This window comes from Apostichopus japonicus, chromosome 14 (assembly GCF_037975245.1).
Source record: "Apostichopus japonicus isolate 1M-3 chromosome 14, ASM3797524v1, whole genome shotgun sequence".
Classification (NCBI taxonomy): Eukaryota; Metazoa; Echinodermata; class Holothuroidea; order Aspidochirotida; family Stichopodidae; genus Apostichopus; species Apostichopus japonicus.
Genome location: NC_092574.1, coordinates 20003796 through 20075884, shown reverse-complemented (window position 1 = coordinate 20075884; position 72089 = coordinate 20003796). Strand labels below are relative to the sequence as shown.

At 36.5% G+C, this 72089-nt stretch overlaps 1 protein-coding gene and 1 non-coding gene across 2 annotated transcripts; both read right to left on the bottom strand.

The window, feature by feature from the left end:
- Positions 1–31128: 31128 nt before the first annotated feature.
- Trnar-gcg (transfer RNA arginine (anticodon GCG)) lies at positions 31129–31201 on the bottom strand. Its single transcript has one exon. It is a non-coding gene; the product is annotated as a tRNA-Arg (tRNA).
- An 18369-nt stretch (positions 31202–49570) lies between these two features.
- On the bottom strand, positions 49571–64524 carry LOC139979630 (PGAP2-interacting protein-like). The gene is made up of 14 exons (XM_071990617.1): positions 64328–64524; positions 63813–64122; positions 63393–63547; positions 61496–61676; positions 60795–61109; positions 59758–59918; positions 59109–59294; positions 58515–58650; positions 57744–57893; positions 57175–57231; positions 56479–56566; positions 55530–55591; positions 54831–54983; positions 49571–54534 (listed from the first exon to the last, which is right to left on the bottom strand). Exons 1-14 carry the CDS (start codon positions 64500–64502, stop codon positions 54432–54434), a joined length of 2232 nt encoding a protein of 743 aa, XP_071846718.1. The 5' UTR covers positions 64503–64524; the 3' UTR covers positions 49571–54431.
- Positions 64525–72089: the final 7565 nt, after the last annotated feature.

Genomic DNA, 72089 nt, shown 5'->3' with positions numbered 1-72089 from the left:
GTTTGTCTACTCTTGTTTTGTATTAGTATTCTTCTCGTTTTGTTATATTTTGTCTCGCTCTGTTATGTTTGGTCTGTCTATTCTTCTCGTTTTGTTACAATTTGTCTCGCTCTGTGATGTATTGTCTGTATATTCTTCTCGGTTTGTTATAGTTTGTCTACTCTTGTTTTGTATGAGTATTCTTCTCGTTTTGTTATATTTTGTCTCGCTCTATTATGTTTTGTTTGTGCAGTCTTCTCGTTTTGTTATATTTTGTCTCGCTCTATTATGTTTTGTTTGTGCAGTCTTCTCGTTTTGTTATATTTTGTCTCGCTCTATTATGTTTTGTCTGTGCAGTCTCCTCGTTTTGTTATATTTTGTCTCGCTCTGTGATGTTTTGTCTGTGTATTCTCCTCGTTTTGTTATATTTTGTCTCGCTCTATTATGTTATGTTTGTGCAGTCTTCTCGGTTTGTTATAGTTTGTCTACTCTTGTTTTGTCTGAGTATTCTTCTTCTTTTGTTATAATTTGTTTAGCTCTGTGATGTTCTGTCTGTGTATTCTTCTCGTTCTGTTATATTTGGTTCCTCTTGCCTGATTTTGTCTACTCTTGTTTTGTCTCCTACTATTCTTTGGTTTCGTCTCGTTTCGCATTTTGTGTGTGTGAGGGTGTGTGTGTGTGTGTCGTTTTGCTTTATCCTTATCATCACATTACCATACCCTACAATACTTTGGTCTACTCGTGCAATGCAAAATATGAAATATGAAACCATTTTGTTTATTGCAAGTATAACAAAACACCACGCATGCGATACACCAGTTTATCTTAGATGCGATAAGCAGATAATGCCGTACGGTCATTATCAAGGGCAATGAGATAACATACAACTCCTGGAAGTAAAAAGTAAAAATAACACGTACACAACTACAGATACAGACACACAACAATAGAAAGGAATTTAATTTCAATGAAAACACCAATACTGCTAAATAATAGTACAATATCCTTCACTTGCGTTAATTAGTTGTGTCTATAGCAGGGGTTCCCTAACTGGGGTGCATGAACCCCCAGGGGGTGCGTGAGTCCATCCCAGGGGATTCGAGAGACGTTTCTGAAAGTCAAAACTAGAGTACTGTTTTTAAACTAAAATCAGATATATCATATAATTTAGTAATGTACAAAAGTCGCGTTCCACCCGCATATGTTGCCATAGTAGTACCGTACCGTGTATTTTTCATTACAATATTACACTATGAACTTGATCTTTTACAAAGCACTGTTATGCGTATTATAGTATAAAAATGACTCAGATCGTGTCTCGAAAAGTTGGGGGTTCGTGGACAACTCTGACATCCACATGGGGTTCATGAGGGGGGGGGGGGGGTGGGGAGATACAGTTAGGAAAACCATGGGTTAAAGGTTGTATAACTATATTAACTATATCTATTGTTGACGTCATACGTCAAGATGAAAACATTAACGAAACATCAACACCCTCCCCCACATTTACCAGTTGTTACTATTCTGACGGTGTATGACATGTATTAATCATGTATTAGTCATGTATTAATCATGTTCATCACACATGATGAATGAACTAGTTTTAAGTTTACCCAGTACCGTATGCATATATGTTGAGAATCTTACACTAAACAGCTTATAATATATAAATAAATAAATAAATATATACATATATATATATATATACATATATATATATATATATATATATATATATATATATATATATATATATATATATATATATATATATATATATAGGAGAAGCTGTTTGACCTTTAGGTTTTATATCCCGAAAAGATTTTAGCTATCGCATTTATATTTGTTCTTTTGAACAATAAAAGAAGAAGATGCTCTTTAATACCACACAAGTTTCTTCTTTTCTGTTTTGTAACTTGGACATCTCGTTCTTGAAAACCGATTGGAAATTTAATCAAAACTTATACCGTTCAAACAGACGAGTCCGCCTGCGGCTATTCTCACATTTACGATGGATTATCTTGTTTAAAACAAGAAAAAGGTGCTCATTTTGGGAAAGATTTCTGTTATCTGGGACACGGGCAGTATCAAATTTAAGCTAGTTGGTAACATGGATACTAGGTCAATAAACTTATCGATCATTCTCTCTTTGGTTTTCTTTCCATTTTAACCTTTATTTTTTCTTTTCCCTTTTTCCACTTGGAAGTATGATTTTGTCACTTTAAATTTTAAACATGATACTTTGTCAGTGACGTCCAGAGTCAGGTCGGGACGTGTAGATAATGATGTCATCTTTTAGAAGTATTTATTTTACCTTAATTTTTGTCATGAAAATGAATATTTATTATTCTTTAGCGCATATTGACCCGGGCCCCTTAGTTAAATCCCCCACCCCCTCTGACCCCGGCCTGCACCCACCCTCTCTCGTCAGGACTTAGTTGATTTCAGATATGAATAAATGTATTGACTTTCACGATGGCATTTGATTCAATAAGTGTCTTTAAAAATGTTCGACATAAGCAGCTTTCCGTTGCTTGCAAGTAAAGTTTTTCATTGTCGCTATAAAATGCAGACAGTTAATGAAACGTGATACCTTGTTATCTTTTATCTAGACCTGAGATGCCCATCGCTGCTACGTACACTGTACTGTGGGTATTGGCCGTAGCTGCATGTATTGACTGTACACTAGTGTCTAATTACCGACGGTAGCAAGCTGTGTGTGTATTTTCTGGGATCGATGGTGGTGTCTAACACTTCTGTTACACCTCATTCGAAACTAGGTCAGATTACCGGCATGAGACATTTCTTTGTGCGCGAGTCTTCACTCCCTTTACTAGCGAAGATATAATGTTTCACAAAATTGGGGAGTGTGAGGTATCTGGCAACAGCAAACTCACGTGACATCATTAAGACCAGTCAGTTGAAAATGTTCTCTCTTCTTTTATTATCAAGTTTTAACGTGCAAAATTATTTATTGATAAAAATGAGGGCAATATTGTAATAAATGATAATGTTTTGAAGAAGATGGTGACGTAGGGCCACCTGTAAACCATTTCCTGCAGTAATCAATCATCCCCTGCAGTAATCACAAGTTTATTTGGTCCAAAAAAATAATAATTTACATTAAACTATAACTGAATATCTAGAATATAGGAACAAGATATTGAGAGGTTTTGAGAGGTTTTCACTTAGAAATATTGAATACTTTGTCTTCCTGTACGATTCACATTGTATTTAATTGCCAGTGATATTAATATATACAGACTGAAAAATTACTTTAATGAAATATGATTTGAAAAATGAACGGAAAACCGACAGGCAAATATTTATACTAACTGTAAAATAGAAAAGAAATATTTGGTTATAAAATGGGATTTCAACCAGTATAACCCTCAGTGACTAAATTTAATTTCAATAATATGGACCAATAGCAGACTGACAAATCTAATAAATTCAAATGACATGTAAGCAGGTAGCCTATATAGTCGCAAACACACAAATGGCTTTTTTTTTATATAAATGTCCCCAAAAATGAAAAAAAAACAAGAATATCTCCTTAGTCAGAATAATTTTCGGGCAAAGAACTATATTTACCCACAAATGTGACACTTTTATTACTATTATATGCTTAAGGCCTATCCAAGCATTTCAAATCAATTATTAATTCTATACCCTAAGAGTTTGACTTCATTAATACAGTCATACGTTAATATCTGCTTTTGATTGAATCCTGTGAGAGTAAAACCAGCCACCGTATGAAACTAAAAGGCTCATTAATCAAACCATCGAATTCTCTTTCCTTTTCAGTTGTTTACAGTTGGTTCATATAGCATCAGTTTCGATATACATTCCTTTTAAGAATTATCTGTTTTATGCTTCGAAGAAGAAGAAAGAAAAAAAAACACACATTTTCCAAGCGAAAATGTTCTGTTCGAGGAAGTGTGAATTCATCTATAAGTCAATATTAATTTCCATTAATTCATTGATTATCCCAATGAACTTCCGGTAGGGGTGAAAGACCTTGAGGGAAAAATGAATGTTTGGTTTATTACTGCACAAGGTATCCAGTTTATGCAATTGAGGGGGGGGGGGAGGGGCAAAGAATTGACATGAACGTATGCAAGCAAATCCAGCTGGTATGATTGTTTTTTTCTTTCAGTTTTGCGCAGCGGATGCAGATAACATACACACATATATTGTTACATTGTCATTATTGAGAAGGCACAACCCAATGCCCGCAGCCATTTCCCGGCCTGTTTTCCTGCAACCTTATCAAAATATTCAAACTATAGACCACTTTAATGCTAGAACCCAACCCAAAGATCGTTATATTAACTAATATAATGAAAGGATTGTGATAAGTTATTGCATATATACATATCATTTATTTACCTTCAAACACGAACCACCTTACAGACTGTAGTTCAGAATAAAACCGTAGTGGTAACCGCAGTCATTTATTAGCAGACGACACTCAATTTCAACAGAAGTAGTTTGAATTCGCTGGTCAATTTTATTATTTTTAACTACTAAAAATACCTTAGAGAGATTTAATAAATAAAATAAATAAATAACGTTAACTAAAGTTAATGGATAACGTTAATAGCGAAGAGCGTAAGGTAACGTAACGTTACGAAAACGTAACGTAACATTTTTAAAAACGTCTTCAAGGCTTTACGTTTTTATATCCACATAGAGTGCCATATTCGTGTCCCGACTGTTTTTTTATTGTGTTATTAATATTAGGTTATACAGTGTTGACGATTCCTTTGAGACGCACCACGTTTAGCATTCCTCCCATCTCTGGCATTGGTGCAATTAGCTGGTAATCAAACTATGGCAATAAAATAAGTCAGGTCTCATCTTCCTGTTGCTTTGTAGAAAAACAGAAATGGGGTTAGGCCTATCGATAAATCTGTTATCAAAATGCTGTTAGTAAGACAAGGATTTAACAGGTATTTTCTAAATCTGATCTTATTATAATTTTTTACTCTTTTTCTGTATTTGTGCTTTGCTGTTAAAGTCCAAAATCAAATAATGTCAGAAAAAGATCAATGAAAAGGACAAGAACAAAATAATCTTCATCATGACTTTTTTCTTATTACTTTACCGATAATTTCTTTCAAATTATGAGAATTCGGTTTCTGAGAATGTCCACTCATATGGCCTTTTCTATTCGTATCAAATAATGACTTCATGTTGACATTCAAGTTCTAAAATTATATAGTGAACTTTCAAAGAAGAAGAAAAAAATACTTTAATGACTTGACCATGGAGAAAGACTGACGGTTTGTTTTTGTCATGCAGATAGTGATCTTAACGAACAATCATAAGATGTCCATTCTCACTCCTTGAATTCATGAAAGGATGTGTTAATTTCTTCACCAAAAAAATATAATTTGTGTAGGCCTAGATATATGTCACTGTATAAACCCAGTGTTAAGTTAGGGAAATAAGCAGGGGGTAGGAGCCGGGGCACTGGGGACACGTGCCCCCTCCACTTTTTTTCTAAAATAGCAAATGTGTCCTACTGGCAAATAAAATGTGCCCCTTTGATGAACAACTGTCTTTTGGATATCTTAAGCCTTTGTTAGTTTTAATATTTTGTTTTAATTATTCAGGTGCACCATAATAGTATTTATAGCATAACACATATATATTTAAGTGATATGCCCGGTGTGTATCGGTTTATAGCATAACGAGTGGTGGTTGTGGAATGAGAAAGTGCCCCTCTTATGTTGTGCCCCCCCCCCCCACTTTTAAGAAGCTTCCTACCCCCCCCCCCCCCCCCCTTGGAAATAAGAATATAGCTTGTCCGTTACGAACACATGTATAAAATACTCAATGTTATATTATATTTTTTAAAGAAAACGTTGTTTCTTACAAAACTCATGACCATATAATGTGACACAAGTGATACTTTTCATATGTTTTGTGATTCTTGTTTGCGTCCGGCTGGAGACTCTTTATTTGGGAATTATAACCAACTTCTATGTTTTTCCAAACTGAATGCAAACCCATTATTTTCTTCTCTTTTGTCGGTCGATTCAACAAATCACATCAAAATATTCCTATCCATTTTGACCATCTCCTTCACTTAATACAGTTAGTTCCACTGTTAAGCACGATTTACAAAAGCTATTAAAAATCAACGTTTTCTTTTTCTTTTCTTTTTTTCTTAACTCATTCCGATCCATTAAACTTTCAGAAATGTGGAAAATATAAGCAACAATTTAACATGAAAAACACGTCTGTTTTTTATCACACCCACATATTATGACCCAGATGATAGGTTGCAATTTAAAAAAATACAATGTTAAAAAGTATAAACCAAATATAATTAAAGTGTTTACTTTATGCGCTTAAAAATAATAGCGAAAAAATACTTGAATTTTGTTTTAATTTTGTACAAATATCATGCATTTTGCACACAGCGGAGGTCTGAGATGAAAAGGCCTGACACGTATTCAACGATTTGATTAACTGTGACACAAAGTGACAAAGTTTACGTTAAATTATATTCGAACAACATTGTATTCAAATCCATTCACCGTGTGGTCGTTTTTGGTTTGTCCATAGCCTATATGCCAAAGAAAGAAAGTATATACATCTCTCAATACTTGAGCCAAGAAAGCAAAGCGATGCACGCAGTCTGTTGTATGTTTCCAATGGCCTCATTGTCTTTCTTTTATGGTATAGGGCTTGGGTGAACAACGGGTTCATTTGTGTGTCATTTTTCTTACGATAAATTCTTGACTTATTGACTTGCTTTCCGGATTTCCAATCGACGTCAGCTCATCTCAGAGATGTCATCTATGAGTGTTAGTCTTGCTTGCTTTATTCAAAGCAACACGTTAACTCCAAAGTGCAGAGACGCATATCAGTTTCATCTTGTCCTACTTAAATTTATATAGAGGGATTCTATACCAAATAAAGAAAATGTAAAAAAAAAAAAAAAGCGCCCAAGGACTTCACTTTGTGTTCAAATTTTCTCCTTAATGTTACAGCCATTGACTTTGCCTTCGTGACGTAACGGATGCCAGTGAAGTGGTGAGAAAGTCAAATTAATGCACCGTACATCGCATACCTATATCATATTGTATAGTATTGCACGCAGCAGCACAGCTCCAGGTCAGGAATTGGTTAATATGTCAAGGAGATCGTCGGGGGGGGGGGGGAGGGGGTGAGAAAATAGGTAATTCTTAAATGTGATCTGTCGTCTCGTGTCAGGAAGATGACATGTGTTTAAGTCGTCATATCTTTCTGTGATAGGCTACTATATCGTATCAGCATGTTAACTGTAATGTTACTATATATAGTATGCATTACTGCAATGTACATAATGTGTTCTACTATTCAGTCTTATATTAATGTGACCGTATTTTAGACTATAATATTACAATGGAAAGTCGTTGAAATGCCATGTCGGGCCAGGGGACAACTATGCCCCCCCCCCCCGCCCCCCGCTCCCACTTTTTGAACTCTTCATATTTCTTTAGTATCTTACGAAGATAGGATACTTTATCTCATGGTATTCACCCCCCCCCCCCCCTCTCGCCGCATGTCACTAGTAATAACAAGTCACGCCAACATAACTGCATAATTAATACCTCATTACGTGAAATTGTAAATAAACACGTGAATAACACGTTAATAATTTATACGAGGAAATATGGCGGTATAATGCATTTTTGAACGGGAAAAAAATCAACAGCGAAAAGTACTTTTCCCTACAAGATATACTGATAACGAACCGAGGGAATGTCTTTATCGGTCAACGATCTTTTCCAAACTGTGATTACGCCGAGATGACACTTTCACGAACCCACACAGAGGCGATATCGTGTGGTCAATGAGGTTTATCCGATACGGAATCGCTTCTCGTCATTTTTTTGGCTAAGATCGTGTGTATTACCAGTATTTTCACAGATATACGCATTATAGCATATTGTGTTTGTAAAGACAAAAGCGTAATCTGCTTTGTGATATAAAAATATATGGAATGATAAAAGTATGTAATATTATCATTCCTTTCACATTTGATGATTGCGTCTAAGTTAAGACAGAATTTAGCGGCGACGCCGAAGCGCTCTTTAAGGATTATTGTAACCTTGTTCTTGAAATGTGACATCATTACCAACAAATATACGAAACAGTATAAATAAAACAAAACAAAAATCTTTCTTGACTAAGAAAGTTAAATTTGTTATTTAAGACATATTATCCCTTTCTTAGGGCCTTAATTTATCCTTCAAACTGAGATATATCTGAAGATAACTAAGAGCGAGAGACGAAGAGAATCGCAGAGATGTATAAAATGCTTGACATTTGTTTCTATAATTAGCGCCTTTTGCTGCTGTATTTTGTAAGATGTATACTTAACTCTTATTTTAAAATGAAGATCGAAAACTCATTCACGCCATTATCGCACACTGCATAAAACAAAAGATAGAACAGAAATTAAAAGGTGCGATGTGTTAACGGGACGATTGTTAAAACTTATTGTGCGTGAAAGATATAAGGCGAGAAAATGTAAGTACTAATGTAAACGGACTTGTACCCTAAAAATAAGCCACACGACACAAATACACGCTAAACATAACAAATATACTCAATACGCAATTATATAAAGAAAATGTAGTGAAATACAGGATGAGAAATGGAAGTAGGCCTATATGAGAAATGGATTTTAAATTATTCGATAACAAACAGAATTATAACACCTAGTATGTACACTAGCTTGTTGAAAAGAGTTAGTTATCCGGCCATTTCCCCTTTCGTTATAATCTGCTTTCCAAAAAATGGTCACCAGTGTTCAAACTTCGAGAAGCATTTTCCTGCCTCATTAGGAGCATTTGGTCAGTCTCTCTAAGACATCAACTGTTTAATTGACGTCTCTTTTATGTCTGGGAATAATTAGGAGAGTAGAAACCTCTAGAAGAGTCAGTTTGAAAACTTTTAAAGGTGAATTTTAGCATATCTAAATGTAGTGGCAAAACTCATGACCTTTTATAAACAGACACTAAATGGGATAAAATAAGTTGATCTCTATACAAGTTGTAACAATGATGATTAACTGTAACAATCCTAACAAAGTTAACATTTAAAAATTAGCTTTAAGTACTACTATACAGACATCAGTGTTGAATTCAATTTGATTTAATGTTGACAGGAATGAAGAACCAAGTATGGTCGAAAATTCCTGATTCTAATCAGAAGCTCTTGATAACTTAGTATCATATTCGCTCAGTCATTTCGACTTTACATCGCGTGCACTTTCAATAAAGTGCCATGTGCACTGTGACGTCAGAAAAAATGATGTTGTGTAAGTACATACTTTCAGTAAACTGTAGCATTGAATGTTTCAGTCCACTCAATTATCACTACCGTATGGAATATATATATATATATATATATATATATATATATATATATATATATATATATATATATATATATATATATATATATATATATATATATATATATATATATCAGGGTTCTGCCCAGGGTGGATTGAGTGCCGGCAGGACTATCTAAGCGGAGCGCCACCATCGGTTGGCGCGGAGCGTACAAGAAAATTTTGGGTTTTGGAAACCCCCCAGATGGCCGGAAACGGCCCTTCCCGAGTATTCTGAGCCACATGTAGACAGCTTTGAAATGAGATCTCATGTCTGGAATTTTTCATAATTAATGAAAAAAGTTAGGACAAATATCTGGAGCACCAGAGTACAGACCAGCCGTTTATTACTGCAGTGTTTAACCCTACCCAACTACCACGGTACATGTGCTGCGAATTTTCACAGGTACCTTGCCAAACAACTGTGAGCTCATCCCCTGTCTAACACCTGTTTGTTAACATGTTTTGGCACGTTGCCAGGGAACTTTATATGGAGTAAACTTTTTTCGTTCCACTCTAGAATTAATAAGGTCAGTCAGTAAAGGGTCGGTAAAGTTATGCGAAATGATATCTTAAACGTTCAAGAAAAGTAGGCAAAATATCCCCGTTACATTTAGGTAAGTAAAACACACCTCAAGCCAACTGACTCCTCCGCATGCACACCCCATGAAACACGAGGCACAGTCCATACCATACACGCATAGCACGATATCAAGGCCTCTTGCTATGGCCATCTTTATGAAAGTTACCTTTGTAATCACATGTTTTAGGCCACTTGGCATGATTAACTCAATGCTAAATATTGTTTCCATGTTCTTGTAGAAAACGTAAATTCCGCAAAACACAATTAGTTGTGATTTTGTAGTTACGTGAGATCCGTTATAACCGTCGAGGTGGTTAGGCTATTTGCTATACACTTAACTATGGTAGGATATTATTTTTTCGGTATTTTTGGAAATGCTAGAAAATACTTTCTTTCCCCCCCCCCCCCGCTTAACACCAGATGTGGTCTTACGGTATATTCATAAATGGATGCACTAGAGCCTTGTTTACATGACAATAGTTGCATTTAGTACAATATGCAAGTTTGGCGTGAATTTTTCGAAAGTGCTTTGCTCGATCTATCGTAAAATATGAAAGGTGTAGCCTACCACCTTTCCGTACACAATTGGTACACAATTGATTTTCATTTTTTTTTTCTCTATACGGTCAAGTGAATAAGTTGTACATTGAGTATAAACTCATAGCGAATGCAAAAAACGATGCGGGGATTTCCAGCAGACAAATGTTTTCTTTGCGGGATTACTGAGTCAGTTGAAGGGAATCCCGCACCTTAGTGGGAACACTGAACTGAAGTCAAATTCATACGAAAGAAAACGTTTACTAACCAACATATGATACAATACAAATATAAAAGAACGTGGAATGGCAATATTGTTCAAAACATTTCCCGCGAGGCTGATTTATTACAGCAACCTTCCCGCGCTGGGCCGTGGGTGTCCGTGTGACACGTATACCCTGAAGCTTGCGAAATAGCCATTGTAAGGGGGTTGGGGACACATCGTTACTCGTTGGTATTGTGACTAAAATTGCGAGCACGCTCTCTGAACATTTTCCTTTTGTTTCTGAAACTTTTCTTGTGAAATTTTACTCTTTTTTTTATAGATGTACTTATTTGTCCTTTGTGGGTTTTTTTTAGTTTTTCGTCCCGTTTTTTTTTTTCTATTTTTTTTTTATCCGATCTTTTTTTTTTCGCCAGCCGGGCTGGATTTCCCGCGAGCATCGCGGATTTCCCGCGAACCTGGTTCGGACGGTTCGCAAGGTTTTCCAGCCCTTGTCACTCGTGCCTTATGCAATATGATGCAAATTCACCCGCTACGAATGTTAACGGCCGTATGTGTACTAGCTAGCTGGATAGTGCCTGTGTCTCGCGCGATAAAAATAGATATAAATGAAACTATCAAAAGTACGATCGGGAGTTGGAAACGGAAAACAGTCATTGGTCTGGAATGCGGAACTCTGGTAATTTTTACTAAGTATGACACTGTGATGTGTTGGATATTTTGAACAGTTATGAACTGGATTTCCCCTAGTCTCAAACAGATTGTTTCTGTACGTTCGACCCTCCGGCTATGGAGCTGTTTTTTGGAGTTCCTATCGAAAATAAGTGCCGGTCGGAAAAGTCACTCAGGCAGATTGTGGCGGTCGGTAATTCAGCGTGCTGGTCGGGCCGCGAAATTTTTTTTCCCAAACAGGTTTGCAATTACGGAGTCTTCAGCCAATCAGATTGCTCGTGACGTCAGCATAAATAATAGCCATCGCTTGGAAGTTCGAAGACGTATACTGGGTTACACACTGACACTTGATTGACTCTAGTTAAGGGGTTTCCCTTCAAACGCCCTAACTTTACTTTTAATGCTTGGATTACATGTTGACCTCACTTATGATACATACGCTACATTCTATTTGGTTCGTCTTTACGTTATCCACGATACGTGAGCCGTTTTATCGAAATCAGAATTCGTTTCATGGAATGGGTAGGCCTACACTAAAAGCAACTTCACGACGCGAGTTCACAAGTCTTGAGTGAATATACGCAAACTGTATAGTGTGATATATTTCCGTCACTGCACTGTGTACAGAGTTTAATGCTTGGATTACATGTTGACCTCACTTATGATACATACGCTACCTTCTATTTGGTTCGTGTTTACGTTATCCACGATTCGTAAGCCGTTCTATTGCAATCAGAATTCGTTTCGTGTAATGGGTAGGCCTACACTAAAAGCAACTTCACGACACGAGTCTTGAGTAAATATACGCAAAACAGTATAGTGTATAGTATGATATATTTTCGTCACTGCACTATGTACAGAGTTATAATACATATAGGCCTACAGCGCATGTGTGATGTACCCTGTACGAAACTTTCACTGAGCGATGTTATCGATTAATGCCTTCACAGAAAACTTCGATCAAAGTAGATCATACAATACTAGTGTGCTAAATATGTCGACACCAATTGCAAACATATCTAAATATATGTACGAAAAGCTACGGGTAATTTTGAATGGGTATATCTTCGTTGCAACAAATGGATGCAGAACCTCGAAGTGAAGGTTTCTATGGTGATGACGTAACTTTTCCGACCAATCATGAACGACTATTTACGCACACTTGCAAACCTGTTTGGGAAAAAAAAATCGCGGTCGGGCCCGACCGGCGCCGACCGGCAGCGGCAGAACCCTGATATATATATATATATATATACACACACACACACATATATATATATATATATATGTGTGTATATATATATATATATGTATATATATATATATATATATATATATATATATATATATATATATATATACTGGATGGGTGTCAGTGACCCTATAAATGTGGATTTAAGGGCATTAAAATATTGCTATAAATAAATAAATAAGTAAATGATCCATCTTTCTTTAAAACACTTTTCGAGTATTAAATTTTGACAGTTTGATGTTTAGCCTTATCTCAAACACAATGTTGTTTTGCCACTGGTTATTAGTGTAGGAGGGCTTGTCCATACGATCGATTAATTTACTTCTTTTTTGTGGGCGGGGAGGGGGCGGGGCAAAATTTTGATCATGAATTTAACATGCAGGGTATTGCTCTCGATCTGTTTTCCAAAGGTATTCTATATGTTTTCACTGTGGCGGGGATAAAACTTACTTTCTCGCACATAAATATATATTATACATATATATATATTATGTTCATTTCACGCTTGTCCGGCGAATGATCAACAACTTATGATAACCGTACAGGCGTGAACTCGAGAAACAACATGCTGTAAATTACTCGTATTTTATACAATATATACGTTTATTATACGTGTACTATATATATATATATATAATTGAAAATCGTAATGAGTTGGAAAATTATGAACAGTAAAAAAACTTCCAGTCTCCACCGGGATTCGAACCCGGGCCTCCCGCTCTGTTCGCGGACACCCTAACCACTAGGCTATGAACGCTGATTGTATGTCAAGAGGTTCGAAACCGGTAAGGAAGGTCGTAATTCCACTGTAGGCGTTTGTCGCCTGTATCGAACAATACTAGTTCTGCTTTTGGTCACATATTTTGCCTTACTCTAGAGATCAAACATCATGCTAACCAACTCGAAATAATTTGTGATTCCTAAAGCCGGATCTCGAAAGAGATACTTTGAACAGACTTTATGTTATGAAATGGAGGTAAACGACAAAGGCAAATGAATATATATAATTGAAAATCGTAATTAGTTGGAAAATCAAGAACAGTGAAAAAAACTTCCAGCCTCCACCGGGATTCGAATATATATATATATATATATACATATATATATATATAGGAATAACGGAAAAACTGTTAAACAACTATGCTGCATTTAGAGAAAGGCTGGATCTCGAGTGAGATACAATAATTGAATTAGGTAAGTGATTGGAAGTAAAACAGCCAATGTTTGGTTTTTGCAGAGCTTTCGAGCAAAACTAGCTCTTCTTCAGTGCATGATCACCGAAAGTGACCTATATATATATATATATATATATATATATATATATATATATATACAGGGGCGTATCCAGGATTTTCCAATAGGGGGAGGCGTCAGGCATGAATGATCGCCGTCCTGGGGGATGGGTCTAAGGGGAGGGGTGGACAATTTTTGCTTTCGAAGAAGGGCCGAAATGCAAAATGGTGCCATATGCATGGGCGGCGATCCGTACTTCCGAGTGGGGGGGGGGGGGGGATATGACCTTGTTGACTATCTAAGCGTAGCGCCACCATGAGTTGGCGCGAAGCGTACATGAAAATTTTGGGATTAACAAACCCTCTAGATGGCCGGAAACGGCACTTCCCGAGGTTTCCAAGCGGCATATACCCAACTTTAAAATAGGGATGTCATGTCCGAAATATCTCATAATCAGGATCCAAAATACTTTTTTTTTTAATTTCGGGTGTTATTTTGGGAAAATTGCCCCTGTCAATCTTGTTTCAGGCGCAACGTTAGAATGTTCGAGAGCTCTTTTATATTATTCGATGAAGAAAATGGCCTCATGCAGGCTATTATAGGCCTATACACATGCAATACACAATTACACATAGTTACATTCCTAGGTACCGATTGCTAGGGCATTCAGGTGAAACGTGTATTAAGCATTACCCTGATAACATGAGATTCTCAGCTGTTCGAGGGAACATGTACGTGTGTAGGCCTACTATAGGGCCTATATGAATACTATGAGGGTGCATATATGTACTATATCAATACCGTGGGCGCAATAATACATTTTGTTGTTATAGGGCCAATGAAGCCTACAGTCAACTATTCTTGCTTTATAAAGACGCTTTATTTGAAAAGATCGCCGCCCATGGCCATATGTGATCCATTTTTCGACCTTAATAATAAGCAACATTTCCAGTAAATATGGACACAAAATGCACAATTTAGTATGGCTGGCATGTCACTTAGTGTTTATAGTGATAATACAAACACAATTACCATCTATGTTTCTAAAACTATTATGCCGCCGAACTTCGCCAGAACCTTTTTTTTTGGCAAACAAAAAATAAAGCATACGGGAGGGGGGGGGGGGGTTGAGCGATCACCGACATCTCACATAAAGGTCGTCATCAATTTTTTTTTTTTTTTTTGCTAATCTTTTTTTTTTTTGGGTGACGGCCAATAGAGGGGGCGCGCGCCTGTTGCGCCCCCTGGATACGCCCCTGTATATATATATATATATATATATATAACAAGGTAATAAACGATCGAATTAATGGATGAACAAACGAATGAACGAAGAAAGTATAAACTTACAAAATAGTACACAGCAAAGGAATGCACTGTAACAAAAACCCAAAAAAAGTAGAAAAGTAATAAAAGGCAGGTGAAGTTACGGCGGGCTGGCTTTAATTAAAAACTATTGTAGCCATTCGGGTAGCGAAGTATCTCTCTTTGGAATTAATTGAACAAATAACTCTTGAACAAAGAAACGAGCTAATGAATGGCTTAATGAATAAAAAAAAACATTCAATACATAATCGAAAGCTCGAACAAATAAATAAACCAATAAACTGTTTAATGAAATAATTGATGGGCGAAAAGAAATACAAATCAAGCGTAAAGGAGCCAGTGAATCCCAGCACTAAGATACAAAGAAGTTAATTAACACAAGGGCGTAGGAACCGGGGGGGCTGGGGGGGCGCCAGCCCACCCAGTGAAAAATGTGGAGGGGCGGAAGTATCATTCCGCCCCCCCCCCCGCTTCGCAAGTCAGAAAACCCCTTTTTCATTTCCAAATGAGAATAAAAATATCATTTGGAGCACCAAATTGCATCTAAGGCCAGGTGAAAATACAAAATTAAGTTTACAAAATGGAGTGGGTGTTGAAGTGTGCTATATTGCACCAACTTGCATCTGAGGACACCTGGAAATGCAAAAAAATTCCAAAGGGGAGGGGGACATCCCCCAGCCCCCCCCCCCACTCAAAAGTACCTTCCTACGCCACTAAGTTAACATATACTCAGTTTAAAATGGTTCTTAATTCGTTACCTCACTTTTCTTAGTTAAAACATTTTCTTTGCAATTAGCTTTGCAATGTGACAAGATATAGAAGACATACAAAACGTTTTATGTGCGGTAATAGTGTTCAAATGACATGATAATGATATCAGTTATCCCATCTCGCAGATACGACACATTAATTTCAAGAAATGCCCAATCTCAGCGGGAAGTCTTGAACTGTATTTTAAGTTGTTTACGTCGGTACAGGGGAATTTACCTAACTTATCGAGTAGAAACATTCAAAACATTTCGTGCAATAGTTTATTGAATATAACAGACCTTTGATGTTTCGCATAATCAAAGCAGCTCTCTTTCCTTGAAAATAGTCAACTTTAGCAATAAAGGGAAGCAACCTACATCTTCTGTGCGAAGACAATCCCGAGATGTTTAGAGAGATACGAGTGAATGATTGCCCTACTTTCGTCAGCAATTTAGTCAACAAACCAGTAGGCCTATCATTCATTTTGGGGCTTTTATATATTGAAATATAATCTCAAAAAGAGACCGGAATTATAGCTTGAAAGCTTGAACATATCTTGCATTTAAAGTATAAATAAAACATGCACGACAAACGCAACTTACAACAAAATTCCAAAAAGATAAAAGAAACTAATAGACCGGTAGGTTTAGACTGTTCATGCATGAATTGATTTATTACTTAATAAAGAAATAAATAAAAAACGAAAATATATTGAAATGTCTTTCCTGCATGCCGTATTCTACTTTTGCAATGAATTAAAACGGCATTTTTGATAACTGATTTTACGATGTGCAGGTCACTGTGGCTTCTGACCGCCCCCCCCCCCCGCCCTGGCACCCCCACCTCCACCATCAGCAAAGGAAATGGTTTATACGAATTTCCGTCAACATGTTGTTGAGTAATTTAAGTTGGTAGATCACATAATTATTCTGATGACGTCACTGGTTCTGATTCGTTTCTGACTCACGATTTATTTGCTAGTTCGAGACTATCCGGAAATTGATTTTTATAAGAAGCGGGAATATAAAATTGATGACTGTAGCAACTTTACTCATCAATTCGAATCTTATCAGTTATAACGTAACACAAAAAGCACAATTTGAGCTGTCATATTTAATAACGTTCATGTAAAAACTATATAATGTTAGAATGAGTCTACTATAACATTGTACGTGCAATTATATACTACCTACACATGCGCAACAGACACCTATATATACTGACAAACTTCACGCGCACACTGCATTATGAGATGTTCGCAGTATTAACTTTTCAAGCAACCGATAATGTGTATACAATTGATAAGCTCCTACATTTATCCTACATTTAAGGATGTGTATTTATGTATCTATGCGTATGTTTGTGTGTTCGTTTATGTCTGTGTTTAATTTCCTTTACTGTATATGTTCATAAAATGACAGGTAGACTGGTATAATGTACGTATAACTGACTATAAAATAGATTGAAACACGTCAACTTTGAGTAATAGGTTTTGTGGTCACAATGGAAATTTTAATTTAAAATTTTTTCCGTGTTTTTTTTTTATAAGGACAGCAAGATTCATTGGGAAAGAGAGAGAGAATAAAGCACGTCATGCCGAGCAACAGGTATTATGGTCACGTATAACTTTAATCAAGAAAAGAATCCATATGGGAGTTAAAAGTCGACACATCTATTCGTCATAAGGCTTCTGTAGAATTTCTGAATAAATAATAGTTTTTTAGTGGTTTTTTTTTCCTATTTTTTTTTTATACAAATCACATCGTGGAGAATTAAACAAAGCATGAATGATGAACAGAGGTAGATAAGAAATAAAGCCTTTGAAAATTTGACATGTTCCGAGAAAAGAAGACACATAAGGTGTTAGAACTTAGGTAAAAAATTGATGTTTCACTATTTCTAAGACTTTTCAGGAATAGATCAATACTGTGTCGTGAAGATTTTGCATTTGCTGTTTGACGGAGACGGGAAAATGATAAAATTCAGTAAAATGTTCCTCTAGTGCCTTCTAACGTTACCATCAATATTTGAGCAGAGGTTTGCTAGTGATTTGAAATGACTGAAATTCAAGTCGTCTTCGTACCTCTTGACTTCTATTACGAGGAAGACAGAGGTTTAATCATGCTCTTTATTGGTTTCCATCAATCTTAAAAGATTCAATTCACGAATAAAAAAGGATTGTATTCAAACCCGCAGGTCACGTTAATGCACTAACTAAAAAACTTCCTTCTTTATTTTTTTTCAATGCCAATTTGCTTATTTTCTGAGGTATTTTTTATTTTGCCCTGAACCCGACTTTATAGGTTTGAAATAACTCTTTATTTACATCAACTGTAAAATGTTAAGACCTAGTGAAATCGCTTTGGTATACTAGACGCCAACAGTAGGTTACGCTTTCTCTGCACACACACACATGCACGCACACACACATACATATACGTACATACACGCATACATGCATATATCCTCTCTGCTTTGTTGTGTTGTCCATGCAGTTAAAGTGCACAAGATTTCAAAATGGGTGAGTGGGCCAATTTTCCAATTCCCTTAACTGACTGTTGGTAGGGCCTTTATGTACGCGGATCAGAAATGTTTTGAATGAAGTGTGTGTGAGGTTGTAGGGTTGTTGAATTCGTTTCCCTTGTAGGGGAAATTGAGGGGGTGCTCTCAGATGTAGACGCCAAACGGTGTATTCTGAGGCATATTTAGATTATCAATAGGTTTATAATCAGATCTGAATGCAAGGTTCTGCTAATAAATACATTTATTTATTCGAATACATTTATTTGTGGACTCGGACTTGCTTTGGAATCGGACTGAATGGACCCGGATTTGGATCCGGACTCAGCGATAACTGGACGGTTAATACTAGAACCACTACAGGCAATCGATACAGAAGCCGAAAATATCGGCAATGCTATACAGTTAGGTGGCGGGTTGAAATGGTTCGCATCGAGAAAGTCAGAAAAAACTCTTTTCGGAAAAGCGAATATATTCATACAAATTGTCAGCAAATATTGCATTTGGTTTCACTAATGTATAGTGTGTGACACCGTTTATATATTCACTGGCGGAGAAACAGGGGGGGTTGGGGGGGGTTTTAACCCCCCCCACTTTTTGAAGAGGGGGGTTGGCCCACACAATCAACCCCCCCCTAGTTTTTGCCAGTAATGTTCTGTTATAGCCTATGTTATGTGCTCCAAATGGCATAATAAATCAAATTATTATATTTGAAATTGTTAAAGTCATTTCAACCTTTTACCGGTAGGCTACATCAACAATTAACGACCGAAAACCGAGTTAGAATTGACCCATACATTATTTCTAGCCCTTTTCCCCCACCTTGCGCATTGGAACTTGTAGCTCATAGCGCTAACTTCACCCCACAACAGACATACACAAAATAACGTTTTGTTGCTGTTGAATAGCTTTGGATCTGTATACACTTGCCAACTTCAACGAGGTGAAGGAAGGAAAAGAAAAAGAAGAAAGAGAAAAGGAGAAAAGGATGGAGTAGAAAATACGGCAAGAAAACGGGAAGAGAAAGAGGAACAGTGACAAAATTATTCGAATTTGTAAAGCAAACAGCAGATATCACATCATATCAGTGAGCATGAAAATGGCGTTCCACGATAAACAGCCTCCAAACCATGGGCGCAGATCCTGGTGAGGACTGCGGGACGCGTCCCCACCAACTTTTTCAGTAGCGGGGACATGATATACCGTGTCCCCACCAATTTGTCTTGACCAATAGCTGCATTTCAAGTTCCCCTGTATTGAACTTTGGCGCAGTTTGATCCAGCATTGTGCAAATGACATGCAGCAGTTCTCATTTTATTGTATTTTATCCACAGTTGTTAAATATAGGACGGAAATCGCATTTGCGGCAGTCTATATTTGTTTTCTGGGAGAGGACCCCAGACCCATCGTATATACAAAAGTCTACTTGGATTATTTGTCGCCTGATTTTCCTTCTGCAGACGCCCATGCATTTCTCCAAACTAAATTTCTAAGCCATGAGATCTAAAACTTAAGGAGGTTTAGGAGCATCATTAGGTCTGGGAAGTGTTATTTCCGGCGATCTGGGAGGTATATTTGCCCAAAAAAATCGTACGCTACGCGCGAACCCATGGTTGCGCTCCGCTTAGATAGTGTCATAGAACAGACACGCGTCCCCACCATTATCCAAGACTGATCTGCGCCCATGCTCAAACCTGTCGATGTGTGTAGTGTTCGGTTTCGGAAATATCTGGTGTATTTTTATTTCCTTCAACGAAATTTTTTAGTAGCCGGCTGAATTTTCGAAAATTCCCTAACCAACATTCTTCATCATACTTCATCATACTCGTGCAATTTTGACCCGTCTGTTAGGGTTTGAAGGAGGTTTTTCTATATCGGTTGTCCATAGATGATATTTTGTGCAACATTATGGGTATGTTTTGAAGTGAATTTATTCACGAGAATTGTGAATTTTCAAATTCTGAACAGTGGGGCTGACGGATATTGTGGGCCGCGATGAAGAATCACCTACAAAAGCAATGATCCACAGGATATGTGATGAAGTCGAACATGATGTGTGACTGGTGACATTCTTCAAAAAGGTTATAGATGAGAAAAAAAGTATTTGGAAAAAACTTGGTTCTCAGGCAAAAGTGTACATATGGTTGGTCAGTTTCAAGCCCGAGAAGTGCCATTTCCGGTGATCTGGGGGTACCAAAACCAGAAATTTGCTTGTACGCTGCGCGCTAACCTATGGTGGCGCTCCGCTTAGATAGTAATACGCGCCCCCGGGTTAGAAAATCCTGCATACGCCCCTGGTTAAATGCAGCTTTTCAAGGCCTGGGCAGTGCCATTTACTGCAATCTGGGAGGCAATATTTGCCAAAAAATTCTTGTGCACTTCGCGCCAACTTATGGTGGCGCTCCACGTAGATAGTGAGCCAGCAGTTATGACTTTTTATTTCATCAATGGCCTGCAACCCAGGCGCGTAGCCAAGGGGGGGGGGGGCGAAGGGGGCAGCCGCCCCCCCCCCCCCTTGAGCATATTTTTTACAAAAATGTTTAAGGTTTTTATGATATCGCTAGTATTTTCAAAAGAGAAAATGCTAATATACAACTAACACGGTATGGGAAGTGCCATTTCCGGCGATCTGGGAGGCATTTACAGCCAAAATTTTCTTGTACGCTTCGCGCCAACTCATGGTGGCGCTACGCTTAGATAGTTTGCAATGCCGAATATACAGTTTCGCCCCTCCCTTGGCAAATTCCTGGCTACGCGCCTGCTGCAACCCCCCCCCCCCCCACTTCTGACAAGAAATCTCCGCCACTGTATATATTAGATACAGTTTTACGTTATTGTTCACATTTGTTAACGCTTCTCAGCCTGCTGATCGCGAGTCTATGAATATTCATGAGTTCCCCCTTTTCAGAATGGGATCGTCTTTCATATTTGTGAAGAATGCGCAATCATTCGTCTGCATTATATCAGTCAACTGATGGCTGGGGAGTTGGTTTAATGCATTCACTTCAGATAGTTACAAAATGACAACAACAAATATACCCATCGCATGTTAAGCAAATATTTTATAATCAAGCGAGACGACAGTACTGAATAGACATTCTTAGACATATATACGTCTATACGCATGGTTATTCTCAGCAATTGAGATGCTGGTTTGCAAATGCTAAATCTAAAATAAAAAAAGCGTTTTTAATATGACCGAAAGATTTGAAGATTTGGTTCTAGTGTCAACACGGTTACCAGGCTACCAGTCCTTCAAAATGTGAAAAGCCAAACATAGAGAAAGTCAAATATTTCATATTCTAGAGGCAAGTATAACATCACATATCTACAAACGACAGCCTCCCTTGTAGGTACAACTTGTAAACTAGGATACCTAAAAAAAAACAAGATTTTTCTCTCCTATTTTGGGGTAGCTGTTCATCACAAAAATGTCTATCATTTAAACTAAAGGTGATGATTGGATTTGTGTCTTCTTTCATGAAAATGGGGTCATGCACCCCCTTTCCTTGCCAATGGAAGTAGGGTCGTGCAAGCCCCCCCCCCATCCCCTCCTTCCATTGCGCGCGTCACTGTTTATATGTGATTACATACTGACATGAAAAGAACCCGAACGATGACATTTGGAAAATTTTCATTAATTTTATTAACCGCTATATTCGTTCATTATAATTTCATTTGTGAATAAAAAGTCCTGTTGGATGAATTGCTCCGTGTAATGCGTATTGTTAAAACTATAGGTCGTTTAGAACAGTGTGTGGGTGCATTTAATTGTTTGTATCGGGGATGAGGCTGACCAAAAGAGAGGGGAAAATTTCTCTGTTCGAAATTATCCATCAAGGACTCGAACACACACAAAAAGATGACGGATGGAAAAGGATTTTGTCCTATACTTTGGACGAATTGTTTTCTATTTAATTTTGAGTAATACTCGTTATAAAGTTGGTGCAATCGCTAACCAAAACGCAAATAGTTGCTTAAAGAAGGCAATAATTACAACAGACACACACAAAGTCAATGCAACCTTTGAAATGTTCGACAATAGACAGACGTTTTCATGTAGATCTCCAGAGACATTTTTTCGTCTGCTTGTGCAATGTCACTTATGTGACGATAACAACGAATAAGTTTCTCACTAGTGACGTGGAGTGCCGCTTGTAACAACATTTGTTTTCATCAAAAGTTTATTGCGTGTCTTTTTTATATCTCGTGTAAAGTTCTTCTGTTTTCTTGTACTGTTTTGAGTCAAGTAATTAGGTCGTCTGGCGATAAGTGACCACATCGGAATAACACAGTCGTGTTCGAGCTGGATGAGTTGATATTAATATAATATAATTGTGTCTTTCTGTTTTTTGGTCACATATTTGCCTTACTCTAGAGATCAAACATGATTCTAACCAACTCGATATATATGAATACACATATACAAACACTATATGTATATAGGTTGACAATGCATTATAATACAAGACAGAGAGAGAGACATAGAGAAAAATAGTTGTGAAGTGAAGAAGATATGACTTCTAAATGTTGTAGTAACTCACACTACATATGACATACTGGAATAATTGTTAACACTCAATTTGATGCATATCTTTTGTTTTTTACAATAGTAAACATGATCAATTATTCATTAAAATTTAGTCAGAATCTATGAAATTAGAGATATCCAATTTCATCAATGGTGTATAGGCCTAGTCATTATTATTACACCTATGCAGAAAACGGGGCAGTCTCCTTAGTTGTACCAGTAGTGTGTGGGAGTAGATAGATAGATAGATAGATAGATAGATAGATAGATAGATAGATAGATAGATAGATAGATAGATAGATAGATAGATAGATAGATAGATAGATAGATAGATAGATAGATAGATAGATAGATAGATAGATAGATAGATAGATAGATAGATAGATAGATAGATAGATAGATAGATAGATAGATAGATAGATAGATAGATAGATAGATAGATAGATAGATAGATAGATAGATAGATAGATAGATAGATAGATAGATAGATAGATAGATAGATAGATAGATAGATAGATAGATAGATAGATAGATAGATAGATAGATAGATAGATAGATAGATAGATAGATAGATAGATAGATAGATAGATAGATAGATAGATAGATAGATAGATAGATAGATAGATAGATAGATAGATAGATAGATAGATAGATAGATAGATAGATAGATAGATAGATAGATAGATAGATAGATAGATAGATAGATAGATAGATAGATAGATAGATAGATAGATAGATAGATAGATAGATAGATAGATAGATAGATAGATAGATAGATAGATAGATAGATAGATAGATAGATAGATAGATAGATAGATAGATAGATAGATAGATAGATAGATAGATAGATAGATAGATAGATAGATAGATAGATAGATAGATAGATAGATAGATAGATAGATAGATAGATAGATAGATAGATAGATAGATAGATAGATAGATAGATAGATAGATAGATAGATAGATAGATAGATAGATAGATAGATAGATAGATAGATAGATAGATAGATAGATAGATAGATAGATAGATAGATAGATAGATAGATAGATAGATAGATAGATAGATAGATAGATAGATAGATAGATAGATAGATAGATAGATAGATAGATAGATAGATAGATAGATAGATAGATAGATAGATAGATAGATAGATAGATAGATAGATAGATAGATAGATAGATAGATAGATAGATAGATAGATAGATAGATACATTAATTCTACATCAATCGATACCGTAAACGACAAGCATCCACTCCCCCCACTAACCTATAATTTACATCTCCCGATCTGTCCTCATCTGCCCTTTTCTATTCTGTCTTCAGTCTCTGTGTCTTCATTCACGAGATTTACATCAACGATTTTATTTGTCGATAAGTGATCTGCTCTTCATCTACATAACACGTCGCAACATTTCCTGAAATTATTCAACACATATATTCTTGAATCTTATACGTGAGGAGAATTTCTTTTGCTAAGTTTACTGTGTCTTGGAGCCAAATACGTTTCATTGCTGATGTATGCAATATACCGTTTATTATACGTATAGGCTACTATACGCTAAAACCCGTAGGTCAAAGTGAATCTATTATTCCTATACATGCATGATAAACTCCATCTCAGCGTTTTGTTTTCTAAACACGATGAAGAATGCATGCAGTTCGTTGTTGTTGAGTTTAATATTTTATTATTATCATTCTTTCTTTACTTACGCAAAATAATTGATTCTATTCAAATACAATGACGCCCCCTCGATTTCACTCTGTCTTTCCCCAATTTAGATTTCAAGAACACCGCGCATGTGTTTATATATGTATGCAATTATCCAATCACCGAAATATGAGCTAAAACATGTTTACAGTTTCGAGAATTTGTTGACGTCAGGGGCGTAAATACGGGGTGGGGTGTCCCCCCTCCCACTACCGCCCATTGAACAATAAAGTCAGCCTCAAATCGATGCCAGGTCGGTCTCAAATTTGGAGTGTTTATGTGGGTGTGTGCGTGGGTGAGTGTGTATGAGATTCGACTCTATCAGCATATCTACTAAACTGATGAACTAACATTGCAACATATTCAAATTCAAATTTCTAACCAAAATTCCAACCCGATGTTCTCAAATGCTTTTCACAATAGCTGTACATGCTCACATACATTTCTGTAGATTTCAATCGAAAAATTTGCGTCCTAATACTGTTTTAAATAAATTTGGAGAAATAGAAATAAAATATCCTAACATGATGAGGACATACACTTTAATGTGATGTTCTAGCTATTGATGAAAACAAGTATTGTTTCTAATTCTTTAAAGCAATAGCTTAATGAGTTGATCTAGATAAGCCTTTCGATCACATGAACAGGTAATATTTCCTGACTAGTTATGTTTAATTTCAAATAATGATAATGAAAGTCACCATTTTTTGACATATTCCATTTCCATATATATCTAATATGTAGTACCTCTTAAACTAATGTGATAAAAGTGCCTATAGGCGACGAAGTGTTGACGACCGAAACAAAATCCTTTCATTATTTGTCTCATTAACTTGTTTAGTGTAAAGAAATAGTCTATAGGAGGAAGCTATAGTTTTACCAATTGCAATATTAGTTTGAGTACTACACGAATGATTTGGTGCAAATGTTAAAATCCTGTTTTTTTTTTGCTCATTTTATTTAATTTTTTCTTTTCTTTTTTTTCTTGTCAAGGAGACACTGTATGACACTTAAATGACGTCTCGAAGCCGATGTGTAAAAGAAAATGACTGTAAGTGCTATTTATCCAGATCAACCAGACGGCATTTAATTGTCTATTGTCACTTTTCCGTAACTTCCTTTTTATATTCCGCTATATTATAAGTGCTTCGAGGCTTCAGGATTAAAGAAATATGTAATTGAAAGGAATAAAAGAATAAAGATACCCCAAGTTTTTATTCGTGTTTTTGAGATAAGGAGAAGGTAAAAACCAACATTCATCAATCATATATAGCTGATAATATTGAGTTTGTTGCTTTCTATCGTTATTTTTCTTTCTCTTTATTCTTTTTGCCTTTTCATTTCATAATTTAAGACATCATTACAAAGCCGTTGGCGTCCTGTCAATTTTTGTGATAAAATATTTAATGTCATTTTCCTACGTAAAGGGCTTCATGTTCTTTGCGTTTCTTCATTTATATTGTCTCGTATATAAATATATATATATATATATATTTATATATATATATATATATATATATTTATATATATTTATATATGTATATATATATATATATATATATATATATATATAAATAGAAAGATACTTTAATTTTTATGTGAGATTGAAAAGAGGATGTACACCCCACCCCCCACCCCCACCTACCACACACACACTGACCCGTTACCGCTCCTCATGGATTCCTTGCTCCGGGGGCTCGTCAAAGTCTTTCGCACCCCTTCCCCCGACTGAAGTTAAAAACAACGAAAAAAAATCCCGACTGACGATACCCCCCCCCCACCCCGCCTAAGACCTTGCACACACCACTGCATATATATGATATATGAATATGAATGCTACGTTAAAGGGTCAGCTGCGTTATCCATACAGTAACTTACTTTCACCCTAAATCAAACTATAAGATGATACATCCTCTCAACACGATATTTTTGTTGTGAATTTACATATCACATTTTTGTTAGACTTCTTTGCTTATACTATACCATGTGATGAAAATGTGTATTTTTCTTCAAGGTAGACGGCAACTTTCTAGCGCGGCACGTTGTGTGAAGGGGTGGGCTGTAAAGTTACTTTAATATACTGAAATGGATACAATAAATAGATATGGATGATATGGCCATTATTAGTAATAATATCGCACGATATACTGGATGAGTCCTTTTCCAGAATTAATTTGCCTCCATAAATACTGCTCACAAGTTGCAAAGCTTGGTGTCACATATGTGATGGGGAATCTGATCCATGATTGGTTCAATGTTATACTTACTTCCGATCATCATTAATATTCATCAAATCCATCCCTGAATGAATCATGCCTGTATAATTAGCATGCCTGTATAATTTGAGGGCGTAAGCAGCATATTTATTCCAAGATGAACTGGAATTGGCTAAGGCCGTTTAGAGTATTTACTTTGCGAGTTTTGTTTATTGAAGGTAATTAATGCTGATTTCTGATAAACGAGTGCATCAGAACGTCTGTAATCAAACTTATACCTTTCCCTATAACCTCTAATGTTACGATAAAAATGGTTATTTGAAAATTATTTTAACAAATTAAGTGGAAATGGATTGTAATGTGCTTGTTAGGGGTTCAAGTATATGGTCATGAAGTTTTAACACTTTTTCATGTTTTCAGTAAATGTTCATATTTTGAAAGAGCCTCTAGTAATGGACGTAAAAAAATGTTTTATTACCCCCCAAAATTGATAATGTGTATATGATGCATTGCTGAGGTCATGGGTAAATTTGCCACTTGGCCAATAATGCCAATACTGTAACGCGCACTATACAATAAATACAGGTTCGTATTAAGTCGAAATGAGCCACACGGGGAAATGAAATAGAAACTTTATTCCATTACCTTTAAGTATTTTTTTTTTGTCAAAGGAGAAGCAACAATTATATGGTTAATCTTTCACCAACACAATATGGAAAATATTTTAATAAAAACAGATCACAAGGTACTTGGTATAAACACTTCCGTTCAACTTCCTTTAAATCATTCACCCACGTGATTTATGCCATGCAATTATTTACAAAATATGCCTATTAAATATGATCTATTTTATTTCAATCTCCTTTTCTTTATTTTTATTACCAAATTAAGTCAAATTCATTTGTAATTTATTACAAGGATAGGGTAAGTAATATTTTGAATTGCTGACAGAATGATAGATAAAAACACGTTTGAAAGTTTACCTGGCTGTGATGAATCAAGGGCCTTCGACCAAGGGGAAAGCGACTGTTAATTGTCGAGTAAATGACTCATTAAGTAGCGATATATGATATATACCGTATATTAAACGGTTAGGATGATGAATACTAAACACGCTGACAGTTTTTCTCGCTATATACTTTAATAATTAGAACCCTGAGAGTTCTTAATACCTTGCTGAACCTTTAAAAGGCTAATTAAATTTTGCGTCCGTGATGGCATATTAAGTGCGTGTGTGCGTCTGCGAGGGTGTTTGTAACTTTGACGCTGACTTGAAAACTAGAATTGACTCAGGAAGCATATCTGAAGTGAACGCTGTAAGTTGTAATTGATTTCAAAGTCACCAGAAGAACCCCTTCGCCCTCCCACAATCTTCTTCCAACCCCCTCCCCCACCCCCCCGCCCGAACCCCTCCAGTTCATATAATGACCTCTCGGTGTTCAAACCACAATAGGTATAGGAATATTTTACATCAAATAGGATATTTTAATTTTCTAATTCAATACTTCTTGGTATCAAGTAACACTTTTGGGGATCGGAATATCCACTACTTATTGAAAAGCTTTTAACACCTTTTCCAATCTAAAAGTTTGGGGCCCAGTAAATATATATATATATATATATATATATTATAATTTGTATATTTATTACTGTTTTGTACAATTATATTGTCAGTAAACTGAAAGAAGATGTACAGAATATATATTTCTATCAGAAATTTAGTTATAAAAGTGCGGGGATCCGAATCGTATAGAGGCATTCCATGATTCATCCACATTTCAATTTCATCCGATCTGTGTTCCTGTTTATATTTCGTCCACACTTCTCTAATAATCCTTCACAAACATTGCCGTCTCTATGGGTTGACAAGGTGCGAAAAGTTGTCTATGACGCGTTCTTTAAAGTATAATACATATAAAAAAAACACAGGGGATCCACTTTGCTAGTTTTGGAAACATATTTCAATATAATTCACACTATGGTTAGATTATGGTTATTATGGCAGGGGATAAAAAAAAAACTGATAATCCAGACACTTTGTGTTCAAGAGACGACATACGGCCGTCCTTGGATGAGTGATTTAATATTTATCAACATAATTTATTATCATGATCATTCAAAGAGATTATAACATTCAACATAAGACGATTGTTGCTATCAAAATATCTGTGATCAAGATCTGTTCTTGTTACTGAATTGAACAAAATGCCACAAATATTACCTAAGTATAGCAATTTTTCTTTCCTTGTTAATATCTGTAACGATAGCTTTGAATTCTACTTGAAGCGAAATACCAAAGTACATGTCTGGAGTAAGTTGGTTTAAATTCAGGTTCCACACACGCAACCACGCATACACACACAGGTTAGTGTGTTTACATTCAGACCGAGGATCTCATTGTTTTCCATTATTCAAATCTACGTAGTCTAACCTAATAAATACCCCATAACAATAGAATTCTTTCGAGGACGTGGTGATTCTTTAGAAGTCACATCCGAGGACCTGCAATTATTTTGTTCAAGTCCTCGGTCAGAATACAAACAAGTGCACACCCACGCATACACACAAATATTAGTCCTAGTCCTGCTATTACTATCTTAATTCCTATAAAATGTATGCAAAATTAATTCGTAATCATATTTGTCACAGCAATTCATTCAGGAAGAAATTGAATCTACATATTCGTGGTTTGTTTTTCTATATTTCTTTTTGACCCTGGATTGTTAAGGCTTCAAACTTTGCCATATAGGATATAAAGTTACCAATATACCAATGATTGTAGTGTATGTGTTCGTATTGAGACGTATCCCATTTTTTCTTCTCCTCTGCTTTGGTAAGTATGAAATAGGATGCATATTTTAAAAAAAAACATAAAAAGAGATTGGTCACTGTGCTTCTATGACATCACACCTGATGTTTGTTTCAGGTAGAACAAAGTTTAGGTACAAAATGTTCCCCTTTCATATAAAAGTTAAACATGGAATACGATGTTCATATAATGTTTATTGATTCCTTGGAAACCTGTTCTCCTATATAATTGTACTGCCTCATATTCTTGTAAGTTCCCTTCCGGTAAGTCATTATTTCAACTTCTGAATTCCGTTCATGTCTCCGAGAAGCCGTCCTTTGGAGAAATTTATTCAAGAAACGAATATATGCAGGACAGCTGTGTTTGATCTTCCAGACTTCGTTGACGTTTATAATGCAAATATCGTGTTAATTGGTTCTATACATCTCAGATAAATTGACGAAAGTAATTAATATTCATGACGTCAGCAGAATATTGGTATATGAAACTAAACAACAGGTGAATGTCGAACTTGTGAATGGTTCAATTGACGTATGAGTATATACACTTGACGTTCCAGATCATATACATAGCAATATAGCTGCGGGCGAGGGGATACGGAGGTGAGGGGGTGAGGACGGGGTGGGTGGGTGAGATCCTAACCAGAAAAGGGTGCAGTGTTTAGGGCGATTATAAACAATGTATATACCGTATAATAATAATACACTATTGAATCATCGTCAGGTTGCCGTATATTAATTTCAAGGACCCTGAAATTGACAAACGGTATGAAAATTATATACTTCTCATCATTTTTAAGAAAAGAACAGTGAGTATTTAAAAGGTAGATATTGTGCGGTGAATTGAATGGTAAACGCTCAAATAGTAACTGGCAGGCGGTATATCTCTTCTTAGTCTTTGCTTTACGTCACAAAAAAAAGACGGAATGGTATTTTTTTTTAAGAGGTAGACGCTTTCAAGGTTATAGTCAATTGTTGTTAGACAAAAACGGGGGAAATCCCAACGTTCAATTATTTGTTACGTGCACATTAATCAACGGACCGTTAACCGACTAGGAGACATGCGGGTAAACCTATCTTATCATGATTGCCATGTGATGTGCAATCAACCTTATCTACCGGCAATTATTTCATGTCTACAATCGCGTTAACTTCATCCGGTGTTATAGTGACATACTCCATTGCGAGTCTATATATAGGAGAACTACATATAGGAGTATATGTAGGAGATATAGAAGTATATATATATATATATATATATATATATATATATATATATATATATATATATATATGTTAATGCAATGGAGGTAAACGACAAAGGCAAATGAATATATATAAATGAAAATCGTAATGAGTTGGAAAATCAAGAACAGTGAAAAAACTTTCAGCCTCCACCGGGACTCGAACCACGGGCCCCCCGCTCCGCACGCGGACACCCTAACCACTAGGCTATGGACGCTGACTGCACGTCCAGAGGCCCGAAACCGGTAAGGAAGATCGTAATTCCACTGTAGGCGCCTGTCACCTGTATCGAACAATACCAGTTCTGTTTTTGGTGACATATTTTGCCCTACTCTAGAGATCAAACATGATGCTATCCAACTCGAAAATCATTTGTGAATCCTAAAGCCGGAAAAGCTACCTTAAATCGATGCATTGAATAATCAAGTTTGTTGCTGAATTATCGATCCAAAAATTTGCGAATAAATTATTGATCGATCTTTAGATTGAAAATGTTTCATTTTCCGTTTTCTATGTTATTTGCAAACGCAAATCCATGTCATCGGAAAAACATTACATGACAACGTAACATTTTAACTTATAAATGTCTATTTTCAGCCTGCCTTAAATTTGATCCCGATAATATTTCATATAATTTACATGAGGATGCAAGCTGTATGGGTTATTATGGTATGAAACACAATACACATACCTCTCAACTTAAAATATGATGCTTTGAATAGCTATCAAACCGAACAGATGTATAAAGTCGGGCCTCATGCACGTGATAAAAGCAGGGTGAATTTTCACACGTAAGGGAAACTTAAAAGGTTGTTTCATTCAATTTACATTTTAATAAAATTGAATTCCTTGTTTGTTTGTTGTTTGTTTGATATTTTATTCAAGGTGAAATGGGATAGAAATTTCTCAAGTGAAACTTGATAGCACACAAAAAATCTTTGCGATCTCCATTTAATTACCAGTTGGTTGGTTACGTAAGTTGACAGTGGTTCAATGAAGCAACGTTCTCGAGTGACCAAACACAAAGGATGTTGGTGAAAAAAGTGATAGCGCCATCTATACTATTTACCCAATTTACCTAATTTACCTTCTACCCCCCCCCCCCCACCCTCCAATCCCCGCCCGCCCCTCTTCGTATGGCGTATTTGCCACATGATCTCATACATAAAAACATCTCGTCTTACCCTTAAACTTTGTAGAGAGTTTTGTTTCAAAATGGAGTTGCATTCTATATTTCACTAATTTAAATTTGTGTTGTAACTCACAAAGATGCCATTCAGAACTTGTTTTTAACCAGGTAATCTTTTTAGCTCTTTCATTTATTGGCAAGTGTCACGAATTTTGTATTCTAGAGTTGCAATGTTCTCTGTTATTTATGTTTGATTTATCTTTCTTCAATTTGGGAAAGGAGGAAGTGAATGCTTGGAACGCGTAGTTCTCTGCTTACACCAAGAATATCAAGTTTTACGGTGAAGAAAAACCATGAATGTTTCATAAGGTTTAATTTTATCATGCGCAATTTTCTATTACATGAAAACAAACCGTGAGCACTCGTCTCTAAAAAGAGAAGGGTAAAATGAAAATGTTGATTATCTGGTAAATAGGTAGAGGGGTGAACTGGGGGACCTAGGGGAGTAACAGAGGCAAAAGGTTGGTGCGTCGAAGAGCGATGCATAATACATACCCTTTGTTTGGAAACGACAGTGCATTATATACTTTATCTCTTTATTTATTTCTTTTCCGCATTCTCTTTATTATTCATGATTTTGACTTTACGATAGCACAATAAACGGTACGATATGTCTATCCGTATTACCGCATTACCCCTGCACCGAATCACAGACAAGGTCAAACTACGTATACCATCAAATGCACCATGCATTTTGGTTTTAGAAAATTATGGACAGTTTCCACTATCGTTTCCTAATTATTTTGATCACACATTTAAATATGTTATAAGTTCAATTATTCAAACAGTCCACAGCATTTTGAAACAAATTTACATATAAAAAGTCGACTCCATGCTTTATCCAGATTTCCCTTCGGAGTTGGTTTCAAAGCAAACTTATGATGGAAAAGCATTTCAATGACAGTCAGGATTGTTTGGGGTTTTTCGCGATTTTCTAAGACTGTGGCGCTCGACCGAAAATGAAAAAGTTGGAACAAGTTGAATGCGAAGGCTACTGAAATGTCTTGTCCCGAACGTCGGAAATAGTTACCGTAACCCACCCATGTCATAATCCCCAACTGCATTGCAACCATGTGCTTTGAAGACCAAGATAATGTAAGGATCAAACGTAACTACATATATAAGCCATTTATTATAAAAGAGTTTTTGTGTTCCATAATAATTTAATGTAGTGTATGTGTTTAAATTCTGTGAAGCAGTTTTGAAGTCACTGTATTTTGTGTCTTGTAAAATACTATGATTCATGTGTAAATAAAGTGCTATAAGTGCAATAGAGTGCTATAAATCTTTGGACTTGCATAGCAATTTTTCTATTTTGCATACGAGTTTGCGATGCGATACTGGATACAGGGATGTGCCCAGGATTTCCTGAGTGCCGGGTATACCGTCCTGGGGGAGGGGTCTAATGGGGAGGGGGTGTCCCCCTTTTTTCGATTCTTGAAGGTGCTCAGATGCCAAATGCTGGCACTTGTGTAGCTTTTTAAACACATACACAAGTACTAGTTTTGCGAACAAGTTACATTTTTTTTTTTGGCGAAATATATTACGTACGTACCTGGTAACAGTTATTAGTTTGATTCAAAGAGATTTTACAAGGGACCGATTGAGAGCCGTAAGTAATGTTTCTCGCATGCATAACTGATGCATTATTAGTCTGTATGATTTTGGCATAGGCTAGGCCAAATTTATGTTGAATATATTGTTAGGAATGTCGGGATTTTAGATGCAAATAGTGCTGGGCGGGATTCACAATTTTTAAGACAGTGCTGGGCGGGGCCGCCCAGTGCCGCCCAGCGTGAGCACATGCCTGCTGGTATATTTATGTATTTCATAAATGTTTATTTTCCTGGTAAGATTGAGATGAGTCCTACAGCTATAAAGCTCGGAATCGATGCGCCTTTGGAACCGCGGCACGGAAAACGCTAAACAGGTCAAGATGACGAAGGTGCCGCTATAGCGAGATAGTAGTACCTCTTTTGTAAGGGGAAATTTAACGCGATCTCTGTCTTTTTTGGCGTTCCATAATTTTGATTACATTTTAGATATTTGCGCGTGTTATTTATAGAAGAGGACACTTTATGTAACACTAACATTGGTTCACCACAAGGAGATAGTGCAAGTGCACTATTTTTTATAACTTATCTAGCCAACTCTATGAAATCAGATGATAATGATATCGATGCAGTTATCCTGCCATCGCAGTTAGTTGATCATGATTACAGCACTACCACCACTAATTCTTTTTTCACAGTAGACCAACAATACGCTGATGATATCTCTTGGGCATCAACTGGTCAGCATACACTGCAAGACATCGAAAAACGAGTCTCTGACAAACTGGCAGTAAGAAATCTGAAAATCAATTGCACAAAAACTGAGAAATTTACAATCACAAGAAAAGGAAATGACAGTTGGAAGAAATGTAAATATGTTGGAAGCTTGCTGGGGACCGAAGAAGACATTAACAGAAGAATTGGTATAACCAACGGTGCTTTCAACACACTGTCAAGCATTTTTAAAAGCAAAAACATAAGCCGGAAAATTAAGCTTAGGATCTTTGAGACTTTATTAAAGAGTATTTTTTTGTACAATTGCGAACTGTGGGGCACAACGAAGGATCTTGATCGCAAAATTGACACTTTTCAAAGGAGACTACTTCGAAATATTCTCAACATTAGATGGACCAATAATAATTGGTTATCAAATGATGAGCTCTACAACGAAACCAACCAAACACCTTGGTCATCGATAGTCGCACATAGAAGATTGAGATTTTTCGGTCATGTAGCAAGACTCCAAGAGGACGCTCCAGCAAAGGTTGCTTTAAGAGAAGCACTGAGACATACTGCTAAACCAGTTGGAAGACCCGTGACTACATTGCTTGGAAAAATAAAATCGCAATTCAAGGACATTAATATTAACAATTTCGAAGAAGCAATAAACCTTGCGCAAGATCGTGATACGTGGCGGAGGTTAATCACTGAGCATGTCGGATAGACGAGACTCAACTTACTACTACACTTTATGTAACACTGTATTATAATCAAAAGTTTATTTTGAGATATTTGGCACCTCTGGAATAGAGAATAAATGGTTGAAAATTCAATGTTGCGTATTCCTTTTAGCGTAATACTTGGAATCTTGGCTGCTACTTTATAGGCGCTTTTAACATCAGTGGTGTTCGCAGAGCATATATGAAAAGGGGTGTGGGGGGGGGGGGGGCTGCGATGGCCATAGCATCCACCTTCAATCGTTAGTCCGCGGAAATGGTTTAGTCGGGATATGTTTTACATTCAGCCGTGAAATGTTAGACCATCGTTATGTGTGTACACCACCTTATCAACCTCACCCAAAAATCAAGAGTATATATATAGGTTCAGCTCTTACATAAATCAGTCGCTGGTCTTTCGAACTTGCCCTTCATCAATCCCTACCTTTAAAGTCCTGTGCACGCCATTGTATAAACACGTCCTTAAATATTTTGTACTGGTTTTTTAGCATGATTCTTGACTGGGCTTAACAAAAGCCCGAAAGGGAGCATTCTATGACATATTGTATATTTGTAAAGCTGATTAACTTAGAACCGGAAAGGTATAGAAACTATGCAGGCACTCAAGAGCTTTCTAGTCGTGGGGTAATGCATCAAGATTTAAAATTCTGCCAAACGGTCACTCTATTTCTGAAGGATAAATAATTCACTACATGGATTGATCATTTAAACTTTGAGGTGTCTTGATTTTCTAATTAAGGTCTCGTTTGGATCAGCTTTCATGGTCCATTGAATGTTAAACCAACTGTCAGGTTTCTGCAATAACATCGTTAAGTAGATTAAAGGCTTAATGCGAGAGTGTGAGGGTGGGTGTGTCTGTGTGTCTGTGTCACGTCTTGCTTGTAAACATGAGTTCAGCCCAATCTGGATTCTGACAACGACATTCTACCCATGTTGCTATTATTGGCCTTACTGACTATACATTCTTGATAATATGGACAAGGGTCAGATCATTGGTGCTGTGTTTTTGGACCTAAAAAAGGCAGTTGATACAGTCAACCATGAGATTCTTCTGCATAAATGATCTTATTATGGGATACGGGATAATGAGCTGGCCTGGTTCTCTAATTATTTGTCAAATAGAGAACAAACTTCTATTATTGATGGGGTTAAATCTGATGCAAGACCTGTTACAATTGGTGCACCCCAGGGATTCATATTAGGTCCACTTTATTAATGACCTTCCTACTACAGTTTCGAATTGTAAGGTGTTACTTTATGCCGATGATACTGCTATCATGTATGGTTCAGAAAACGAATTAGATATTGAGAGGGTCATAATTTTGGATCTGGAAGCTGTTTCTGATTGGATGAACACTAATAAGCTGACACTTAATGCTTCTAAAACCAAGGTTATGACATTTGTCTCTTCTCAAATTATAAAAAATGTTAATCCCCTCAATGTAAAGCTTGATAATGATATTCTTGAAAATATTCAAATACCTTGGAATGTGGTTCGACCCGTTTTAAATGGGAAAAACATATTGACAAAATTACTGCAAAAATGTCACAGAAACTGGGTATTCTAAAAAGACTTAGTTGGTGTGTTGACCAGCATACACGTAATACTCTGTACAACGCTCTAATTGTACCCCATATTGATTATTGTTCTGCCGTTTGGACTACGGCGACGAACAAATTGGTTGAGCGGATTTAAAATCGTGCAGCTTGATTAGTCCTTGGGTGTGGGATGTGCATGTTACAGATATTGTTGCTGAATTGAAGTGGCTATATGTCCGTCAACGTGCATTGTATTTCAGGAATATTCTTATGTATAGATGTGTCCACGGCCTGGCTCCAGATTACCTTACTGATAATACAATTCTACTGAGTGATAGCCATTCGTACAGAACTAGATCTAGCTGCTCTAATAAGGTTTTACTTGCTCCTGTTAGATCTGGGAATGGTAAAAGGTCCTTTAAATTTTCTGGAGGCAGGTTGTGGAACAGTCTTCCCCAAATTTGAAATGCTTGCCAAATGTTAATATTTTTAAACGCAATATGAAAACTTATATATTCTGTTTAGATGTCTGATAATCTCAAGAAGGGAAGCTTGGACAAATCTCATATTTAGTATGTAGTTGTGACACGTTCAGTACAAGAAGCATATTGCTTTATATGGAGGTCAAAGGTCATCTAGAGTCACCAGACGCCAAATTGTGAAAACCTTGTTTTATAAGCTATCGTATCTACCGACCAGCCTATCAGATAACATGGGCGTTACGCCCCATACGAATAGGAGGCCGTTGGCAATTGGAAAAGAGCTTATGGGCATCCTTTGAATCAAATAAAATTCTCGCGTACAAAGTTGCCAAATAATAACTTCAGGTTGTGATGTAATTGTGCTGGGGTAATGGCTAGGCGCCGTTTTATGAAAATTAACTATCGCCTTGTCAGATTTTTATCAATGACAGATCTCAGTGCGAATTAACTGTATAGAATGGGTAGCTATCTGCACGTGCATTATGTACGGGAAGTTTTCATGTGCGGAGATTGTACACAAACTCCATGGAGCATTTACAAACATACAAGCCCCGTTTCATTCTGTCAGAGATTCCAAGATGCAATATTTCCAATTTCGCTTCCTCCATCGCATTATTGGAACAAACCACTACCGCCATAAAATAGGGCAAATTGATGTCACTTTTGTGGTCGCTATGATGAGACCCGGTTACATCTGTTTTGGGATTGCCCTATTATATCGAACTTCATTTTAGATGTGGAGCAAGCTATTTTTGGCAGTCAGTTTATATTTACAAAGAATGACATATGCTTCGGGTATCATTTTCTGTGTATCACCCATATAATTTCTTAATATTTCATCTAAAGTACTTCATCTTCAGTAAAAAAAATTAAAAACACGGAAATGAGATGTAGGGATTTTTTATATAAGTTAAAATTTGCAATCAAACTTGAGAATGAACTCAAGCAAAGAGGCAAATCTTTTATTTCTTACGAGCAGTTAAAAGACTCATTTAGTAATTGCACTATATTGTTCAGTTAATTACGATGCATCATTGTCATTGTTTTTATATGTACTTATCACTACTTGTTAAAGGTCTTTGACCTTATTATATTCAAATATGTACAAATTGACACAAGAATGTTACCAACAAAGATACCAAGCGTGGTAAAAAAAAATTAAAAAATTAAAATTACAAACATACAGCGAAAGCATCATTTAAAATGTAAAATAACAATTTATAGGAAGAACGGTTTGACCTTACGAAGTACGTAATGATGTGTTTTAAAGGCTTATATAAATATGTTGTGTTCATATATTCATTTCTCAACCAATTAAAAATATATATTCAACGTCGATATCACGACGGCTTGGTTATTAAAATAAATGCAGGTAGACTACTAACAATAAGCATTTTTTAAATGTTTCGTGTCAGAATACCTGTACTGAAGCTGGTCAAAAATATTCTTAATTTGTTTCTAGGACATATTACATGCCATCAGTCATAATTAAAAGATCGCTTTGATTTAGGCAGTGTAATGGAGTAATATCGATATTTTTCGCACACCAATCTGCAGCTAAAAGACAAGATAAATAATTGGGAAAATGTACCAACCGCGCTAATCGAGTAGCGGTTCAAAGTAGCAGTGATGTACTATATAGGTTTTGGACGTGAGTACACCTAGCTATATTGTATATTATATTCCTAATTCTAGAGGAGCCCCAATGTACCAGAAGCCAAGCTATCTTCCTCGGAATTTTTGCAGATGTTTTATGTTTATTTCTTTGAAACAGTACAATAGACCTAGCTGCTTATTTACGATTCCGTGACATGTTTTACTTTGTTCATAACTTATACTTTTGGTGGAAAAAAGGTTAAATTTCATACTGCGCAGAAACATAATTTTCCAATTTGCAATTACGCAGTTGTATACGGTCTGTACTATTGCGATTTGGAAGGCAGTCATAGTGGCGAGTGAGTATTGCGTTTAAATTTTAGTCACGGTCGCCAAATAGCGAGTACTTTTAAAAACATTTCAGTGACGAGGCCTGGAAACCGTTAAAACATGATTTATCATAGCAGATATCAAGGATACTTTTCATACATGGTTTATGGATTTGCCATATTGCGTACAAAAATCCAGCTAATAGGTAATACCTATCGGTATACCACACGAGAAATAGATGACGTAATCACCGCAATTGCCTATAGCCGATCGGTAATAGCTCTTTATAGACCGTGGAAATGGTTATCCTAGTATATGTTTTAAACTCATGATACAAATTTAATTATTATCCCCGAAATCAGTGACTATGTTGTCCCTTATAGACGCAATCAACATGTAATAATGCTTACTCGACCCTCCTTGGGCATGAAGGAATAAAGTGCAACGCGACGGGGCATTTACCCTTAACACGTAGTTTCGAGACACCATTTACACGTAATACACCTGCTCAATGCGACTAGATAGCGTCGACACGAGAAATAGATGACGTAATCACTGCAATTGCCTATAGACTGTCGGTAATACCTATTTATTGACAGTGAAAATATGAAAACAAATTATACATATTAACTAGTTAGAATACAACAGTTTCAAATGCTGCATGTTCCACAATCGTGCAAATCGAAATATTTCTACGCGAGAAAAACAAGAAAAGAAAAGAAAAAAGTTGACGGGGTATCGAACCCGGGATCTCGCGCATACTAAACGAGGATCATGCCTCTAAACCAACATCACAATAACTGCAATAACAGGTCCCCGGGTATCGACGTTCTGCCATATTAATTTGATTCCTCTTTTTCTAGATAGTTTGGGCGAAGACCTCCTCGATGATATTAACGACATTCTCAAAACAGGCAGTTTGTCCATGTCTCAACGTACTAGTATCGTTACACTTCTCGTTACACTGCTAAACACAGACTTTAAGCCGATCTCGAATGTTTTACAAATCAGAATGTCTTTTAGCAGCAGACACGTGACACTCCTATGCAAAGTACTGGTAATACTAATACTGTAATTTAACAATCCACTTTTTGGTTTGATGATAATCGTAACCTATATGTAGTCACGCAGGCGGATAAGTGTGTGTGTGTGTGGGTGTGTGTGTGTGTGTATGCGTGAGTTTCCGCTAGGTTTTCATTGTCTTTTTTACCCAAAAGCAAGAGTTCGAAAGCTGATGAGAGTGACAATGTTATCTGTCAGTCAATATAGTTGGCGTCAAGCATAGGATTCCTAGGATTACAAGTTTCATTGCATTAATCTCGCACTGAATTACGCAAGTCATTTGCATGTGAAAGGTTTCACAGGGTGTGAGTGTGGTGCGGGGCGGGGGAACTTTACTTACCAAGGGGAATACGATGATACAATTTAACACGTCAACGCGATGCTAAGGAGCTCTTTAAGATGACGTTAGATATTGAGACATTGAGATAAATATCTCATATTGTGTTTATACTCGTCTATTGACATGTTAATTATTGTATGTGACATGTCAATATACCTTACATATATTATGTATAAATATTTAGATATTTGAGGTACCGTTTGGATGCATATCAAACATTTCATAGTACATATATCGTTACTTTCTTATTGTAATATTAAGTATGGCGGTATAGTGGTATTTTCTACCCCTCTCCCTACTCGCTTTCCTAATTCAAATTTGACTCTATGCCATTGTGGTATCACTCATTTATTTGTAAACTACTGGATGTGGATCAATTGACAGTGAATAACTTAAATTTAATCAACAAAATTTGAAACATCCTTAGTTTAGTCTGCAATTTTAAGGGATAGAACAATATGTTATCATGCATTTGCTATAGTTTGTTTTTTCCCCAAGACAGTTCGTTACTTTAATCTTCGAAATGAATGTAAATGAGTAGACTCACATTGTTTGCGACATTTTGTTGTTAATTAAGCAAGTGGATATGTATTCCGTGCGGAATAATTCGGGGCCTACAAAATTTAGCTGCACTGGCAATTCTTGTGGTAACCTTGGCAACCGCCCTAAACAACAAAATAAAGTTGAGAGATTGCAACTCTCCCGCTGATAATCCTGATGGCAAGCCGCAATACGTGATACATATCACCATCACATCCAGTGGTGAATAAAGCTATCAGTATGTGATAGGACTGGGTGTGCGGTGGGGTATTGGGGGGGGGACAATCGGTGGGGTAAGAACAGTCTGTGGAAACTATGGTAGCCTTGATGGAACATTGACAATGTTCGACAAATTCCTACTACATCATGTCCACATTTCTATATTTTCTCAAGCTGTGGCAGTGTTCCTTCGAAATGTTTTCTTAAACAAGTCAAGATAATCTCAAAATATGCCGAAAAGTTAGACGTATTATCGAGGTAAAAGAAAGAAGAGGTGACCATTTGATTGCTTTGTACTCCTTTCTTCTAAGTACAAGGGATCCAGCTGAATGCCATGAGCATCCGTAGTTGAAAACAAAGAGTGAGGGGCACAGAAACATACCATTTGCTCAATTTGAAATGTGGGGGAAAATCACATTATAGCTCATAACAAATAAGATATGACTCATATAATTGACAAATAAGGAGTAATGTTTTAGAAAATATATTGGAGTTTACGGTCCCCTTGGACCTTCGTCAGCAATACTTGGCAGTCTAATGAAAAGTCTATTTAATATATATATATATATATATATATATATATATTATCCACAGAGGAAATAATATTTGTTTACATTGTTGCATTTTGATGCAATTCGAAAAGTACAAAAAATATAGCCATAATACTCAATAGTGAAATGACGACCTTCCTTACTGGTTTCGAACCTCTGGACATACTATCAACCATGGTGAGGCTGGTTAGGGTGTCCGCATATAAAGCAGGAGGCCCGGGTTCGAATCCCGGTGGAGGCTGGAAGTTTTCTCACTGTTCTGGATTTTCCAGCTGATTACAATTTCAAATATAAACTTTTTGACACACGTGACTACTGTGCATATCTTGTGCATTAATGGAAAATAGCATCGCCTTTAGCTCATTACTTCTTAACGTCCTCAATATATCTTATCTTATTTCAATTCTGCATTGCATGAGTCTATTAAGCTAATGTCAAGACGGATAATGCAATTCTCGAGGTTTTGGAAGTTGAAATCACACGTTAACTTCAAATTGTTTATCACAAAGCACATTTGCATTTAACAAAGCACTTGAACTAACAATAAGATAAGATATATTAACAAAACAGAATACGGTAACACATAGCACTATAGTTTTCCTTGCAGGGCTAAAATAAAGATGGGTTTTTTAGGCCTCAAAAGGCCTACGGTCTACCTCTCCTATCTCCCATCTCCCATCTCCCATGACCCCTTCCCCCGTGCCCCTCCCTTAAAATATGAGTCAAAACCAGTAAGCCTCAATGCCTGAAACATGCCATGTGCAGACTGTTACTCAAAAACTTCTCGTAAGTGCAACATAGAATTCAAAATAGAAAGTACCCACCGACTAGACCACCTCCCTTCCCTTTCAGTACAATTACAAAAATTGTAGAAATAAATTTTCCATATGAAAACAAAGTTATACTAAATATTAACCTGAAAACATATGCAATGGATGAACTCGTTGAATGTTTCTTTGTTGAATAATGTGGAATGAATTTCGAGTCCGTATGCGATCATGGAAGTATATATTATAATTTGTAAAGATGTACCCGGATGAACATCAGCATTCAGTCTTGACACTTTTTCGTTAAACTGATTCCTCACTTATCTGATCTAACGTTGGTATCCCCGCCACTCGACGTCGATTAGTCCGTCTGCAATGTCGTCTGCTTCCATTTTCCCTCCAAAAGACGTTCCTCTGTCTTTCTACCGTGATGTTTGCCTCTTCTTTTTTCTCCAACTCCTCACTAACTTCCTCTACAGAACATAAAGGGTTGTCTGGTAGCATTCCAATTCGGTTGCTTTTTCTGTTTTTATTATCGGCCATTGTTCCAGACTGGACGAATAATAAGCATTTCTCTTCGTGATCCTTCATGAAGAATGTCAAATCTTTCATTTCTTTGACAGAAATTTTTGAGCCTTTAATGGTAAGTCTGGTAACCCTTCTTCTCTTTTTGACAGAAATTCAGTTTAGTCGGGGGAAAAAATCACAACGTCCAAAGCGAAACAAATCTTTCGGCTACAACCACCGTGAAAGGAACGGGTATTTCACTGAACAGGTGATATAATCTGTTCTTTTGCCTTCCGTTTTGCAGTTGTGACAAATAAAGAAAAATTGTCCAGTTTTATTCTCCTCACTTGGCAATACTTTGGCCCCTTGATTCTTTCTTTGTGTCGTTTTTTTTTCCTTCTTTTATCCTCAGATTCAGAGTAAATATTTCATTATAAGAAGAGTCAGTCAATAAAAACAGATTATGCCTGAAGTAAGAAAAGTGAGGAGAGATAAAAAATATATATATATATAAATTTAAAAAGAATAAGCGGATGATGAATGCGGATAGCTAGACTGCACCGTCTGCAGTTTGTCCGATAGACTTAACCTTCTAACATAAATTTACTCAAAGAACTTGCAAAGAAGAATTGACATGCAGCGACTCAAAAAAAAGCAGTACATAAAACTCTTTTCCGTAGTGCAACAGAATATAGGTCTATCTCAATTTCACATTAAGTATATATACGCTATGATGATTTAATAATTTGCATTTTGGCTGTAATTCGTTGATACAATTAATGGTAACTCCGCCCATCCTGCGGTTTCAGTGGTTGAACAAGTACATTACGTAAACACGAACATAAATATTCATGAGAAATAGAAATATGCCACCCAGTTCATACGGTAACTATAGTGAATAAGCGGTGTTCAATTTATATTTCTCTATCTGTCAGATTAGACACAATTAAGTAACATTTTAGAGGGCCTGGCGTTTCGATGTAGCAGGGTCTTCTTCAGAAGCTAACTTGAAACGAAAGAAACGAAGAAGACATTAAGGAGACACGGATGGACAGAGAGTTATAAATAGAGCAAATGAGTAATGAATAGAGCAAAAATAGGCACAACAATTGAGAGTTAAAATAAAAGGATTATCACATTACGTAGATACGGATGGACAGAGTTATAAATAGAGCAAATGACGAATGAAAAGATCAAAAATAGACACAACAATTGAGAGTTAAGATGAAAGGATTATCACATTACGTAGATACGGATAGACAGAGAGTTATAAATAGAGCAAATGAACAATGAATAGAGCAAAAATAGACACAACAAATGAGAGTTAAGATGAAAGGATTATCACATTACGTAGACACGGATGGACAAAGAGCAAGTTGGGGGTTGGTTTTGTCCAATCGGAAACCGTATCCCTTTTCTGATCAGTGTTATACTCCAGGGGCTAATGTAAGTTCCAATAGGAACATTATGAATTGGTTGCCCCACTACCCCCCCCCCAACCCCATCCCTACCTTATCCAACCTGCCTTCATATAAATACCTTTAAACTTGCTGATAGTTTAAGCTTTAAACTTCATCGTCTTAAAGATTCCCACAGTTTTTTTTTAATGCAAAATAAATATTAAAGGCTCTTTCGATGGCAAATAGTGTAACCCTTATCTTACAGAGGAAAAATATCCCACATGTCTGTTATGACTTAATGACAAATCTTAGTAACTTATATATCATAAACATGAGATATGGTTGATTTATTTTCACTGGCTATAATCCTCGATTCTTCCAGTATAGGTCGTCCGTGACGGATATCATCACGAGGAAGATGTTCTGCAAAATGTTCAAAATTTTCCTTATATAACCTTTTTGTTGAAATGTGATACATTTGACTGTAATGCTTACTTAGCTGTCAATGTTCCCTGTGGGTCTTTCTGTAAAGATGTCATCAAAATGCAACGCTTTTGGTAGAAACATTATTTTATTCTCTGAATAAATTATTCATATATTTTAAAACAATATCTTTTCCAGCTGAATTGCTCTATACCTTTGTCAGATGCTTTCACAAATATCACTATATATATATATATATATATATATATATATATATATTTATATATATATATATATATATATAAATAAATAAATATATATATATATATATATATGTATATATATATATATATATATATATATATATATATATATATATATATATATATATATATATTTATGTGACATCTCGAGTCGTCTTTATTAAAGTATACGTCTATAGTTAGGTCTGCGAGGCAGAGTTGTGATAACATCTACTTTGAATTATATTTGTGTGGGGTTGAAAATGTGCAATACCCCCTCTCCCACTCCTCCCCGCCCCACCCTCCCCACACCCTCCCTCTGTATCAGCGTTAAAAATGGATTTATGCCTAGTTTGTGAATATTTCATCATTCATGAGAACGAATCTACAGATGATAATTCTCCTCAGCAATAAAGTGATGACAATAACAGCAATAGTTCAAATTCTATACATTTCAAGTAGACTGGACTTTGTAAACGTGATGACAAAGGTCACATGGTCGCTTGAAAATTTCCTATTGATTTATATGAAAAACATAAAAATCGAGTCCCTCTGTAAACAAAATTCTTCCCCCTGTCGCTTTTTTGGGTTTATCGAATGTAATTGGGAATGGATCCCTGGTTAAACAACATACAATGTACTGTGGTTTCTGAATCCCCACCCTTGCACCCCGTCAGCAACGAAATGGCTATTTATAGAGTCCGCCATGAACCATATGGCTAGATAGCGCTGTATAGACTGAGCGCATGACTTCTATTATAGCAAAAACTAGAAAAACTCTTTACTATTCTCACGTTTTTTTTTTTTTTTAAATTTCCCTGACAGTTTTCTGTGTAAGTTTATAAATATGACTCAAAAATGAAGTGATAATGTAATATAGCGGTTCTGTTCAGATATTTTAATTCACCAAAATTTGCAACGGGAAACCTTATAAGATTGAGATTTTATCACTGTGTAGTTTACATGCAAGGGTATATTTGATAGTTAGAAACTTGACGCTGTCAGTAACGTTTCGACGTATACTTAATATAGTACCAATACATTATTTACGACTTGTCATTAAGTTAGGTAAATCTACTTCATTAATCGGATGGAATTCCATTTTAGTTTAGTTTAGTTCTTTATATATAAAATATCACCATATCAATCAAATATATCAACAAGCTGCGCGGGTGATAAACTGAAAGGTTTCCCCAGCATTGCACGGGTAAAGGTTGCTTAACAGAAATCGGCTTTTATAAAGCTTCTGAGGTCAAATGTACAATGACATTTCATTACTACGGGCGTATTTTACCTTGACCGTTTATAAAGTACGACCATAGTTCTGACGTATGGGAACTTGAAAGGTTTCAAATAGCTTACTTTGACAAATAATGGTGACTTCAGATATGGTTTATTCTGTCTAATGTTTTAATTTTTGTTGAGTTTTTTTATATTATTCTTATCAATATTTTTAAACTTTTTCATGTTTTCTAGTTATAATGAAGTTTTATTGGTCTTTAATGGTTTAATTTAGTAGGTCTACTACACAATACACACATATACAGGCACACTACAGTTATGTCATTCATGTTGTATTATTCTTATTATATTAATATGTTAATGGTAGAGAACACAATAAAGACAAAGAAACACAGACATCAATATCATTTTACAACAACAATTATATATAAAAGCGGTTACTTGTAACATAAAACTATCAACAAAAAAATACACACACGACATCACCATCTGAAAGAATCCTTTTCTCTCCAGCCTGGAATAAAAAAATGCAAAAATCTTTCGTAAAATATGACAAATAAAACAATCATGTCCATATAAGTTAACACTTCCGTGCTTTAGCGTATCACTCCGTGAGAATTGTCGTGCATCGTATTGCGCATGTGCGTGTGATATAGTTCCGGGTCAGTTTAAGAAGGAATTTATTTGCGAAAGTGCATTTAGTTCCATGGATGTAATATTGATTAGATATTCAATATATATATATATATATATATATATATATATATATATATATATATATATATATATATATATATATACATGTAGTATTTCTTGCACTTCGTATTATGTATTATGTTTGATAACTAGATTTGTATAGTACAGCTCAGCAGAAACAGGTACAGCAAACCCATGCGCGAGGGGTGGGGTGCAGCCGGTTGTTACGCACCCCGCGACCCCTCATTGTTCCAATGGTCACATTTTCCTTGGTAAAGAGGTAAAGCCTGATCTGTTGGACTAAAGGTACGAAAGGAATATACCTGCGTCAAATGTCATCAATAAAAATGGATATGGTTTCAAATATAGCACCATTTTGCATCCAAGCACCCTTCATTTTACGAAACACAACAACAGCAACAAGACAACAACGAAAATTCAGTGCTATTTCCTACTTTTACTTGGCATGTTAGGCATAATGTTTTGTAACCATAGATACTGTGACACTGTAACACAACAACAACAAAGGGTCACGCAAAACGTTCTCGTAAATAACATTTTGACTTCGATGACCAATGAAAAGATTCTTTAATTTCGATTTGGGATATCATTATGCGTGAAATATTACATCTGTTTCATAACTGTTTTCTTTAAATATTAGTCTTTTTCATTATCTCATATGTTGACCTCTATTGACCTATGATCTGCTGGTATTAAATTTGCATACTGCGAACACAGAAGACATAGTCCTACACACAACGCCCGGAATAGCCCGGAATTCTGACTTGGAAGGGCACTAACAATTTATGGAGAGGCACCAATAATCTAAGGAGGGGCACATCACTCGTGTCCTGTACCTGGTGGAATTGTTTGTACTCATGATGGTGGCAGTGGCGTAGCTAGAGGTTTAGGCGCCCAGGTGCAAGAGTAGAAGAATTGCGCTCTCCTCCCCCACTACTGAAAGAAATATAAATTGCGAAAACTTTTGGTTATATATTTCGGGCAAGTCGTTACAGCCCCCCCCCCCCCAAAATCAAATTGTGCTTCTACGCCTATGATACTTCCACCTTTCGAAATCTACTGCCTTGGAACTGTATACTGAAATACCCGAAATTTACGTGACATGTAGTCATTAAAGAATACAGAACAGAATAAAAAAAAAGAGAAAACGGTTGAAATGGACTGAAAAGAAATCACAATCTATAAATGTGCTAATAAAAACAACTACATTCAGTTCAGATTCTTATTAGTTATGGAAATATTCATGCCTGACGACATACATCAATTTCGTCATGTTTTTCTATAAAGTGCTTATTTTGTTTACTCTCATTCTCCATTTCAGCACCCCCTAAACCCGGCGCCCGTGCCCTCCCTTGCCCCCCCATCTACGCCACTGGATGGTGGCGCAAATGGGGAGCAGAGTATTCTGCACCCCCCCCCCCTCTCGTGCTCGGCCTGGCTAACCGGACTGCCTGCATAAAATACGCAATTACACGGACGAACAAATTACGAAAGACAGTCAGATGATACAAGGACCCGAGCGGTGGAATTTAAGGCTGGTAATCATAACAAATTACCTCAGGCAGAATGATTAACAGTGCGGCCTATACCTCTATAGTGTATGCACAAATCAAAACTATTATATAAAATGTTTCCCTTTAGGTAATGAGGGTGGTATTGAAGACCTTAGCATGCATAGACTCCGGGATGATTAATTCACTTTGGCTTCGGCTTTGATTTCAACGTTTATGTATGCTGTAATTACCTGCTTTGCTATCCGCGGTATAGCCATTGCCGACTTTGCAAGGTCGGTAAGATTAATTCAATACTTTTATCGGGAAACCAAAAAGGAAAGAACAGAAACAATAGAAATGAAAACAACTGATTTGATTGCCTACAGTCTCACTCATGTGTGGTACACTTCTATAGTGCGTTCTATGAAACCTAATAAGCTTAGTGTACATACGTCATAGGAGGATATCTAAATAATCGAGGTCCGCTAGAGTGTCCATGTCATTTGATTACTTATCATGTAGTGATTTTCATGTGTTTTTTTTTCAATTTTAGAAAGCTGATCTCAATTTTTGAGATCACTGTCTCAAGAGAGGAAAGTTTTTCGTAGAATAACTGTTCGTAAGAAAATCGACGGAAAAGGGTCGCGAATTTCTGGTATTGTCAATGGGTTGAAGAAGATTTTACCAAATTTACCTCTGCCATCACAAATGAACTTTGACCTCCAAAACACAATATAATTTCGCTTCATCTACTCCATTGCGGGTAACATCACGCCAAGTATGAGATTCATACAAGAATTAATTCTTCAGATATCGTGTTTTACAAAGATTTCACATTTTGCTGTCTGCTGCGCATCCCCCCGGGGGTCGCCCACCCCCCCCCCCCCAATGACCATTCATCGCCACTATAAACACTGTGATTAATTTTTCTCAATATGGAAAATATTCGTCCGGGGTTTGAGGTCCCTTCAAATTTTATATTTCTTGGGATTGGGATATTGTATTTACAACTGAAACGTCACATACTTACATACACACAGGCTATCATGACGTAAACGTAACGACTAAGATCGAACTAAGCAAGGATAACATCCAAAATACACCTTCTCCTATGCTCACAGATAAATTGAAATATGATGGACATCTTTCTTTCTTTTTGATACCAATCTCTGTATTTTTGTTACAAAATGCAAACCGGTCATATTTTCTCGATGTAAATTACTTCATTAGGTTACAATGTTGTCACTAGAATTACTAATAAATTAATTTCAGACTTGATTAAAAAAAAAATGAAAAGAAAACAAATTTCAACCCAAATTTCGATGAAACATAAATGATCGAACGACACGACTATAGGCTATATAAACTAGATTCTAGGACATTAAAGATACTAAACGTTCTCGTTTGACCATCGGGCTGGATAATCCGAGAATTACATGATTAGTTTTCATCGTTAAATTGCGCATAGAAGCTCAATGTGGTTTCTGTCAGCAGATAATTGATTTGATTTTTGATCATTTTTTTGGACGGTGATAGCGGATGCTAAGTTCTCATATCAAGGTGGCCTAGTGAAGCCTGATATCGAACTAGTAAAAAATTACATCAAAGTTATCATCCTGCTTTGCATATTATAATAAAATAATTCAAATGTGTCTGGGAGAAGGAATATTGAGGGACGAACTAATTGATATTTAACCCGATTGCTCAAACGAGTACCCATGATGCTCAACTGAGTACCCACTATATATATATATATGTATATATATATATATATATATATATATATATATATATATATATATATATATATATATATATATATTGGAATAACACAAACAATTTGAAATCGCAAAAATTGTGAAGATTTTGTTTATCTTCTTGTAATCCTCCTTGTAAATTTCCGTGAATATATTACCCAAAACCACAGGACTCTGCATAGTTTGCATGTATGAACCTTTCTGACAAAGATATACCACTGTGCTTGAATACCATTACCTAAATCAACAAACAAATAGAGGTGATATTTTCTGCCCAAGTATATCCAGCAAAAAACTGTAAAAAATACTTCCCACCGGCTAAGAATATCACAACAACGATTCATATTAAATTAATTTACCATAGAACAAATTACAAAATTGCTGTTATTTTTGAACAATACTTGATCCAAACAGATTTATGAGCAATACTGACTTGTTTACTCACAGCAGCATATCAAAGCTTTCACCCTCACCTCATTCCCCCCCCCCCCCCCCAAACTACCGTATAACTTACGACTATTAAATCTTTGTTGAAATGATTATTCCAGAATGCAAGGAAAACTACAAATTATTTGAAGAAAAAATTACAAATTGTAACTGATTTCATATCGCAATAACAACTATTTATAAAATACAGCCCGCTTTCCATATCGATAAATGTTTAAAAACAAGTATCTGTTTATATACACATGGAGCCTATACCATAATACAAAACCATTTCAATGACATAGACAGCACCAGAATATTTGCATAATTTTCTTTCAAATAGACCCCTTTCATCAACTCATTTTTTAAATTTAAAACCCTGTTTTATCGACCGATGAACTGAAACAATCGCACATCCAGCCGTTTTATTGACTGATAAACCAGGATATAAATTATCAAACGAGAAAATCTCTTGATTTATCGAGATATGAAATCAGATGGATAAACCAGGATATCTTTGAAACAAAAATGTCCTGATGTATCGCCACAAAACTACATTGGTCAACAGACCAGGATTATTGTCAAAAAGAACAACAACAAAAATTAGTCATTTATTAACAAGGATTATTATAAACAACTTTGCTAGATTTTCTGATCAAATAGAATATGTATCCACTTTTCGGTTTTATTTTTATCCTAGTTTATGAATCGACTATTCTTCTTTTGCTTATATTATTCTTTTAAATGTGATGATTTTTTCTTTTTCTTTGCGATACTTTCTCATATCTATACAAGGAAAAAACCAGTACTTCGCTGATAAACCCCAATTTTCTATTAGTTGATAACAGACTAGTGTTGAGTGTGTACTCGTCTTGTACTGGTCTTGTACTCTAGCACTGTTAAAATACTGGTACTCAGCCTCGTGTATTTATACTGATACTCACTTTAGAAATCTAGCATAGGTAACTAGTACAAGATTTGCTTGTACTGTTTTGCTTGTACTCACACTTCCAGCCTTGTACTCACATTTGTACTCGTATCAATGGGAACTCCACTCGTATGCGTACCTTGCGATGTGGTACTCATACAGCAAATCTGCATGATAATTATAGTCCATTCATCACAGTGAACAAGCAAAAGTTAGGGATTGTTGGAACAGAATAAGTTGCATTTTATACACATCTTTAACGGTACAACTTAGAAAATTGCAGACGATCGAATGATCCTGTTTGTCTCATTGGACCCATTTTACTTGCTAAATACTGTTTTATTGATATTTATGAGCTATACGTTACTGTTGATCAATCCCTAGATGCCTCCAAAGAGTTTGAGTCCTCTACTGGAGGCTTCATCAGAAAAAAAAAAAATTATTGGTTAGGAGAGCAGGGAAATGTCTTGTTTACCAAACATTTAAATGAATACTAATGTATTATCAGGTTCCTTCGAAGTTATCATCTCATCGAGAGAGGACACAGTTCAGCCTTCCAAGCCCCTCTCTCTGCCCCTACCCTCCCCCTCCCAATTCCTCTTCCTCCATCTTTTCTCTGTTTGGCTTTGGCTTCTTTAATACCATAGACAACAAACAACGGAAGACCTGAAATTTAGCAGTTGCTATATTGAGATGTAAATTATTGCTTGAATGACCTTTGATTGACCTTAGTTCCTAATCATGCCTTACCCTATAACCTTATAACTCCCTTTACACACACACAGACCCTAAGAGGAAAGACTTAACCTACACAACATAATAACATGATCATAATAATTAGCCTTATATAGCACAGACTCCAACAAAAGGTGCTCAATGTGCTTTACAGGTGATGACAATAAATAAATAAAGATAGAACACATATAATAACAATGTGAAAAAAAATGTGAGTTTTTAAGACGATGCTTTAACCTGATCAAGTGAGTCCAGAGATCTAATATCTACTGAAAGTGAATTCCACAAACGGTGGGCAGCATGATGACAGCTGCGATCCCTGATCAATTTCATTTGAGACACTGGAACCTGAAGCTGGTTTAAAGGGTGTGAAGACTCGCGCACAAAGAAATGTCTCATGCCGGTTATCTGACCTGGTTTCGAATGAGGTGTAACAGAAGTGTTAGACACCACCATCGATCCCAGAAAATACACACACAGCTTGCTACCGTCGGAAATTAGACACTAGTGTACAGTCAATATACAGCTACGGTCAATACCCACAGCACTGTACAAAGGAGCGATGGACATCTCAGGTCTAGATAAAAGATAACAAGGTATCACGTTTTCATTACTGTCTGCATTCTGTAGCGACAAGAAGAAAAGTTCACTTGCAAGCAACGGACAGTTAACTTTTTCAGAGCGCAGCACGCGGTTTGGGGCGAGTCTTCAATGCCTTTAAGATATTGTGATCTAGATTGCCTAGTTTTAGTCTGTTTAATGCAAGATATCAAAAAAGTAACTTGGGGTATTAAATTTAATAGCACGGAAGGCCAAAGTGAGCATCCTGGAACAAAAGAAGAATAAAATGAAAATTACAACAATCATGCAGTCCAAGATACTTCCAAGAATGAGAAAAGAAAATGAAAAAAAAAAAACTTCATTGGGAATTTGCTGATTTTCGTCACAGGTAAATTACACGGACAAGAAGCTCAATGCAGTATTTAACTCAAGGTTTTTATCTAACTCTTAGCAACGTGGGTGACCGAATCTGCAGAGGTTCTAAGGTATACAAAAAGCAGATTAAACACCACAAGCTAATCACAGAGGAGGCCCTACTGACAAATTCCTTAGAATCTAACATCTTGACCAAAAGACAAAAAAAGAATTTCTTAAAATTTATTAGTATACCTTCAATTTTGGATTCTAAAAATTGCCAAATGTTCTTTTTTTCTTATAAATTTCTACAGCAGACTTCTGAGCCTCTATTTTCAATTTTATTCCCAGACATATCAGAGATTTCAATCAAACAATGAAATGTCTAACAGTAGAACAGATGCTACCTCTGTGGGTGGCATAAATTAACTGGCTGAAGTTTAACCATCAGTGACCATTATTTGATGGATAAATTCACTTATTGGGAAATATTCTGTAACAGTTTGTCAATCTATTTATTGCTGAAAGTTATCTTCTAGGTAAAAATTCTTTTTTGTTGACCACAATAAACTTTGAATACAATATCATCACCTGCCCTCAACACCATGCAGGGCTCTGCTTGCCTGTCTACAGTTTCCATCTCATGTGATGTGCACTATACTTGTTTTAATATTTTATAGTGGTAGGCATGCGGTGGCTCGAAAGCTTCCGCAACAGATGATTCAGGACCTAACAAACTCTTTTTGCAAAATCTGATAAATTTAGAGGTACATTCAATTTGAATCAATGCCTAAGTAAACAAACAAATTTATGGAAATGAAGTCCAATTCATTAGCCAGAAAACTTTAAATTGCAAAGATCGCTTTATGTCTCATTTTAGTCTTGCCCTCTGTGCTACAGTAGATTTGGTAAGAAGCATTATACTAAAAAATCACAAATTTTTATCTTCAACAGACAAAGGAGAGAAGAACAAAAAGAAAATTGTCATTCCTGATCCCTCCTCGAAAGCTCTCTTCAGCCAGTGGTTAAAATCAAATTCATTCAGGTCCTTCTCCATGACTGATGAAGTATCTGGGCGTTCCCATTTGGTAACGATGATCTTTGCCTTTAGAATACAAGCCTTCCAAATAACCACCAAAGCTGCAAGAATTAGAATGTTTTTTAAAAAAACTTTAAGTTGAGAAAAAAAGAATTCATCCCTTGAAACAGTAACAGATAAAGATTTCAGATAAATTCTCTCTCCAGTAAACACTCTCTATACACAAGCATCATATTGCATCAAAGTCTACAAGAAATGCAGGTAGGTAAATGAAAACAAGAAATGCAGTAATGTGACCACAATAAAAAAAAAGCAATTAAACATTGTGATCAAGGAAATAGACTTCATAGTTCTTCCATCTTCATTTGTTTTCGTTAAGACACATAAAGTTCCTTACCTTTCAGGAAATAATACAGACTTATCCACATCACTGGTTTCTATGGTAACATGTTCATTGTCCTTGTATGACTTCACGGAGGTAAACTGGAATTTAGCCATCTGTGCTTCGTCGTTGCTCAAACCAGCCTGGGAAACGCGTGCAAACCCTAACCTGGTGGGCGGGAAAAATAACATAAATAAACTTGGTGACCCCAAGTTTTCACCATCATGTTGGCAAACCTCTAGTGGTAGTTATTGTGGACTGGGGAAGGGGTCCTTGGGAAAGATCAGGCATACCCCCCTTTAAAGAAAGTTTAGATGATTAATGGTGCTTCCAGCAAACATGGTGATATGTTGCAACTTTTGAAGAAATTTAATGTTAAAGAATTTACCTTTTTTTTTGCACAAACATTGATAATTCCATTTTTTAACAACACTCTAAAACCTACATGAGAAACCTTTAAAAAAGGGATGCAGCCTCACTTTGAACACCAGGGCCTTAATGTTTAAATGGTTGCAGCCCAACTTTGAATACCAGGGCCTTAATGATTACGTATGGTGCTGCAAGCACATGACAAAGTTCCACTCAAAATTTGGCTCAAGACTGCCGAGTGGATTGCCAGCGGTCTTAGAGTGAAAAACTGAAAAAAAGTGCCTTTACGTCATTCTGCATCATTACTTAACTGAGCCGTCATCCAGTGACATCCTTATTCCTTACCTTATAAGATTCTTGTACATTATACTGAAGATGAATCTGTCTTCGTCTAATGGGTCAATGTCCTGAAAAAAAGAGGAAAGAACAAGAGAGACATAAATTTGACTGTGCTGTAAGCAATTTATGGAAATGAAAATCTGATAACAAACGACATCTCAAAACGACAACATCCACAAACCAATGCAAACATGTGACTGATGTAAGCATTACGAAAGGAGGACCGACTGTTAAGCAAAATCATAAATATTCATATAATCGTAACTCTCACAGTTATGAATATTTATAACACACGGGATAGAGAAGGTTACTAACACCTTACTGTATTTGTTCTATTGCATTCTATTGACAAAGAAATTATCCTGCCCAGTAGTCACCATTCCAAAAAAAAAAAAGCCTCATGAATTCATAAGAAAACGATTTCAATTTTGTTACACAAATTTTTTTTTTTATCTCAACCTAATTTCAGACTGACATGTGGAACCTTCCCTTGCAGACTGCTCCATTCTAAACACTTTGCACGTATCCCAGAGACACTGTAGTGACAGCTAATACACTGCACTGCAAGTGAGCCTGTATAGTATTCCCTCTCACAAAGTGGAACAGTCTAAGTATTTTGTTGACAAACATTCTGTTGCCCAACTTTCTTGTTAATCTTCGCTTCCAGAACCAAACGAGTGTGGACTGATTGTATAAGACACAATAGGACAGGTGTTCATTGAGAGACAGTTATGTAATATACGTTCACGTGTACAGCGACAGTGTTTTCAGTTACTTCGTTCAGTGAAGTGGTCAAGGAAGGTCGTTTCTTAGTCATAGTATTACTTTAGTAGGAAAGCACTACAATATATATATAACATCACATACACCACAGTGGTAGCTGGCTATTAAAGGCCAGGTTAGTACATAGTCTCTGCGATACTTCGGATATTCTTCGAAAAACTCTGTCACATACCTTCAATTTTCCGAATGTCTTCAGCCTCCTGTAATCTCCACTGACTGGTTCACAAGACAGGGACGATAGGAATAGGACGGGGTTAGGGCTGGTGGTAAAAAGATCAACATTGTTTAATCTAGTCAAAAGTGTTTATCTGCTTTGATTTTGCAACCATTTAGTATTCTTTACTAACATTTGCGTTAAATACTGCTCACGTAGAAAAGCTTATTCTGTTAGTGAACTTCAAACCTCAAGGTATAAATGGGAGAAGAGAATGAAGAAAACGTAGACTAAAAAATAAATGACACTAAATATCAAAAAATGAAAAGATTTAAAAGAGTGTCTGAGTTCCATCAAAGAAAAACTGATTTGGAGTGAACTAGGCAGTTTGAAAAACTTGCAGGAGATAGACCACTGACAGCCCCCCCCCAAAAAGAAACCCCCCAAAAATTTGGCTTTTAATATAGAAAACAAAACAGTGCCATGTATAGTTATATTGGGTGTCAATGGAAGTATGATTCCACCATCTTCAAGACTATATATAGCCTTGATATTCTGGCATTATTAGAGTGACCATTTTCAGCAGGGACCACAGTCTATTGATGCCATGATACATACTAATTAAAACAAAGACTACAACAGCTGAATCTTCGTTACTCTGATAACAAACCCTTTCTGAACTGCTGTGAAAAAGTTGAAGAGATATGACTTTACCTTCTTCTTGTAAAGTTTGTGATGAACTCAATTTGATATCTCCTATCCATCGTAGACCTGTAAAAAATAAAATCAAGCACAAATTACTAGCTTGTTACTTTAGTAAAGACACTTTTGTCCTAGACAAATATCCATATGTACTATATGTGTGCACCGTGTGGCCTGACTTGAGAGATTTCCCTACATCCCGTCGATGATATAGTAGCTAAATGAAATCATCCCTTGAGCTTTGATTTCGAGTAGATATGATTTCGAGCAGAACGTACCACAAAATGGTTACCAATCCAGTTCTAGCAGACTGGAGCTAAGAGGAGGGTGAGTGACAAATTAACAGGGCTTCAGGCCCCGAGGCACAATATGCTTGCTTGGTCCCCCCCGACTGCACTCTCTCCTTATCATATTATGTGTTTTACATGCCTAAGTCTGATGGCCCTTGACCATGAGGTCCAACTGACCCCCGTGGCCCTTAACCTTGTGGTTCCCTGGGCCCCTTAACCATGTGCTTCCTTCTCTGCTCTTGCATACTTTAATTTTGAGAAGAAACAAATTAAAATCAAGTAAATACTCACCTCTGTTGAGGAAAATGAGCCACAACAACATCCAGTAAATTAGAAGAGATATTCAATGTTGCTGTGAGTACTGGTACCCAATGACTCTCAGTACTGTTGACTATATGATGATCAGAGCTAACGATGGGATACTTCGAAAGCAAGGAAACTCTGGAAATAAGAGAAGAAGGATCTCAGCGTGTAATTGGTGCTCAATTACCATCGTCAGAGTACTTGTACCATGAGAGGGTCTGCAATAAATTGAAACATATCATGCAAGACCCAACACACCCTTTGTTTCAGCACTATAATTACAACCGCTCTGGACTGCGTTTATGCCTACCATGTACACTTAGGGGCCGCTACAGATACTCATTTGTGCCTAACTCTATCAATATATTTAATTCACAAGTGAGAAGATAAGTTTCTTATTTGTAGGAGTTGCTGTTTATTTGTTATATTACTGTATGTGTATCGCAGTCAATTGATACTTATACTATTTCTTTTTTTTTCTTTTCTTTTTCGTTTACGACCTGTGTAAGCCAAATTTCTGATTGTGGACAATAAATTCAAATTCAATTCAAATTCAAGAAGGCAAAACAAAAGGATCAAGCAAGCTGTACCGATAATAACAAACATAAGTTTTTTTTACCTTTTTCTCCATCTGTTTTTACTTTCTCCCTGACAAGCACATCCTAGGAAATTTGCAAAAATGACAGAACTCTCCCAAGTTTTGATGTTCCATTTGTAATAAATGTGACTAAAATTTGTATTTCAAAACAGCGCACTCACCCAGTAGTATGGAAAGTTGATGCTGGACCAAAATCGTCAAACAAACCTAACTTTCTTGAGAGCCACAAACTGGTGTCTCTGTTGCCTAGAAACAGCTTCGATGAATCTGATTGGACGAGAGCTATGACATCAGCATCTAAGTTAAAAAAAAATGCAACATGTTACATTGTATTTCATGTCTTTAGACTTCCTCCATTTAAAACAATTCTTGCCATGGGTGTGTGTCACAATAACAATAGCCTAATTCTGCCTGGTTCAAACAACCTTGATCAAAGAACATTTCTTTCCAGATAGTTTATCTATCTTAAAGGTATCGAAACTTTAAAATGACTATTTCAATATGGAAAATTTGACCTGCAGGGCAATCCATTTAATATTCTTGCATGTACATAAATACCAAAAACTTTATTCATATTTTGTGCAAGATAAAACATGAAAAGTTGAATTTAAAAACCAAATCCATTTTTTGATCCCTTTTCAGTTCATGTTCCACCCAAAGAGATGCCATGGAAATCATCACATTTTGCATATATGCAGACAAAGAAATATGGAATCTTTCAATATTGTATCCAGAAATAAAGAAAGGACCTTTACCGGCATGTGAAAGAAAGTCTGCAATTCTATTATGACTCAGCATGCCATCGTTGTCCAACATGAATTGACTGTTCCAGACTAGCCCTGTAAATGTTTGTGGGTTTTTAGGAGCTGGGCGGTCCATGCTATGAGTTAAATGTTGCTTGGCATAACCTCCTGCACCCAGTAGCAGGATGATAATGGTATCTATGGAAGCAATTGAAATATAACTTAAAATTAAATCTGTGCACAATTCACTGAAATGTTAATGTTATTGATTTGATGAGGGGGAGGGTAAGGAGGGAGGGGAGGGGAGGAGAGGGGAGGGGAGGGGAGGGGAGGGAGGGGAGGGGAGGGGATGTGAGGAGAGAAAATTTGGGATCTCAAGATACATATCAACAAAACTTAAAACCTGCTAGATTTGTTCCCATAGTAACAGGAGCAAACTGGAAATGTAGATTTGTCACATTGTACATCAGCACCTTGAGAAAAGTTCAGTATAGTCCACAATGGTTTTAAAGTTGGGTCTAATTGTGGTTCTCAGGTTCAAATTTGAGACAAACTTATATATGAATATGCATGTGCAAGTTTAAAAAGACTTAGGCAATCCAGATAAGTCGGATTACATTTGAATATTCCTAAAAAATTCCACTCTTTCAGCTTTACTTACATATTTTGGCATCAGCAAACATTTGGAAACAACCTGTACCATCTAAGTTACAGAAAGCCATGTGAGTGTTTCCTGGTTTCTCTGGTTCGCGGAAAGCACCTTTGAGAAGACAACGGCCTACCAGAAGGATACCAGGAGCAACGATCCAGATACCTCTTCCACTGCAATTAAAAGAAAACTCCTTAAAAATAAACAAAGTCACTTTCTAGAAAGAAGCATACAAGTAAAACAAAAAGACTTCTGATCACTTGAGAAATGGCTAATGTTTTCATCACTCCCTAGTAAGCGAGATGCATATTGTAGACACACATTCCTCAATATTGTTCACACATTGATTGATCATATTTGTTTGTTTGTGTGTTTATGTTATTGTCTGTTTGTATGTCAGTATCAACATTCCAACTTACCAATATGGCAAAACACATTTCTGTAAAGTTCAATGGAAGAAACCCTGTTACACCCTAATCCCGAAACTTTTGCTTTAAATTTTTCATCAACATCTTTTAGTTTTGCTTTCCACTCAGATTTACCAACGTTTTTCCATTTTTTTTACAAATCTAAGAGATTAATAAGAGTAATATTTTATTGTTAGTAATTGATTACTGCCAGTGAATGATTTCAGTGTTCACATTTTGAAGGCTCAAAGCTTTTATCTCATAAAATTAAAACTAAGACTATGGTTTTCCTGTGTACAAAATCTGCTATACGTCTTTGCTATTGTTTAGCAATTTGTCGAGTTTGAATAGCATTTTTGCGACGTGATATAAGGCTAAATTACTCCCTCATTTTTGCTTGTTATCGCAAGACCACTCCTTTTATGACCTAACACCACCATGGAGTTTTCTTGTTGACTTTATACTCTATAATTAAGGGGTTATGGACACCTATGAACAACATTGTCTTGATCACTCTAATAGGTATTAGAAATCATCAAAAAAGCTGTAACTCCCATCAAAAACCAAGGTTTAATCGTTTGCCTTCGTCGTCGTAAGATGTCTAATAATTAAGCCAAATATTTCTTTCTCGTGTTCACTCACTTGAATAAAAATCCATACGGTAATCCAGGTATGACTGTAGCTATGGAGAAATAGACTTCTGCCACATACACAGCCATTGCTAACATCATCGTAGGGACGGGGGGGCAACTGGTCACCCTGTCGGCGACCTCTGTCCACGATGACATCATGAACGGAGCCAGGATGAGGCCGCACGCAAAGGTGAGGAATCCCCAGAGATAGTACACTCCAATGGTCATGTGACCACCAACAAACCACACCCACAGGAAGTTTGTTGCTAGCTTCTGATTGGTCGATAGCAGGATACCGGACATGAGCTCAACAAAGACAGCGACTCTGCAGAGAGGAAATGTCAGCGGGAAAATGATAAAAGTGACTTTAACACTTGTACTTGCAAAAAGACATTATTATCTATATGAAACTGACATTGTTCAATAGGACACAGGGGGTGGGGGAGGGGGTTACATGTTTTTCATATAAATAAGTCTTATATTGATTCTACATGATAACTAAATGCTACTAACAGACATTTTAATACCTTCCTGCAATAACAATAAATGCAGATTTCTCTAAACACCATGCTTGATCAACATAAGTCACAATAAATAAACAGTATTTTACCAAATGACCTATTAAAAATTGAAAAATCATGTCTTCGTAACAAAGAGTTCTAAACACAGGCTCTGAAACAAAATACATACATGTAAAAGTGAAAAACTTACCCCGCAGGAAAGGGATGAGGCCCGGTCGCTGGAAAACCCTGAACGCCCCACCTGCATAGAATAGAGGGATCCCCAAAGAGCCATTGTGTGAAGAACATCAGGCTTCCGAACCCACCGCCCATAATTATCCAGTGACTGGCAAATTCTGGGTGAGCTTTGAATTCGGGGAGAGGATATTCAACTGGAAAAAAGGGGAAACACGTGAACATATTTAAAAAAAAAAGATGACAACAGAAGACGAAACTTATTACACAAGAAACAAGTCTTGAAGAATGAGTACCTGTCAGAGAAATAATTCATCATATTCTTCCAAACACAATTACATCGTAGATTTATTGTATGTATGCATGTATGTATGTTTTATAGATCCTCCTGCAAGCAGGAACACATGAAGACGCCTCATCAATTGGCCTATCAAAGCCGCAGGCTGACCAAAGTCAGTCTCTTAAATTCATATTGTTGTATATCGGCCACTGAACTGGTAACAGAAGTCTTAAGTTTGAAATAAAAATACATAGACTGATTTTATATCAAAAATAATCAGCATGAATGTTGTTTTCTTATCTTAAAGTAGTTTTGACATGGTACAGTATACAGACTTTCCATCAACTCACAATACTTTGGCAATGGTCCAGATCCCTTTCTTAATCACGATATAACATTGCGCTCTATAGTTTTGCATATATGAATTTTTTAGTCAATGAGAAGAGACTATGTACATGTTATGGACACAGCAGTCAAGAAAAAAATGAACTTAAAATTGGAAGAAAGTCTATTATTTTAAACAACTATGCAATAAAAGAGGGCAGTTGGCACTGAAGTCTTCACAAAATGTTAATAGGCATGCAGTGCCCAACCACTAATTGGAAGAGAAAGTTCTAACAAACTGTCAGTCATAATTCACCAATATTGCACTTACTACAAAATTAAACAGCTTTGCCAACAACAAATCCTTAAAATTGAGTTGTTTACATTTATCAATCACAAAACATCAAACTAAGATATTAGCCAAGTTTTTCCCTGCCAACAAAGTTAATTGGCAAGTAATTAAGGATATTTGCAGATAATGAGAAAAGTGTCCACGACAAATTCCACATTTAAAATTAATCGCATACAGTTCCCCCAAACCCACTAGTTCGAATTCAACCAATCAGAGATGCAGGTTTAGTTATGAGCCGTTGCTAAAAATAGATTCAAGACTTTGCGATGGTATACCAGGGAGTTGTTATGGAACTCTGTGGTACAACTGCCATATAGACTGTACACAAATCAAGCATGGTGTTATATTACGTATTGGTCAATGACGTTCGTAGTGTTTAAATATTCATATTATGGGAGGTTTATTGGGATACCAAAGGAAAATATCTTGGAGAACAACAAAGTTGAAAAGACTTTTATGCCACCATTTGAAGTTAGATTTAAATAGATAAGCTACTTATGTATGTCGTTATGACATAGTGGAGTCAGTGAGGTTGATAAAAATCATAGAAAAAGATGCAAAATGCTGCTTCAATAGTCACAAACTTTTCACTCATATTCTATTAACTCATATAGATAGTCATTGTTTAACAGTGACAAACATTGTGAAACCAATATTGATGAGAAAAATATGCCACACTGCTAGTTGAAAATATATATATCTTGCCCCTATAACTCTAGGTATGTTTGATTCAATGTGACCTTTTTTTTGAAGAGCTAAACCTTCAGCTACTGTGATATCATCTGAGCAAATGCTCTTCAAAAGCTTTACTAGTGCTACTATAATCATGTTGATTTATCATTCAAAGCTGAAAATGGTTTATTTGGAAAGTTTGCTTAGTTGTCCTATGAAATTAGAAATTCATCAAAATGTATCTTTTTCGTAGAAATATCGATTTCCATGGGGATAGGTAGTTACCTGTACTAAATCTGTCCAGAGCAGCAAGTACACCAAGAGCAATGAAGACAGAATTGCTTGTTGAACTTTCCCACATTGGATTGATGGAGACATACCATATCTTTAAGGTAATTACTCCAACAAATCCAAGAACAACACCCCAGAAGGATGTTGACCTTAAAATAAGGAAAAGAAAAAACAGAAAGCATTATTTAATATGGAATCTTTCAAGCATTGTAAAAATTTTTGAAGGTAAACAACAACAAAAACACATTCATCCAACAAACTAACAGCTTATTCTGTGCCTACTATTTCCTTAAAATATTGCACCTTTCATTTTCCTAAACCAACTGAAGTGCAAAGCTTTTTCACATAAACAATCTCTGATCTGCAAAACTAGACATTGGATAATTCTTGAGAATTTAAAGATGATAATCTTACCTTTGATGACAAGACTTATGCCACCAAGTACTAACGAGAAGTAGGATGGCAGCAAAGTTACCTACGGCAAGCAATATTAACCTCATCTCTGGTGTTGGTGCTTGAACAGAAGCCAAGCTGCCAATCATAACCAATCGGAGCAGGAGCAGTCCAAATGATGACTGAAAAAACCTAGGTAATCCCGGTAAAATAAACAAGACTGGTGAAAACCACACGGCAGAGACAACAAAATACTCTGTCTGATGATGTTTCACAACCTTCAGAGCAATCGCTGGAATCAACTCCTGGAACACTGACCAGAAAATCATTCCTAGGAAAAAGAAAATGGGGAAACTTTATTCCCAGGGCTGTAGTGAGTAGCATACGCTGGGCGCGCATGTGACTTCGGTTTGGTCTTAGATTATAGGCCCTATAGTCTACTCTAACGTTACAATTTACAAATTACCACAACGGTGTACACGCATGTTGGTATACTGTAACTGGTTAGGCTAATTAACGTATCAAACGTGCCTTACCGATGATCGTCTCAGTCAATAACTCTCGTAAAAAAGTTCTCCCGTAAACTTGATTTATTTGTTTCTTGGGAGGCATTTCCGATTTTTTCCCTGACTTGGAACCAGCAGAAGATGGTGAATTATCCTTTTGCTGTGTATTCACGTCTTCGCGTTTGTCATCAGTGGTCGTCGCCATTTTCACATTTAGTTACTTTGGAAGGCGAAATTTGTATAAATGATTTGAAACATCTGTTAACCTGTTACACGACGGGTGGTTGAATCAAGAAGGTGGTACGTTGCCCTGCGCACCGCGTGTGGTCAATTTTCTTGTATGTTCCATATTCTTTTGTGCTTTAAAATTCAAATTTCAGAATGATTCATTGGATGTTGAAATCAAGGTTAACAAGTCAAACTATTTAAAGCTTCAACTTTACTTTTACACTAGTTTTTTCCCCCTTTTTCTTATCATTAATATTCGATAAGAGTTTCGTTTACGTTAGCTTGACAACCAAGTTTCGTTTCAAGAAACATGGAAAAGGCAATAAATGTTAATACAGGAGTCTAATTTTCTTTAAGTTTGGGCACGGAACTTTGACACTTTATTCCCGGAGGTGACGAAACTAGTACAACTTAGATAAACTTGTAAATAACTCGACAATGATATATAGCTGAATTGGTCCAAATGATCCAGGAAGTAACATTTTATCAATTAGGCCTATCAGTTATGACGACTACACTCGATCGATGAGGTTTCAACTCATATGGCAAACCAGCCATTGAGTTATTGACAACGAGAAGCAGCATTTTCTTTAGTCTAGATATAAAGTCGAACTTTTGATTTACCAAGACCAATTTATAAGAACACGTACGGTCGACGTTTCGAAGAAAAAAGTAAAATGTTCAGGGGAATTGAACAATTTGAACGGTACAAGAGTCAAACTATTGGCATCAGTGACGTACAAATTGGTGATAGAAACGCCGAAGTTAAGTAGGCAAAGTCTACATTTCGATATAAATATCAAAATCTCGACAACTTATGTGTCTATAATACCGTGATTACCAACCAAAGGTCAACTTTTTGAGAAAATGATCGAAATAAAATAGTGGAGCACTTATATAACTAGAAGCCTTCTTCAAGGGGGGGGGGGGGGGGCAAACCTCACCAATCCATGGAAGGCGTTATTATGATAAACAGTTTGACATCAAATAAAACTTGACTAATTAAACTGATTTTTACCCTCATCGCCAACAATGTATGCCTGCTTTCGTCCAAGCCCTCCCCGCGACAGATCCACATCGCGTCTTTCAACCTGCTTGAAGGTAGCGGACATTAAAGAGCACAATAAGAGCAGACAATAAAAAGAAAAGCGAAGAGCGCCATCTAATTTCTAGCGGACACCAAGCAACGGTGAAGGTGAAGTGGTACTCAATAATTGCTTTGTAAATCAAATTTAAGGTACAATTTATACCACTAATAAAATGTTTATAATTAATAATCTGTAATATAGGACTAGCTAAGAAGGGCGATCAAGATCACATGATAGAGTAAAGTTCCTTCTATCACTCTCATAATGTTTGATATCGGTGACGTTACTTGTATCTTCAGCAAAATTACCAAACAATATATATTAAATATTATAATAAATTCCACTACAGCGTGTACAAACTACCGTTACAACTCAATCACTAACGAAATGTTTAAAATTAATTATCTTTAGTTATAGAAAGAGTTGACAAAATTAATTCAATTTATGATTGCGATAAAGTCCATTACAGCGTGTACAGACGGCCATTAGAACTCAGTTACTAGCGAAATGTTGAAAATTAATTATCTTTACTTATCAAAATAGTTTCGATTAAAAAATATATATATAATTTATGATTGCAGTAAATTCTACAGCATCGTGTAAACACTTCTGTTTCAACTCAGTCACTGGTTAAATGTTAAAAATGAGTTATCTTTAGTTATAGAAATAGTTAGGTAGTGCGACACACATCACGAAATAGAGCAATGTCTCTTCTATTACCCTATTTTTGTTTGTTATTGGTGACATAACTTCTATATATCTTCGCCAAATTTCGATTGAAAAAATTAATATAATTTACGATTGCGGTAAATTCTACAGCATGTGTAAAAACTTCTGTTTCAACTCAGTCACTATAGCCAAATGTTTAATCTTAATTAGTTAAAGAAATAGTTAGGTAGTGCGACACACATCACGCGGAATAGAGCAATGTGTCCTCTATCACGTGCACTCTGCCTATGTTAAATATCGTTGACATAACTTCTATCTTCGTCAAAATTTCGATTGAAAAATAAGTCTATTTTTAATTGCGTTAAATTCCATTAATATGTTTTTTTATTAATTATCGGTGATTACAGTAATAGTTAGGTAATGCTATGCACATCACGAAATAGAGCAATGTCTCTTTTATCACTCTATTAATTTTTAATATTGGTGAAATAACTTCTATATTCGCCAAAATTTCGATTGAAAAAATTAATTATAGTTATTATTGTGTTAAGTCCTAGAACATCGTGTACAAACTGCTGTTTCAACTCAGTCCGTGACGAAATGTTTACACATCACGAAATAGAGCAATGTGTCCTTTGCTCTATTAATGTTTGATATCGGTGACACAACTTTATCTTAACGCCGGTTAACGCCGGTGCCTTCCAATCATAAGGTCCCCGGTTCGAGTCACTCCCAGATTAATGTATGTCGTCCAGTTACAGAGTTGTTGACAATTAACAATTCATAATCATGGACGTTAAATATGAATGTAAGAGACTGACTTCGGTCAGCTTGCGGCTTTGATAAGTCAATGAGGCTTCCTGCTTGCAGGAGGATCTAATATACATACATACACAGGCGCGTATCCAGGGGGCGTTGGGGCGCGCCCCCCCCCCCCGGGTAAGAAAAAGAGGAGAGAAAAAAGAGGGGAAAAAAGGAAAAAAGAGGGGAAAAAGAGGAGGAGGAGAGGAAGGGAGGGAAAAGGAAAAGAAGAAGGAGAGAAAAAGGAGAAAAGGAGGGAGTAGAAGATAAACGCCAAGACACCGGGAAGAGAAAGAGGAACAGTGACATCATTACAGCGCTGAACCCTATTATATGTACATGGCCGGGTAGCCAGTGACGGATCGAGGATTTCGGAAGGGGCGTGCGCCTCACCCTACCCCTTACACCGACAACTCCATTTTTGACGTTTCCATTTTTCCTCTCTCATGTATATGGTCTATCATAACGCGTGTGTGTGTATGGACGCCTTAAACAATAATTGTGCTATGAAACCAACTGTGGCTGGTCTCGAGCTCGACCGAGTCGTCGGGGAACATGACGCATTTCGGGAATGGGGCGACCGCCGCCCCCCCCCCCCGAGCATATTTTGTTTATGATATCGCTATTAAATTCGAAATAGAAAATGCTTAGATGCAACTTACAAGGCATGGGAAGTGTCATTTCCAGCGATCTGGGAGGCATTTTCGGCCAAAATGTTCTTGTACGCTTCGCGCCAACTTGTGGTGGCGCTACGCTTAGATAGTTTGCCTACAGGCTTCGCCCCTCCCTTGGCAAATTATTCGCTACGCGCCTGTTCGAATTTGTAAAGCAAACAGCAGATATCACATCATATCAGTGAGAATGAAAATGGCGTTCCAGGATGAACAGCCTCAAAGCTGTCTATATGTGTGTAGTCAAAGGCGAAGGAGCTCAATTTGATTTGGGGAGCTGTAACGACTTGCCCGAAAAATATAACCAACATTTTCGCGCGCTCCGCGCGCGTTCAACATGTTAATGTCAATATCATATAAGCAAGCATACATCGCATGCCATCATGTACCGTACGGTCACTGAAAGTTGCGCAGTATACTGCGGGATGCTCATATAAACAAAGAGTTCTCATATAGATGGAAAAAAGCATGGAGGTCCAATTATGTCAAAACCCTCTTTTACATTAGTAATGGCGAATTAGTCGGCCAAGCTTAGAACTTTATTTTAATTACCAAGGAGATAATTTTTAAACTATTCATTTCCTTTAGCTACATCATTGCAATGCATTTTTCTTTCAGTATAGGTGCCCGAAAAATTTTCAGCATATTGCCCGAATTTTCAGAAAGAATTGAATATTTCGTTAGCCCCCCCCCCCCGCCTCCTTGACCTATGTTTGTAGTGTTCGGTTTCGGAAATATCTGGTGTTTTTTTTTTCATTTCCTTCAACGAAGTTTTATAATAGCCGTTATAGGAGGTTTCAATATTTGTACACCAACAAATTAACTGTGTCTGAATTCTCGAAAATTTCCTCACCAACATTCTTCATCATACTTCCCTCCACTCGTGCAATTTTGACCAGTCTGTTAGGGGTTCAAGGAGGCTTTTCTATATTGGTTGTCCATAGATGAAATTTTTTGCAACATTATGGGTATGTTTTGAAGTGAGTTTAATCACGAGAAATGTGAATTTTGAAATTCTGAACGAAAAATGGGCTTAAAACCTTCAAAAGTGGGGCTGTCGGGTATTGCGGGCCGCGACGTAGAATCACCTACAAAAAGCAATGATCCACAGGAGATGCGATGAGGTCGAACATGATGTGTGACTGGTGACAATCTTCAAAAAAGTTATAGATGGGGAAAAAAAACTATTGGGAAATACTAGGTTCTCTGGCAAAAGTGTACATCTGGCTGGTCATTTTCAAAACCGAGAAGTGTCATTTCCGGTGATTTGGGGGGTATCAAAACCAGAAATGTTCTTGGACGCTGCGCGCCAACCGATGGTGGCGCTCCGCTTAGATAGTAATTCGCGCCCCCGGGTTAGAAAATCCTGGATACACCCTGATACATCTTCCTCACAAGTTGGATACAAAATAAGAAAGTTGATGATTGTGTTCGATTCCACGAAATAGAGCAATGTCTATCGCACTACTTAACTATTTCTATAACTAAAGAAAATTAATTTTAAACATTTTATTAGTACGTAACAGCAGTTTGTACACACTATAATGGAATTTAACGCGATTATAAATAGACTTACTTCTTTTAATCGAAATTTTGGCGAAGATAGATGTTATGTCACCGATATCAAACATTAATTATTACATTAATTATTTCTCAACAGATATAGTGGTGCAGCGGTTAGTGCTCTGTACCTGAAGAACAAGACACACTCCATGTCTAGGGTTCAAACCCCAGTATAGAGGCAGGTTCCTTTTCTGTTTTTATAGCCCTTTGAACCTTGAAAATTATGAACCTTAAATATTAGACACGAGCATCACTTTTCAACAATCACAGTGGTGCAGCGGTTAGTGCTCTGTACCTGAAGGGAAAGACAAACTCCATGTCTAGGGTTCAAACCCCAGTGGAGGGCAGTTTTTTCTTCTATAGCCTTATACCTCTTTCCTTCCAAAATGAACTTTTAATATAAGCAACGAGCAACACTTTTTAACAGATACAGTTGTGCAGCGGACGCAATCTACACGTAATAATGCTCACTCGTGCCTGCTTGGGCTTGAAGGAACAAAAATGCGACCAAGCGAGGGTATGTACCCCTTAAAAGTAGCTTTTTTTATCATTCACACGTAAACAATTCCGCTATGGCGATTGTATAGCTTCGACACGAGGGATAGATGACGTAATCACTGCAATTGCCTATAGCAGATCGGTAATAGCTATTTATTGACCGTGAAAATGGTTTGCCTAGTGTATTTATTAACAAATCATCATACATATGTACAAATTATCCCCGAAATTAGTGTCTAATTCGTCCTTTATGGACGCAATCTACACGTAATAATGCTCACTCGTGCCTGCTTGGGCTTGAAGGAACAAAAATGCTACCAAGCGAGGGCATGTACCCCATAAAAGTAGCTTTCTGATATAATTCACACGTAAACCGACATTTTTCGTGTAAATCTTGCCACGTTTGCATATAAGGCATGGAATGGTTTATTGCCAAACACATTTCATGATTTTTTAACTAGTAACAGTGTGATACATCACCACAACACACGGAATGCTGATAATGCACATTACTTTTCTTATAAAACATCAATTGGGAGGCTTCGTCTTAGAAATCGTGCAATAAAGACATGGAATTCCATAACAGAGAGCTTCAAAACCAAAGTATCCAGTAAAATATTCAAAAAGCATCTGACCAAAGACGCTATATCCAGATATTAATAAGTCACCCATTCATTTGCACGATAACAAATCATAGTATCACCATATATAGTATTCATTGATTGTCGAATTATTCTATTTTGTATTGTTATGTAAATACTTTTCTTCTTTCCTTAATACAGGGAGTCTTCTACTTTGTTAAGCTGTTGTACGCTTTTTGGAAGACTTCCTTCACACTGTAAATTTACACGTGAAAAACAAATCAATCAATCAATCAAATCAAATAAATTCTCAAAGAAGTATTTTCTAATAAATTCTTAGGTGTACATATTGATCATAAACTTTCATGGGGTGATCATATTTCCATAGTATGCAGGAAAGTTGCAAAGAATATAGGAATATTATCGAAATTGAAACACTACCTGCCACAACACATATTAAAGACCCTTTATCAAACTTTAGTGGTCCCACATTTTTCTTATTGCTCGATAATTTGGTCTGGTACACGTGATACTAATCTTAAGCCACTTATTATATTACAAAAGAAAGCTGTCCGCCACATATCACATGCTGCACCACGTGATCACACCAACCTTCAATGCAAGGATCTGAATGTATTGAAAATTTATTTATTTATTTATTTATTTGTTTTTCCACAGAAGTACAAAGCGGAGGGAAGTCTTCCATAAAGCTTAAAAGCTTAACAAAGTGGAAGACTCCCTAAAGAAAAAAAAATTAATTAATAAATACAAATAGAATGTTTGTTACATAATGTACAGAAACTGCTGAAGTAAATAACTCATTTACATAATTTAATATGATGATATCAATTCTTTTTTTAAACATTTCTTAAATGAATTCTTTGTAGCCTTAGATTTAACGGTATTGCTTAATGAGTTCCATAACTTAGTTGCACGGTTGCGAAAGCTGCGTGTACCTAATTTCGTATGATAGAAGTTGCAATAAGCTTACAATGAGTTGCAATGAGCTTACAGCTCCCCGTGTAGGCACTTGCTGTAAAAGATCGGCAAAAGACGTCATCACCCGGGGTTCGAACCACGGATGCAAAAGAGAGTCTCGATCATCAGCTCGTACAGTGCGCCGAGCCATCGCGCCACTTTATGGACTGAGATATTAGGTGGATTAACTAATACTTACAGCTCCCCGTGTAGGCACTTGCTGTAAAAGATCGGCAAAAGACGTCATCACCCGGGGTTCGAACCACGGATGCAAAAGAGAGTCTCGATCATCAGCTCGTACAGTGCGCCGAGCCATCGCGCCACTGTATGGACTGAGATATTATGTGGATTAACTAATACTTACAGCTCCCCGTGTAGGCACTTGCTGTAAAAGATCGGCAAAAGACGTCATCACCCGGGGTTCGAACCACGGATGCAAAAGAGAGTCTCGATCATCAGCTCGTACAGTGCGCCGAGCAATCGCGCCACTGTATGGACTGAGATATTAGGTGGATTAACTAATACTTACAGCTCTCCGTGTAGGCACTTGCTGTAAAAGATCGGCAAAAGACGTCATCACCCGGGGTTCGAACCACGGATGCAAAAGAGAGTCTCGATCATCAGCTCGTACAGTGCGCCGAGCCATCGCGCCACTGTATGGACTGAGATATTAGGTGGATTAACTAATACTTACAGCTCCCCGTGTAGTCACTTG

Excerpts from the sequence above, each read along its gene's own strand:
- LOC139979630 (XM_071990617.1), bottom strand. The coding sequence starts at position 64,502 with ATGGCGACGACCACTGATGACAAACGCGAAGACGTGAATACACAGCAA. Across the intron at positions 63,548-63,812 it reads CATAAGTCTTGTCATCAAAG|GTCAACATCCTTCTGGGGTG; the intron begins GTAAGATTATCA and ends CCTTATTTTAAG. Across the intron at positions 54,535-54,830 it reads TCTGTATTATTTCCTGAAAG|CTTTGGTGGTTATTTGGAAG; the intron begins GTAAGGAACTTT and ends TAATTCTTGCAG.